At 43.4% G+C, this 72089-nt stretch overlaps 1 protein-coding gene across 2 annotated transcripts; it reads left to right on the forward strand.

Moving 5' to 3' along the window:
- The first annotated feature begins 6685 nt into the window (after window positions 1–6685).
- LOC311129839 (wings apart-like protein homolog) lies at window positions 6686–58126 on the forward strand. Of its 2 annotated transcripts, none has more exons than XM_084162334.1 (20): window positions 6686–6960; window positions 8626–9119; window positions 14123–14834; window positions 15150–15487; window positions 18497–18630; window positions 23882–23974; window positions 25394–25564; window positions 26596–26732; window positions 26970–27081; window positions 27315–27548; window positions 28540–28651; window positions 41226–41323; window positions 41736–41812; window positions 44398–44576; window positions 46852–46967; window positions 47923–48087; window positions 53340–53559; window positions 53764–53852; window positions 55417–55512; window positions 55733–58126. In XM_084162334.1, the coding sequence occupies exons 2-20, from the start codon at window positions 8648–8650 to the stop codon at window positions 55796–55798; spliced, it is 3621 nt and encodes a 1206-aa protein (XP_084018460.1). In that variant the 5' UTR covers window positions 6686–6960; window positions 8626–8647; the 3' UTR covers window positions 55799–58126. The 2 variants fall into 2 exon arrangements, with proteins under 2 accessions (XP_084018460.1, XP_084018459.1); XM_084162333.1 differs by having other exon boundaries at window positions 6698–6960; window positions 15150–15511.
- The last annotated feature ends 13963 nt before the right edge of the window (window positions 58127–72089 follow it).

A 72089-nucleotide genomic window follows, 5' to 3' on the forward strand; every position in this document is an offset into this window, starting at 1 on the left:
AGGCACAGATCTGGGGAAGGGTACCCAAAACATTTCTGCAGCATTGAAGGTCCCCAAGAACACAGTGGCCTCCATCATTCTTAAATGAAAGAAGTTTGGAACCACCAAGACTCTTCCTAGAGCTGGCGGCCCGGCCAAACTGAGCAATCGGGGGAGAGGGGCCTCAGTGAGGTGACCAAGAACCAGATGGTCACTCTGACAGAGCTCCAGAGTTCCTCTGTGGAGATGGGAGAACCTTCCAGAAGGGCAACCATCTCTGCAGCACTCCACCAATCATGCCTTTATGGTAGAGTGGCCAGACGGAAGCCACTCTTCAGTAAAAGGCACATGACAGCCCGCTTGGAGTTTGGCAAAAGGCACCTAAAAGACTCAACAACAAGATTCTCTGGTCTGATTAAACTAAGATTGAACTCTTTGGCCTGAATGCCAAGCTTCACGTCTGGAGGAAACCTGGCACCATCTCTACTGTGAAGCATGGTGGTTGCAGCATCATGCTGTGGGGATGTTTTTCAGCGGCAGGGACTGGGAGTAGTCAGGATCGTGGAAAAGATTAACGGAGCAAAGTACAGAGAGATCCTTGATGAAAACCTGCTACAGAGAGCTCAGGACCTCAGACTGGGGCAAAGGTTCACCTTCCAACAGGACAACGACCCTAAGCACACAGCCAAGACAACGCAGGAGTGGCTTCGGGACAGTCTCTGAATGTCCTTGAGTGGCCCAGCCAGAGCCTGGACTTGAACCCGATCGAACATCTCTGGAGAGACCTGAAAATAGCTGTGCAGCGACACTCCCCATCTAACCTGACAGAGCTTGAGAGGATCTGCAGAGAAGAATGGGAGAAACTCCCCAAATACAGGTGTGCCAAACTTGTAGCGTCATACCCAAGAAGACTCAAGGCTGTAATCGCTGCCAAAGGTGCTTCAAGAAAGTACTGAGTAAAGGATCTGAATACTTATGTAAATGTGATATTTCAGTCGTTTTTAAAAAATAAATTTGCAAACATTTCTATAAACCTGTTTTTGCTTTGTCATTATGGGGTATTGTGTGTAGATTGATGAGAGAAAAAAAAAAGTAGTTAATCAATTTTAGAATAAGGCTGTAACGTAACAAAATGTGGACAATGTCACAGTCCAACACAGAACTTATCCCTTGAGAAGTTGCAACAGCTCACTTATGACTCATACTGTGGTACTATATTACCAAATAATTGTATAACTAACCCAAGATACACCACAGCCTGTCCTTTCCAATGGGAGCAAATTAAGCTTAGTGGGCAGAACAAGCAAGGAGATGGGCAGAGCCAAGCACGAGCTAGCAAGATCCTATTGGCGCATTCTAGCATGCATTTGCATATTTCCGTTACGAAACGCCTACTCTATGAAGTGCTCGTGTGCAATTATCCAATTCGCCCTTGCGCTCCTTCTAAACAAAACCATTTTTAGAAACTTTGGCAAATGGTCAAGTCTACAAAACTTAATCCACTATGTTCATAACAGATTCTTGTTTTGGGAACAGAAAACTGTATTGAGATCAAATGATTCATTGATGAGAAAATTAGCTGAATATCGTCCCAGTTCCGTCTCACTCCATACTGCCGGCCATATTTGGTGGGGAGTGGAAATTCCAACCGGATGCTTCAGCTTTATACATTGGGTGAAACATATTTCTCCTTGTTCTATCTGTGGTATCACCACAGAGTTTCTAAACCCACATCGTCAGACTTCCGGGACCGCTTGCGAAACAGACCAGGCTGGGGGTTGTGATTTGAGAAGTCAATGAGAGAAGTGAAAAATTATTCCTTAGTTGTTAATTTTCTCTAAATGTAAAGGCACAACCTAGATTTGAGCCAATGTCTTAAGTAGTTGAACATGTTATTACTCCAACCTCATGAAAGTGACAAACTGACACATTTTCATTTTTGTCAAAAACAACTGTACTGTATATCGAAGGTGTGCCTTTGATATGACGGCCTGCACATGTGCAGTTTGGTGCGAGACGACCGTTAGACCCGATGACGTGTTTCTGCGCATGAGCTTAGCTAGTCAACATCGCCATGACATCGCCTTCAAGCGTGATCTGGGATTTCGATTGGGAGAAGCAGTTTCTGCCTATCTTCATACTGTACTGTCTTTGGTATTACCTCTAAGTGTGAACGCAGTCAGCCTAGCCGGTAATACACTTGTGTCCCCCGGCGACCGATTCCTACATAAAGCATCCTCCATTCAGGCTGCAAAGGCGTCGGTTTCTTAACTTGATTTTTTTTTTAAACATGGAAGATATGCGTACTGTCTTAATAAAACACTATTTTCCACCACCATGCTAGGGGGGCTAATGCTACTTCCTGATGGTGCTCATCATATTCAGCCAGGGGTAAACAACAGACTCATGCGGTGTGCAACATCTGTAAATTGTCAGAAAATCAAAAAATGGCAGTGGAAAATTGTGTTCTATTAAGACATTACGCATATTTCCCCAATTTATTTTCCACCGACAAGCGATTAAATTGAGTTAAGGAGGAAACTGACGCCTTTGCAGCCTGAATGGAGGATGCTTTATGTATGAACCGGTCGCCTGGAGCACATTAATCCCAGATGAATCCCAGATGATAGTGAGGATCCATAGCGCACATTAGCAGATGCCCAGGCTAGGGGAGACCGTGGTTGGTTGTCACAGTTCTAATTATTCCCAATCTAAATGGTGCTGTGTAGTATTTTGAAGCTGAACATTGGTGAACTATTTGAAAGAACTCATCCACCTAGTCAATTCATGTCTGCATTCATGTCCCCTGTAGCTCAGTTGGTAGAGCATGGCGCTTGCAACGCCAGGGTTGTGGGTTCGTTTCCCACGGGGGGGGGGCAGTATGAAAATGTATGCACTCACTAACTGTAAATCGCTCTGGATAAGAGCGTCTGCTAAATGACAAAAATGTAAATGTAGGTAAGGGGAATTTATGTGTTTCGGAGGTGAAAGTAAAAATGGTTATCAAAACATCATGCCAGGGTAAGCCTACACGAAACGCAGCCCTTATTTTAAGTGTTTCTAAAATCCCCATTGGGAAAAATGAATGGTGGAAAAACAATTTGAACTATTTCCCTGTTTGACTGCTAGGTTTTATGGGTATTATGACACCTCCACTGTGGGGCTGTATAGCACATGAGGAAGAACTCCGCCCTCTAGGGGTCTTGGGCTATGGTCTCCCCTATTTTGGGTGCATTCGTGCATATCACTTTTGTCAAGTCGGTGACCATCGTTGGTCATGGCCTTTCAAAGAAAAAAATTGTCTGACTTGCGCCTACTTGCGACTGCATGAACTTTACAGAAATCATGTGATCAAAGGTCATCAAGTTTTGACTGCAGTCGACTGAGGTTTCTCTTCACCAACTTCCGCCTACAGCCTTTCCTGCATTGTCGTAGGCTCTATTGTCTACCAATCGTTAGGGTGTTTTTGTTTGACCCAAGCAAATGTCACCAAAGACATGACTGAAACAGGAACAAACATAATTCATACAGTTAAAAGCCTATATACAAATGAATGTAATATTTGAGTCTCTCTCCCAGTAGTTGATTGTACAATGAACACACATATGATTTCAGTTCATGAGTGTGTGATATGGGGGTTGGAGACATTTTTATTTTCGACATTATAAAGAACAACTTTATAAACAATGGCAACACTGCCATGTTGATCTAAGCCTTGCTGTTGGAAAACAACATTAGTGTCCAACTTTCCTCTGTCGCAGATGCACCTCCCCCGACTTTTATCTAGTGTTGGTTGCTTTCACCTTACCACTCAAACAAACCCAGTGGCTTTCATTTTACACTGAGCAAAAATATAAACGCAACATTTAAAGTGTTGGTCCCATGTTTCATGAGCTGAAATAAAAGATCCCAGAAATGTTTCATATGCACAAAAAGCTTATTTATCTCAAATGTTGTGCACAAATGTGTTTACATCCCTGTTGGTGAGCTTTTCTCCTTTGCCAAGATAATCCACCCACCTGACAGGTGTGGCATATCAAGAAACTGAATAACCAGCATGATCCTTACACAGGTGCACCTTGTGCTGGGGACAATAAAAGGCCACTCTAAAATGTTCAGTTTTGTCTCACCACACAATGCCACAGATGTCTCAAGTTTTGAGGGAGCGCGCAATTGGCATGCTGACTGCAGGAATGTCCACCAGAGCTGTTGCCAGAGAATTGAATGTTAATTTCTCTACCATAAGCCGACTCCCACGTCGTTTTAGAGAATTTGGCAGTACGTCCAAACCGGCCACACAACCGCAGACCACATGTATGGCGTCGTGTAGGCGAGTGGTTTGCTGATGTCAACATTGTGAACAGAGTGCCCCATGGTGGCGGTGGGGTTATGGTATGGGCAGGCATTAGCTATGGACAACGAACACAACTGCATTTTATCGATGGCAATTTGAATGCACATAAATACCGTGACGAGATCCTGAGGCCCATTGTGAGGCCCAATTTTTTTTTAAAGGTACAGTGGGGAGAACAAGTATTTGATACACTGCCGATTTTGCAGGTTTTCCTACTTACAAAGCATGTAGAGGTCTGTCATTTTTATCATAGGTACACTTCAACTGTGAGAGACGGAATCTAGAAAATCACATTGTATGATTTTTAAGTAATTAATTTGCATTTTATTGCATGACAAGTATTTGATCACCTACCAACCAGTAAGAATTCCGGCTCTCACAAACCTGTTCGTTTTTCTTTAAGAAGCCCTCCTGTTCTCCACTCATTACCTGTATTAACTGCACCTGTTTGAACTTGTTACCTGTATAAAAGACACCTGTCCATACACTCAATCAAATAGACTCCAACCTCTCCACAATGGCCAAGACCAGAGAGCTGTGTAAGGACATCAGGGATAAAATCGTAGACCTGCACAAGGCTGGGATGGGCTACAGGACAATAGGCAAGCAGCTTGGTGAGAAGGCAACAACTGTTGGCGCAATTATTAGAAAATGGAAGAAGTTCAAGATGACGGTCAATCTACCTCGGTCTGGGGCTCCATGCAAGATCTCACCTCGTGGGGCATCAATGATCATGAGGAAGGTGAGGGATCAGCCCAGAACTACATGGCAGGACCTGGTCAATGACCTGAAGAGAGCTGGGACCACAGTCTCAAAGAAAACCATTAGTAACACACTACGCCTTCATGGATTAAAATCCTGCAGCGCACGCAAGGTCCCCATGCTCAAGCGAGCGCATGTCCAGGCCCATCTGAAGTTTGCTAATGACCATCTGGATGATCCAGAGGAGGAATGGGAGAAGGTCATGTGGTCTGATGAGACAAAAATAGAGCTTTTTGGTCTAAACTCCACTCGCCGTGTTTGGAGGAAGAAGAAGGATGAGTACAACCCCAAGAACACCATCCCAACCGTGAAGCATGGAGGTGGAAACATCATTCTTTGGGGATGCTTTTCTGCAAAGGGGACAGGACGACTGCACCGTATTGAGGGGAGGATGGATGGGGCCATGTATCGCAAGATCTTGGCCAACAACCTCCTTTCGTCAGTAAGAGCATTGAAGATGGGTCGTGGCTGGGTCTTCCAGCATGACAACGACCCGAAACACACAGCCAGGGCAACTAAGGAGTGGCTCCGTAAGAAGCATCTCAAGGTCCTGGAGTGGCCTAGCCAGTCTCCAGACCTGAACCCAATAGAAAATCTTTGGAGGGAGCTGAAAGTCCGTATTGCCCAGCGACAGCCCCGAAACCTGAAGGATCTGGAGAAGGTCTGTATGGAGGAGTGGGCCAAAATCCCTGCTGCAGTGTGTGCAAACCTGGTCAAGACCTACAGGAAACGTATGATCTCTGTAATTGCAAACAAAGGTTTCTGTACCAAATATTAAGTTCTGCTTTTCTGATGTATCAAATACTTATGTCATGCAATAAAATGCAAATGAATTACTTAAAAATCATACAATGTGATTTTCTGGATTTTTGTTTTAGATTCCGTCTCTCACAGTTGAAGTGTACCTATGATAAAAAATTACAGACCTCTACATGCTTTGTAAGTAGGAAAACCTGCAAAATCGGCAGTGTATCAAATACTTGTTCTCCCCACTGTATCTGTGACCAACAGAGGTATATCCAGTCATGTGAAATCCATAGATTAGGGCCTAATTTATTTATTTCAATTGACTGATTTCCTCATATGAACTGCAACTCAGTAAAATCAATGAAATTGTTGCATGTTGCGTTTATATTTTTATTCAGCATAGAATGCACTTTATTTTGGGCCGATTTTGGCAATTGATAGGGTCTTCAACTTTTGTTTTTCTTGTCACTGTAGGCTAATTGTTCCTTTGGGATATTGGCCAGCACCTAGTAAAAAGCGTCATATAAATGCAATTTGATTGGTTGATTTATTATTTATTTCAGCACCCAATTTGCCTTCAGTTTGTACATTTATTACATTCCAGGAGCTTCGACAACTGAATGAGCAATACATGAATGGCTTCGACATCCCCAAAGAGGACACAGCTCACCAACAGTCCAATGAAATGCGAAGGTGTTTGGGTCTAGTTGGCTTTTGAACGAATCACAACGAAGAATACTGCTTCGCAGTGCTAATTCACTGTCACATACAAAGATATAGCTTCCGGATTGGATCACACTGTACTAGCGGCTTGGTGACAGTGAGGTTGGAAGCGAAAGGGAGGGGGAACCCGAATGCAAGCCATCCGTGCAACACAAGAGGAGACAATTGAGTTTGATATAGCTTCAAAAAAGGAATATATCAGACGTAAAACCAACATTATCAAAATAACTTTGTTACACAGTAAACACGGGACTTTGTGCAGTCGTTGACTGTCCTCTATCTGTCATTACTACAGGCAATTTAGCCCTGTTTATATTGTAAGGGAGGCCCAATCTGCTGCGGGAAGCGGACGCCTTCGGAGTGTTGTTGAGTGGTTCGGTCTTTTCGCGCACCAAGTAAGTGAGGCTGTTTTATGGTTTTGTATTCTATTACATTTGATGAAATATGCAGTGATTTTCAAACTACTTTAAACTTTCAAATCAATGTGAAAAGTGGATGTTCGTCAATATCTGTTGATACTAGCCTGAGCCAGATAGCTAACTAGCTAAGTAGCTAGTTCGTTACTTACCTAGCTAGCTAAATTGTTTTTTACTCACTTTCTAGCTACAACGCTCATGTGATGGTTAAATTATTATGTTCGTGTTAGCCAACTATTATTATATTAATGAACAACGCACACCATGGTCAACTTCTTGCAGATAATTGTTTGCGTTGGCGTTATTTAGCTAACGGTACCTAGCCATCGCACTGTCACACGACGTTAGTGGCTAAGTTAGTTAGCTAGCTAACGTCGTAACTAGCCAGCTAGCCATATGGGTCTGTTTTGGTTTATCAACACTGAATTAGTAGCTACCTAGGTCAATATCATGATATTATCGAGGCTAGTTAGCTAACGTTAACTTAGGGTGTCTAGCAGCAGTACATAAACTATTTTTTATTTTATTCAATAACGTCAGCTGATTGATTTAACTAGCTAACGGTATAGTGGCTAAGCTAATTGTGATGTATTGTTGCTAACGCTAGCTAGTTGTACACACATTGCGTTAGCCACATCCAGAGCAAGTTAAAGTGCTAATCGGAGCTAGGAAACTCTGAAAATTCCGACTGGCTAACTAGTTGTAGTTATACACGTCCCGTGTTCAACGAATCAGCTAGTCGGACATTTCCGAGTTTCCTAGTTCCGAATAGTATGTGAACCCTAACCTGATAATAAAGATAAGACTAACGCAAGGGTTCCGAAACTTTTACTGCACACAACTACACATTTAAACTAGAAAATGCAGGGGACCTCACTTGGAAACATTTGATTCCCTATTGAAAGCTGTGTGTTTATATTCACACAATTTTAGGTCCCGCAGGGTGTCTCAACACAATAATGACATGAAAGCGCATTCTAATAGTGTAAGGGGTCCTTAGTTGACACTAATAGGTTGTATTCTATACCCATTTGAAGATGAATGAGACAATTGGAAGCTGGGGACGATTAAGTGGCTAGATTGGGAATTTAGCCAGGACACTGGGGTTAACACCTCAACTCTTACCATAAGTGCCATGGGCTCTATAGTGACCACAGAGAGTCAGGACACCCGTTTAATGTACCATCCGAAAGAGGGCACCCTACACAGGGCAATGTCCCCAATCACTGCCCTGGGGCATTGGGATATTTGTTTTAGACCAGAGGAAAGAGTGCTTCCTACTGGCCCTCCAACACCACTTCCAGCAGCATCTGGTCTCCCATCCAGGGACCGACCAGGACCAACCCTGCTTAGCTTCAGAGGCAAGACATCAGTGGGATGCAGGGTAGTATGCTGCTTGGGGTCCTGACCCCAAGTTTGGGAACCACACTGCACTAACATTACAATAACGTAGTGGTGAAATGACAACTTCCTAATAACATTTGGGTGCTGATGAACTGAATCGCCAATAATGCAGATTTATTACATCAAAAATCAAAACATTACAGTAAAAGTAAACTTCAACCACAATATTGTGATTGCGTTGATGAGAAATGGCCTTTGATGACAGCAACTAATGCATTTTATATTTTGTATCCGTCACAGAGAATATGAAACAGATGCCACAATGACATCCAGATTTGGTAAAACCTACAGCCGTAAGAGCGGCGATGGATCATCATCATCCAAGTTTGATGAGGTCCTGTCCAACAAGAGAGCCACGCTCAGCACCAAATGGGGCGAGACGACATACAAGGCCAAGGTGAGCTCCAAGCGCCCGGGCCTGAAGAGTGAGGTGGCAGAGCAGCCCAAGAGGCCCAAACTCTCTGACGAGAGCTCTGAGGACCCCTTTGGCTTTGACAGCGATGAGGAGTCCAAGACGGTCACCTCTCGCTTCCCACAGGCCAAGGCCTCCCCAGCCAAGCCGGCAGCAGCAGAGCCGCCTCAGGCAGGGAGGCCAGGCTTCTGCCTGGAGTCGAGGAGCAGCCAGCAGAGCAGCCTTGTTCCCAGTAGAACTACCTCTAGCATGGGGAGTGACAGAAGCCAATTGAGGGTCACAGAGGACACAGCCAGGTTCTTCAACACCACCACTACAACAGGTAGGAGGAGCCTCATGTTGCAAAGTAGGACTACTACTAATCCATTGTAGGATCTAATCTTGGGCCAGAAGACCTTTGCTTCCAGGGGGTGTAAGGTTGAAGTGATCTATTGATTTCCCTCTGTCTTGCAATGTGGTGGACTCATTTGTTAAGATCAAATGTCGTGTGCCATGTCAGCCAACTTCAGTTATAATTATTGAAACAGTTATTTCCTGTAATTGATTTCAAGCAAATTGATTTTTAAGGTACCACATATTTTGATGGTCCTTAGTGATCCAATATAGTAATCCAATATAGTAAAAGCTGAGTAGGAAATAATAAATTAGGTATGATAGTGAGCTTACAAAAGGAAATGCTAAATTATTAAATTAGGATGCACTTGCAATTAGGCGTGTTAATTTCAGACCATATGATGTCATCCACCAATCTGATTTAGACAGCAGATTGTTAGCTGACCTTATGATTCAGATGAGTAGTCATTTCAATTGATCAGCAATTTACCACTTTGCAAACATCGTTGTAAGCTTTTGACTTTGGAAAACTTTGTGTAGCCCAAATCTTGGAACAGAAAAACATCTAATCTGGCAGTGTGTCTTTGGAGCGGGTTTCAACAGGCTGCCAGGAGTGAGTTTAGCTCACCCTCTGGAATGGAATAATGGGCACCAACTGTCAGCCTAGCAGGTGGCTCTTGTGGATTACACCCAAAGCACTCGCTGGGGAGATGCAAACCCATCAGAATTTACAGTCTGCATTATGTTGATGCGCTTCTCTAATATGAAACCGGTCCACTTGACGGGTGCAGCCTCGTTTTAGGAGGCCATCTCCTCTATGGCAGGTGGTTCTGATTGTATTCCGCATTGCTAAGCAGACACGCTGAATGTTATTTACTGCCGGAGGCAGCAACTTATTGCTCTAGTTATGGGCCCGTTTCAATGCAATGCTGCCTGCTGGTGTGTGCCCTTGTCCACCGCAAAAACAGTATCACATCATTTTACACCCCTCTATATGGCTGTATGCCCTCTGTGACTCTGTCATTCAAATCAGTGGCACTGGAAGTTGTTGTCTTTTAGACACTTAGAGAATGGGTTTGTTTGACACATTTCTGTAGGTATTGAAGTTGCAGGCTCAGGTATGGAACAATAGCCACATGCAAATCCTTTGTCATTCTAGTTGGTGTTAGTCACATGAGTCAATATTTTCCTAACTGTCAGTCTATGAAAACTGAATTGAAAGTAGTAGTCATTGGCACATTAAGCAACAGCACTGCCACATTCCTACACAAACCCAGGATATCCTCCAAAGCCCAGTGTTCACTTGTCCACCCGTAGAAACTCTCTGTACTTGTTTGGCTGGAGGAGAAATCAATATGAGCAGATCAGGGATTAAAGGAAACTTTTCAGAGCCAGACTGATGGTAATACTTATTGAGCCTCGTTTAAGGATTCGTCAAGCAAAGCATTCCTACCGGCCCTTTTTAATGTGGCTAATTATTGAAAAGCTTATTTGGACCTAAAAAATCGTTTGAACTCCAAGGTGCTCAGTGTTAGCGATGATGGTGTGATCGTCTTTGCGTTCAGAGTGTGCCCAGACAGGGAGAGGGTTGTCTCAAAATCCCTCCAAAGTACAGACTGCATAATAAACCAGGCCTGTTACGGCTCTGATTGAAATCTAATCAGGCATTTTCTCAGTCAGATGATTTCTCAAGTGCAAAGGATTTGAAAATAATGGAACATTCCCATAAAAAAAAAATTTTTAAACAGGGGGAAGTGTAATACAAAACCTGTTCTTCAACTGTCTTGGCATTCTCAGCAAAAACCACAACACCATGAATTAATGACAAAACCCAAGTTATTTTGAAGTAAAATGTAGAGAGATAGGATGTAGGCCTACTATCTCTCTTGTGATATGATCTTTCTCATTGATATGCTGAGCTCAGTTGAAGGGGTACTTAGAGCTCAGTTAAAGGGGTACTTGGGATTTTGGCATTGATGCCATTTATCTACTTCCCCAGAGTCAGATGAACTCGTGGATACCATTATTTATGTCACTGCTTTCGGTTTGAAGGAAGTTGCTAACTAGTGCTAGCGCAATTGCTAACTAGCATTAGTGCAATGACTGGAATTAATTGTGCTAACACTAGTTAGCATTGGCTCGTGAAACTACATCTAACTTTCAGGATTTTTTTTTGTGAGACAGCTTTTTAATGTTGTTTGCATGTGGTGCACATATCTGCACATATGTGACGTAGTATGCAATTTTCGAGGACCACTTTTGGCTTGTGAGTGCTACTTTCAGAACTACTGGCTAAAAAGTATACAAAAGTACAGGAGAATCTCTTTAATTCCCTTGGTTGAATAGCTTTGAATTCCATGGACGTTTTGGACTGAGGTGTCATAGCTCTTGTCAGTGATGAAGCGTCTATCTTATGCGACTGATTTTGGGATTTCGAGCCTTGGAAGGATGAGATTGGGAGTTGTCAAAAATTATCCTAGGGAGGAGACTGCCTAAGGCATGGATCATCAACCAGATTTAGCTGCTGGCCGCCAGTTGGGGAACCCTGGCCTAAGGTACATTCTGTGCACTATTACCTTAGTCATATAACCTAGCGAGCGTAAACATTCCTTAGGGAGGGGTATATACCAGAATCTGCTTGCCTGAATGCAAGTGGTTTGTAGCAGCCTATTGGAACTCAACTGCCAGTATAGTTGTTTAGCAAGTAATTACTGTCCCACCCAGCAGCTTTTAAAGTAAATAATTACAGGAGCCAGTGTTGTCAATGTCCACACTCTGTCATCACATGTAGGCTAACCCAGTCTCCTGATGTTGTGGTGACTTAGACCAACAGAGTTGGAGACATTTTCTGACTCAGCATTTTTTCAGCATTGTGCCAGTTTTACCAGGGTGTGCTGGTCCTCTTGCAGCCCTAGCACTTAGTTAACACTCTCTCATACATGGTTGTTGCCACCTTCCGCTGTGAAAATGGCGCCCATGCTGTAGTGTGGCAGGCAACAAGGTGGCTTTAGTTCATCTGCTGTATGCTACATCTCTGTCAGAGACAGTAACTGCCTAACACTTAAAGCTGCAATATGTAACTTTTGGGCGACTCAACCAAATTCGCGTAGAAATGTGAGTTATATATCTGTCATTCTCATTGAAAGCAAGTCTAAGCGGTAGATCTATTCTACAGTGCATTCGGAAAGTATTTAGACCCCTTTGTTCCACATTTTGTTACGTTACAGCCTTATTCTAAAATGGATTAAAAAAAAAAAAGATTCCTCATCAATCTACACACTACCCCATAATGACAATGTGAAAACAGGTTTTTAGAAATAAAAAACAGATACTATTCAGACCCTTTGCTATGAGACTCGAAATTGAGCTCCGGTGCGTCCTGTTTCCATTGATCATCCTTGAGATGTTTCTACAACTTGATTGGAGTCCACCTGTGTTAAATTCAATCGATTGGACATGATTTGGAAAGGCACACACCTGTCTATATAAGGTCCCACAGTTGACAGTGCATGTCAGAGCAAAAACCAAGCCATGAGGTCGTAGGAATTGTCCGTAGAGCACCGAGACAGGATTGTGTCGAGGCACAGATCTGGGGAAGGGTACCAAAAAATGTCTGCAGCATTGAAGGTCCTCAAGAACACAGCGGCCTCCATCATTCTTAAATGGAAGGAGTTTGGAACCACCAAGACTCTTCCTAGAACTGGCCGCCGGGCCAAACTGAGCAATCAGTGGAGAAGGGCCTTGGTCAGGGAGGTGACCAAGAACCCGATGGTCACTCTGACAGAGCTCCAGAGTTCCTCTGTGGAGATGGGAGACCCTTCCAGAAGGACAACCATCTCTGCAGCTCTCCACCAATCATGCCTTTATGGTAGTGTGGCCAGACGGAAGCCACTCCTCAGCAAAAGGCACATGGCAGCCCGCTTGGAGCTTGCCAAAAGGCACCTAAAGGACTCTCAAACCCTGAGAAACAAGATTCTCTGGTCTGATGAATGCCAAGCGTCACGTCTAGAGGAAACCTGGCACCATCCCTACGGTGAGGCGTGGTGGCAGCATCATGCTGTGGGGATGTTTTTCACCGGCAGGGACAGAGACTAGTCAGGATCGAGGGAAAGATGAACGGAGCAAAGTACAGAGATCCTTGATGAAAACCTGCTTCAGAGTGCTCAGGACCTCAGACTGGGGCGAAGGTTCAGCTTCCAACAGGAAATGACCCTAAGCACACAGCCAAGACAACGTAGGAGTGGCTTTGGGACAAGTCTTTGAATGTCCTTGAGTGGCCCAGCCAGAGCCCGGACTTGAACCAGATCAAACTTCTCTGGAGCGACGTGAAAATAGCTGTGCAGCGGCGCTCCCCATCCAACCTGACAGCGCTTGAGAGGATCTGCAGAGAAGAATGGGAGAAACTCCCAAAATAACGGTGTGCCATGCTTGTAGCGTCATACCCAAGAAGACGCGAGGCTGTAATCGCGGCCAAAGGTGCTTCAACAAAGTACTGAGTAAAGGGTCTGAATACTTACGTAAATAAGGTATTTCAGTTTTTAATTTTTAATACATTTGCAGACATTTCTATAAACCTGTTTTTGCTTTCTCATTATGGAGTATTGTGTGTAGGTTGAGACAAAAAAAATCAATTTAATCAATTTTAGAATAAGGCTGTAACATCAAAATGTGGAAAAAGTCAAGGGATCTAAATACTATCCGAATGCACTGTGTGCTATTTCTATTCTTCCTGTTAAGTTTAGTTTTTGCGTCTTTTACTTTCGTTTTTGTACACCAGCTTCAAACAGCTGAAAATATAATATTTGTTGTTATTTAAAATATATTTCACAGTGGTTTAGATGGTACAATGATTCTCTACACTGAGTGCTTGTTTTGTCACAAACTGAAATTAGGCAAACTATTCAAATTTTTGCAACCAGGAAATGGTGGCGCTATTTCGGCATATTGCACCTTTTAAAATGTGGTGCTAATACACTGCCTTTCCTCCCCCAGCCAAGCCAAGACAACCGAGCTGGTCCAGTGAGGGTGCGACTGCGGAGAAACACAGCTATTCATGGTACTGCAACGCCTCAGAAAGTGACAAGAAGCCTATCGCGCAGACCACCACCCTAAAGAGCGAGGCCAAGGACTCTTACGACAACTGGGACGCAGTGATGGGTCTGGGGCCCGCCTCTCCCACCCCAGAGCCCCCCAGAAGCCCCCCCTCGTCAATGTGGAGTGGCGAGTGGGGCTATGGTCTCGGTCTGGCCAGGCAAGACAAGACATCCCCAGAGCCTACTCCCAGTTACGATGTGGGCCTGGGGTACTTCGAGGTCCCCATCGAGCCCTCCGAGTCCCAGGACTACTCCCAGTCTCTCCTCAGGGTCAGCACCCACTGCCGGACCTACCGCCGGCCCAACAAAGGCAAGCAGGCCGGGGACTCTGACAGCACCACTAGTACCAGCACAGCCTTCAGTAGTGGGCCCGGATCTGGCCCACTCAAGACCAACAATACAGAGAACAGCAGCAAGCCGGCGGGCCGCGGGCGGACGAGAGACTTCACGGTGCTTCACCCGTCCTGCCTGTCGGTGTGTAACGTCACCATTCAGGACAGGGTCATGGAGGAATACACCCCCGCTGCCGCTGTGGCTACCCCCCTGACAGACTTGGGAGAGGCTGGCCGTCTGCAGAAGAAGACTGAACCAGCACCAGCCAAACCCACCAGGTGACCTACTGCTACCTACCTACCGCTATACTGGGATAATCACTGTTGTTGTTAGATTATGATGATGTTTGGGCTATTTCTGCTCCCTTCACTGACAGTCATAACAATGAGGTATGTTTCTCTCCCTCTGTTGATCAGACAAGGATAATAATCTACACGCTGCAGTATAGGCTATGCTCTCAAATGTGTTTTGGATTCTTCTATTTTGCTGATGAACACGCATCCTTGAATATCTCGCACCTGCTCAAAAGCCATTGGAGTGTAGGTTGTTCTAACTTCTCTCTCTCTCTCTCTCTCTCTGTTTCTCTCTACCAGGTTCAGACCCACTCAGAGCAAGACCAAGAAAGACACCAAGTTGGATTTCTTTGGCTTCGAGGAAAACGAGGCGGGCCGTGGTGCCACCCAGGAGGAGGGCAGTTCCGACCCTGTGGCATCCGGCAGCTCCAACTACAAGATCAAGTATTTTGGCTTCGACGATATGAGCGACAGCGACGAAGACGAGGGCTCCCAGGCCAAAGAGAGGAGGAAGGCTAAGAGGGCTGCCAAGGCTGCAGCCACAGCTTATGCAGCCTCCGCTGCTTCCATGGAGATGAGGGTGGACAGCCCCCTGTCCGGCAGCGAGGAGCTGGACAGTCAGACTAGCAGCCACACAGGTCAGGCACAGGGCCTCAGTCGAGGTCAGTACTACAACACACACACACACACACACACACACTCAGACCAGCATCAGTACAGGGCAGACTCAGGCAAGGTGAATTTCAAGAACATGGAGATCTCTATATACACACTTCTACTAAAGCCGGGTGTACACTACACGACTTTCAAAATCCTAACATCGCTGAGCCTCTCACATTAAACGACCGTCTTTCCTGTAGTTGTCTTGCCAACGTAGAGGTGCCCACTAAACGACGTGGCACAGACCGGGGTCACACACTACAAGATTCTTCACTTGTTTGTGAGGAATCTCGATACCACGCTGTCTCGCGAAAAACAAAGTGATTAGATTTAACCAATCTACGAGCTGTGCAGCAAAGTATCCTCATAAGCGTTCAGTCTGACATTCACGCTTGCCATATAGAGTTGAAATATCTAGCAAACATTTCGAATTGAATAACATTGCTCGTGCATTCCAGAGCTGTAACGATTTGACACTTTGGCTTTGGTTAGTACAAACGCATACTAGTAGTAGTCATCGCTCCAGCTTGAGTCTACACATTCTGGATGATGCGATACAACGTTATCATCTCACTGGCTTCTTCTCTGGTGAGCTCTCATTGGCTATTGCGGATCACCGTTCTCAAAACTTGTCGTTGCACATCTCACACTACAAGAGCATGGCAGATTTTGTGCTGATAAAATCAAACATGTTTGAAAATATTGGGACGTCTGGGACTGCTCAAAGACTAGATCGGTAGCCCTCAGATTTCGTCTCTGACCCGCTCACATTAAACGAGCGTCGGTGATGGCTGCGTGCCCCGAGTAGGCAACGACATGGGGATTTTGTCTCCGATCTCAAAAACTTGTCTGGGACAGCTACACTGAACAAAAATATAAACGCAATAAGTGTTGGTCCCATGTTTCATGAGCTGAAATAAAAGATCCCAGAAATGTTCCATAAGCACAAAAAGCTTATTTCTCTCAAATGTTGTGCACAAATCTGTTTACATCCCTTCTCCTTTGCCAAGATAATCCATTCCCCTGACAGGTGTGGCATATCAAGAAGCTGATTAAACAGCATGATCATTACACAGGTGCACCTTGTGTAAGGTGACAAAAGGCCACTCTAAAATTTGCAGTTTTGTCACAACACAATGCCACAGATGTTTCATGTTTTGAGGGAGCGTGCAATTGGCATGCTGACTGCAGGAATGTCCACCAGAGCTGCTGCCAGATAATTTAATGTAAATGTATTTACCATAAGCCGCCTCCAACGTCGTTTTAGAGAATTTAGCAGTATGTCCAACCGGCTTCACAACCGCAGACCCACATGTATGGTGTCGTGTGGGCGAGCGGTTTGCTGATGTCAACGTGAACAGACTGTCCCATGGTGGGGTTATGGTATGGGCAGGCATAAGCTACAGACAACGAACGCAATTGCATTTTATCAATGGCAATTTGAATGCACAGAGATACAGTGACGAGATCCTGAGGCCCATTGTCATGCCATTCATCTGCCACCATCACCTCATGTTTCAGCATGAAAATGCACGGCCCCATGTCGCAAGGATCTGTACACAATTTCTGGACGCTGAAAATGTCCCAGTTCTTCCATGGCCTGCATACTCACCAGACGTCACCCATTGATCATGTTTGGAATGCTCTGGATCGACGTGTACAGCAGCGTGTTCCAGTTCCCTCCAATGTCCAGCAACTTGGCACAGCCATTGAAGAGGAGTGGGACAACATTGCACAGGCCACAATCAACAGTCTGATCAACTCTATGCGATGGAGTTATCTCGCGCTGCATGTGGCAAATGGTGGTCACTCCAGATACTGACTGGTTTTCTGATCCACGCCCCTACCTTGTTTGAAGGTATTTATGACCAACAGATGCATATCTGTATTACCAGTTGTGAAATCCATTGATTAGGGCCTAATACATTTTTTTCAATTGACTGATTTCCAGTAAAATCTTTGAAATTGGTGCATGTTGCGTTTTATAGTTTTTTGTTCAGTATAAATCGTGGGCAAAATCATGTCATGTACACCCAGCTTAAGCTAACATATGGGTTTCTACTAAGCCAACATGAAATTGTTTTAAGAAGGTCATACCAATGATCATTTAGCTATTTGATTTGAAATTTTAGGACCCCTGTAATTATAAAAGTATGTATATATATATATATATATATGTGTGTGTATATATATATATATATATATATATATATATATATATATATATATATATATATAGAAAAGTTATTTGATGAAACATTGAATTTAGCCTTACTGCTATTAGCCCATAGAAACACATTGAATAACAGCTTCATACATGGATAAACAGTCACAAAAAAACCCATAAGGAAGTTCGTTCTGAAGTGTCTGTCCTATATCTGAGGGATATATATATTTTTTAACCCCTTATTTTAGGCACTAAACTATCTCCATATATACTTCCATTCATTTTTTAAACTGGTACCCAGCTACCTTTATACTAGTCTTGAGAGGCTTGTGGGCATCCTAGAGCAAAACAACCGACATGTATGTGTTCATGCGAGACTCGCCTTTCCATAGAGGGGTCATATTAGTGTGTAGCCCAAACTGTTCGGACGCTACAGACAGTTCGCAAATCATCTGTACCGACTTCAGGGCGAGTGCAGTGGATTGAGACGCAGCCCCTCTAAAAAATAAAACATGTCTCTAGCTTAAACTGAAGGATTGATTTGTTATGATGCTAATTAGATTTCTGCGGGGCGCGAATATCAACTCTTGAGGGTTAACCCTAATTACCCCTGTAAGTCGCTCTGTATAAGAGTGTCTGTCTGCTAAATGACTAAAATGTAAATCTATTATACTCAAATCATTTAGGCTAATAATGACTTGGTCACAGAGATCTTATAATTCACGATAGGATTCTATATTTAATTCTATGGACTTGGTAATGAACAGTGATGTTCCTGTCCTAATCTAACACACGTCTTACTTTGGCATGTCCCCTGTAGATGTGATGGACTTCCCAGAGGACAACTCTGCCTCTGTGGGCCTAGAGATGCCCAGGAGACCTCAGGCAAAACAGGTGGAGAAGTCCAAGGAGAGCAGGGAGACCAATAGGAAGATCTTCAGTGGCCCCAAAAAGGTAAGAAGTGTTCTATGGCAACTCTCCCTGCACTCAAGTCCAGGATCGTGTTCATCAGGCCACAGCGGCACATCTCAGCGAAACGTTTTGCAACGGAAAACAGAAAAGAGCGCTTTTCATTGGACAAGGTCAGGTAGTCCCCTCCCTGTTTCAGTCCGTTTTGGTGGCCAATGAACTAGACCCAGAACGTTCATCAGAGAATGAGTAGACTACGCTCTGTATGTGCTGCAGAGATGCCAAAATGGCTTGTTATTTGTATGTGGATGGAGGGATGACAGCTGCCATTGACGGTCTCTGGTCCTAGGTTCCAATAGGTGCGAACTCATTGAACTGGAGATGCATACCCAGCAACACTCATTCTCTTTTTTTATTTATCCAGAGAACCAGTAATGCCCTATCTCCAATTGCTTAGATGGACTTCATCTGTAAGTGCTCCGTTATTGGTCTTTAAGAGCAAGGCCCTGCTTAGAATGGGATGTGAAATCTTATTGTGAGAAAATCAGACACGTTATATATGTTGAGGTTGTTAAATACAGGTTATAGGTCATACAATGTTTCATATAGTCATTTGTAAAGGCAACTTGCACATTTTAGGGGTATTCTCATAAGTCAGTCTTTGCATTTGGGTACTACAAACCTGTAGAGTGCGAAGGTGCCTTCCAAGTCTTTGGAGGTGTTTTCTGCTCAGAGATTCCTCATCCATAGCCCTGTAATGTACTCCATGCAGGTAACATTATTAAAAGCGCTGAACTCATTAAAAAAAAACAATAGCCCTCCAAAAGGATCGGGGTATTCATGAGTCGTCAAAAGGCAGCGATTTCTATTGCGACTGGCCCAACTGTAGGGGTAGTGAAGTGGCACTCTGGCGCATGCAACTTACATGGACTAGTCCCGAATTGCACACTATTCCTTATATAGTGCGCTACTGTTGACCAGGGCCCCGTAGTGCACTATGTCGGTATTAGAGTGCTATTTGGGGCACAGCCTGTAACTAACCCTTACAGAAACCAATTTGAATTGGATGCATAACAATATATCTTCTTCTCATGCAGTTTGCTTACAAATTGCAGAAGAAATGCTGCTGTTTTCCATAATAATACCTACAATTCCATCTTTTTCATTCTATTATTCATTCTCCATAACCAGTTGTGCTTGATGCATTATTTGTGTATGTATGTTCTGGGCCTCTGTATTTGTCACTTTAAATGTATGCCAAACAACAATCAATAATTGTAAAGGATGACTTCTAACAATTTCCACTGACAATCTTACAAAAACACATTTCCTTTAAGAACAGTGCAGATGCGAAGATTGGTAACAGAATAACAGTTTGTGCTGGTTGTGCCGTCATTCTGTTACCAAACTTCGCATCTGCACTGTTCTGAAAGGAAATGTGTTTTTGTCAAATTTTCAGTCGGCCTTGTACATAGTTTGGTTTGTTTAACTTTGCAATCATTGTTTTTTGTTTGGCATACATATTAAAGCGAATAATCTGAGTCTCCTCATAATTCTGTTACCGTGGAGTTGCCAATCTGTTGATGTCGGCTGTCAGATGTTAGAGGTTGATTTAATCGCCACCATCATTATCATGTCGTCTCTGACTAATTCATGTCAGGTCTGTATATGGGCAGCTAGCTCTGCTCTAGTCTGGACGAGTGGACGTGGCTGAACAGCGAGTGTGTTGTGTTTATTGAGTAGCTCTCTCTTGCTCTCTGTCAGGCTGGTGAGTGTTATGTCTGCAGCCTGTGGACAGGCCAAGGCCCTTTGCTCCCCTCTGTTCACAGTACACCCCTAGACTCAGAGCCTGGCTGGCTCTCCTACATTAATCATGGATATATGATACATCTACCGACTCTCTCTCTCACTTCGCCCACACTCTTCTCTCTCTGTGTCAGTCCATCTTCCTTACTCTGTCCTCCAGCTAACCTTTTTTTCTCTCTCTTTCTCTCCCTGGTGGTTGTCCTCAGGCAGTGATTTGGCCCATATCTCTCCTAAAAGTCTTCCTATTATTGCTTTATAGATTCTTCTAGGATTCCTCCTCCTGTCTTCGATCTGTTATTGTGTCCTGTTCTGCTGAACCAACATCTCTTCCTATTGTTTGTTTATGTGTCTGTTGCCTAAGGAGAGACCTATGGCTCCTGCTTTCTCTTGGATTGGGTTTGAGCTCCAATGTTTGGGCCAAGATGGGTGTTGGGCATTTTTCACGCGCAACAGTTGAACCCGAGAGCTTGTGTGCTCTGATTGAGCCGAGAGTGTAAGCGATAAATGATTTGGCAGGCCAGGAGTCGGTAACAGTATGCGTGTTGGTTGGGCGGGTGGCGGTGCAGTGGATAAATGAGTCCGGCCTGCTTAAAGCAGCAGCGTTGGATTGCAGGAAGACTGAGCATTTTTTTACCTGCCTTGAGAGACATTCTCCCCACGCGGGTTTAACATCGTGGGCGTTTATGACGGTTGGTAATGACTCATTTCAGACGGTTAAAAATAAATTAGAATCAGGGTTCTCCCCAAAGAATGGAACCTCCATTTTCTCTAGATTGCAGGAAATGGCAGTTACGCCATACTCGGCATATCACCTTGTTAAAATATCCTGCAGAGAACCCTAAGAATGAGCCACAGGTTATTTATAGTGTCAAGCCCAATTCTCTCCTCGGTAGAGATGCACAGGTGTTTAAAGGCCCCGCATTCCCCTCCCCACGCCTCTTCATAATCATTCTCACTCTGGCTTAATGACTCCAGCGGCTCACCGACAGCGTGGTGTAGAAGACTTTATACGGTAGAGAAAGGGGTAAACATCTCATCAGATACCCTGCTGGTGTTATTGTGAACATTACAAATGGCACCCTATTCCCTATATATGAAGTATACTAGGGGCCCTGGTCAAAGGTAGGTTGCCATGTGGGATTCATCCATAGTAATACCCTCTGTCTGTTTCCACACGTTCTGTGATTGTCTGTCTTGGAACAGAACTGGTTTACAGGGTTGGGTTGGCTGATGGCTGGCAGGACCGTGAAGTGGGTTTTAATTCATGGAAAACACTTCCCTGTTTTCTTTCACAGCTTTGTTTGGGCATTTAAATCTGAGGCTCATTTGAGATTTAATGGCATTTTCGCGTGTGTGACGGTGTAGATGTGAGTCATAAAAGTATGTTTCCATGTGGGCAATTCCATGATAATGGAGTTACTGTAAGCTGGGACCAATTTTTCACTTAAATGTGTGCTAACCAAAAACGAGTAATTTCAAAGTTTAACAAAGCATACAACTATATGCACAAAGACTACTTTGAACAATTTACACAGTAAATAAAAACGTTGTATCTTCACAGTTCTTTCTGTAAATGTTTTTGTAAAATATTAAGTGGAAATTGTTAAAAGTAGTCCTTGTTCTATGGTTTCTTAAACTTTGATTTCAATGGTTTTTGTTTGGTATACATTTTTAAAGTGACAAATCTGATTTTCAGCATATTTCCGTTATCATGGAATTGCCCGTGTCTCATAAGGCCAGAGCAGGGATGCTGTTACCGTCTTGAGGGGTCCTGGACCACAACAGCTGATTGCTGGTTGAGTGGTTTAGTTGAACCTCGCCTACAGCTGGAACTGACAGCTCCTCAGTCTTCTGCTTAGTGTCAGTGTGTGTGTCGGTGTGTGTGTGTGTCTCGGTGTGTGTGTGTGTCTGTCTTGGTGTGTGTCTCGGTGTGCGTGTCTGTCTCGTGTGTGTGTCTCTGTGTGTGATTTGGCTACTTGCACTCGTCTCAGATTTATGAAGAGGGCCTTGGGCAAACATGTCTTAACTTGGCAGTGTTGGAAAGGGGAACTCAAGTAGTGTATTTGGTATTCATTTCCTTCTGTCTGACCTTCTCATGTTTGTGTGTGTGTGTGCATGACAGATAAGTGCCCATGTTTACAGAAAATGCCTTTCGTCACAAGAGCTCACACTCCCATGGGGGTGGGTGTCGAATCTTCCTGTCTGTGTCCACTTGATTAGGTTAGGATCATGGTTAAGAAGACTAGAGGGCCTAAATGAAAGTTGAGGTACTCTTGGTTCGTTATTTCCTGCAGTGCTCTGTCCTGAGCCAACAATGTTTGTTCGCTCTTGCTAGTATTCTTTTTCTTTGATTCATTATTAATATCCCATCAACAGGCTGAGCCAATAGGCTCCCTTTAAGCAGAGAGGAGCCAAGGTTTGTGTCACTGTGTGTGTGTTCACAGCGCTGGCTGTTGTCTTCAGTCAGTCCTGCTGTTTGAGGAGTCCTGGCTGCCTCTGGTGGTTTAATAGGCATTCATTTAGTCTCTCTCTCTCTCTCTCCCCGTCTCTCCCCGGGGCTTGTTTGTTACAGGAACCAACAAAGGCCAATGTCTTCTATCCAATCCACTCTCTGTATCGTCTCACTCTACTACAGGGTTTCCCAAACTAGGGCTTGCGATGTGGGGTTGCCTGATTTGAAAATGGGGTCGCGAGAGACAAGTTGCCCATGGCTCATAGAACCGGGTAGCCGCTCAATGCGATTTCTGTTGTCTTCCTACAAATGTGGCTCTATCCTTTGAACGGTTTATGCTACAACATCTTATGACCCCATCACTGAAAGATAAGACTCTCAGGAACGCGTACATACATAATGCTTCCCTCTACTATACCCACAAGCCGTTAGAACTGGGTGGACAAGACCAGGCACTAAATCAGGCTGGGGGGAGAAGAACATAAATTATGTTCTTTTCTACACAGAAGATCATAAAGTCAACCCCACATTTACATGGTGGGGTCACAAAGAAATGTTTGCTATTGCTATTACATTTTAGCAGATGCTCTTATCCAGAGTGACTTACAGGAGCAATTAGGGTTAAGTGCCTTGCTCAAGGGCACATCGACAGATTTTTCACCTAGTCGGCTCGGGGATTAGAACCAGCGACCTTTCGGTTACTGGCACAACGCTCTTAACCAAATGTTGATATCAAAATGGGGTCCCAGGCCAACAAAGTTTGGGAATCGCTGCCCTACTTTGATTTATCTTCCAAGACACTGAGAATTCCCAGTATCAGAAATCACCTCGAATTCGGAGCAATTGACTACACTTTGAATTGGCTTGGTTGTTTTTAAACACAGTATACTGTTGCAGTTTGGTTGGCGTGTGTGTTGATCAATGATTCTCATTTGACGTGTTCTAAGTAACACTGTTCTAGCAGGAAGGGCTGAACTGTGTGATGGAATGTGAAGTAACCTGATGGACTTACCTCATGTTTTCCTGTTCCCCCTGCAGTCTCCCACTAAAGCTGTGTACAATGCCAGACACTGGAACAGAGAGCCAGAGGAGCTGCCGCCGCCACCTGTACCCCGTTCAACCACTGCACCCGTAAGTAACCCCCGAAATCACCACCCTAGTTATGGGTGTCACCCACCACCCCCCACCCAAATACTAGCCCTGGCTCTCCGATCAGCCTGCCTACCCAGCTAGCTAGAGGTGTGAGATTTCTGCAGCTGGTGAAAGCTGCACCACAAACTGTTCTCATTCTGTAGGTAGGCAATGGCTCTCACTCTCTCTCTGCTCAAGCAACATGGCTGATTCAGTCCCATGCAAACGGGACAGTGTAAACTCTAATGCAATTTTCCATACCCTCGAGCCCTAACTTCCTTAAGAAACTCCCTTTCCATCCTCACTCACACCCTCCCTCCACCACCAAGGATGCTCCGATTGGTCTCTTCACTGTGGTTTACCCCATTATGGCCACTCTACTCCACGTTGTGTTCCAAATGGCAGCCTATTCTCTTTTTATAGTGCACTAGGGTGCCATTTGGTATAAACCCTGCGTCTGATTCATTTTCCAAATGTCATTAGATGCATGTGTGGCACCTTGCCATTCTTGAAATTCATTAGCCTTTTAAAAAATGCATCACAGCTCTGAATGCTCCTGCGTCTTAGTGATAATGTTAGTACGGCTCTGAACGCTCCTCCGTCTTAGTGATAATCTTAGTATGGCTCTGAACGCTCCTGCGTCTTAGTGATAATGTTAGTACGGCTCTGAACGCTCCTGCGTCTTAGTGATAATGTTAGTACGGCTCTGAACGCTCCTGCGTCTTAGTGATAATGTTAGTACGGCTCTGAACACTCCTGCGTCTTAGTGATAATGTTAGTACGGCTCTGAACGCTCCTGCGTCTTAGTGATAATGTTAGTATGGCTCTGAACGCTCCTGCGTCTTAGTGATAATGTTAGTACGGCTCTGAACGCTCCTGCGTCTTACCGATAATGTTAGCCATGTATTACAGCGCCCTATAAGTCCCTCATCCCTTGCCCTCCCTCGGACTGCTAGAAGAGACTCAGAGCCTGTGTGTGCTGTGAAACTGAGAGAGTGTTTTTACTGGGCCTTATCTGGCCTTATGTAAGGGGCAGGAGGCCGTTGGCTGGTGTTCAACAGCATGAATCAGCAGGGCCGTGTACTGAGCTGAGAGCAGGTGGCTGTGTGGTTCTGCTTGTCTCCCTCTGACCCACTCTCTACTTCGGCCCTTCCCCTCTCTCCCTCCTCCTCCTCTCTTTCTTCCTCTCTTTCTTCTCTTTCTCCTTTTCCTCTGATTCTGCCTCTCCCCCCTTTCTCTCTGCCTTTCTCTCTCTCACTCACACCTTCCTTCCTTCCTTCCTTCCTTCCTTCCTTCCTTCCTTCCTTCCTTCCTTCCTTCCTTCCTTCCTTCCTTCCTTCCTTCCTTCCTTCCTTCCTTCCTTCCTTCCTTCCTTCCTTCCTTCCTTCCTTCCTTCCTTACCCCCTCTCTCTCTAACAGGCCAGCCAGTCGAGCGGGAGCAGCAAGGACTCGTCTAACTCTCACAAAGACGACGGGCTGTTCAAGGCGCCGCCATGCCCGCCTCCCAAAGTCATCAAGTCTGTGTCGTTCCCCACCGAGCCCTACCAGGACATCGTCACTGCACTGAAATGTAGGAAAGAGCACAAGGAGGTGAGCTTCAACACAACAACATTCTCTGTTCTACCTGGCAACCCATCACTGTGTCTGGAACTCGGTATCTATAAAGCACAGCCTATAAGAACACTAGAAATTGTCCTGGGGCAGTATCAAGCATCTGAGGAAACATGCTGATCTAGGATCAGTTTTGCCTTCCAGATCATAATGAATAAGGTTGATATGGACAGGGGGACCTGATCCTTGATCACTTTATGAATATTACCCTGGTTTACAATGTTGAAAATGGATTTAAACAAAAGCTCCAATTCATGGATGATCAATCGGTTTACCCCTGTAAATCATCTTATTTAGAAATAGTCTTGAAACGAATCAGTGAATTCTGAGGCTGTGTGTTGATTTCTCTACATACCTCCTATAAGACCATACTGCAAGATCCCTGAATCCCTAAACAGTTAACCATCTGTAGTTATTTATCTTATTACATTGGTATCTTGCATGCTAAGCAGTGTTCGCTCCGCTAGGAACTGCAGTGTGGGCAGTCTCACAGGCAGCAGCAGCATAATGGGCATCCCACATTTTTAAATTCCACCTGCAGTTTCATTTGCTGTCTTGTTTGTGGTCTTGGCTCCCGACCAACAAGGCAAGCGGCGGGTGCATAGCTCTCATGCTGAGAATAGCAGGACTGAGCTCTACAGCTTGATCTAGTGTCTGCATCATCCCTGTACCACACTTGCAGCGACTCCACCCACTACTACACCCCCACATCAGAATTTGTCATTAGCATGCTAACAATTGAAGCGTGTTGCGTAGGTATTTAGGGATATGTGTTACGCAATTAGAACGTGTGAGAAATATGGTGATGATGGCGTGGATCCTTTGTCTTTTCTTACACAATATCAAGGGGACTTGAGCAACGTCTGAAATCGCACCCTGTACTAAGTAATGCACGACTTTTGACCAGAGCCCTATCCACTTTAATAGTGAATAGGGTGCAATTTGGGACGCAGCCCATGTGATTGAATGAACCCAACAAGCGTTAACATGCTGTCAACTCTTTGCTCCAGCTATACACAGTAGTCCAGCATGTCAAGCACTTCAACGACGTGGTGGAGTTTGGAGAGAACCAGGAGTTCACCGATGACTTTGAGTACCTGGCCACCGGCCTGAAGAGTGGCCAGCCCCTCAACACACGCTGCCTTAGGTAAGACTAGCTGCCGCTAACCGCCCTAACCACTGATACAGGGTCAGATTCTTTGTCATCTCCATTACGGTTAAGGTAATGATTCAGGGCAGTTAAGAGCACGGTTTACCTCGAGCAGCCCATGCACCACTGCCATTCCTATCAGGCGATAGCAGACAATACGATGCTCTAGCAGAGGCAGTGACCCTCTTCTCTGTTCAATTCAATTAGACTGTATTTATCTGTCCTCTCCTGCAGTGTCATTAGCCTGGCCACCAGGTGTGCCATGCCCAGCTTCAGAATGCATCTGAGGGCCAGGGGAAAGGTGGCCCAGGTCTTCAAGACACTCAACGACGCCCCACAGCACCCGGTAAGTTAAGTTCCCTGCTCTCCTCCAGAGACTGTGGCTGACTTGAATTGGTTTCTGTCAGATCCGTGGAGAAGCTCAGTCCTTTAACTGGAGCCTGCCAAGTGACAAATGGTTTTAGCGCTTAGTAACAACCTGCGTTAGTGACACTACTTTTAAAAAGTCAGGATATCAGGTTTACATATCCTTTCTTTCCTCCTTCTCCCGTCCCATTTTCATCCATCCCCTCCCTCCAGAACCTGTCCCTGTGCACGGCCAGTTTGATGTACATCCTGAGCCGAGACAGACTCAACATGGACCTGGACCGGGCCAGTCTAGATCTGATGATCCGCCTGCTGGAGCTGGATGGGGACCACTCGGTGGCCAAGGACGACCAGCTCACCACCAAGGAGATTTCAAAGGTCAAGGAGAAGATCCGCAAGCTGTGCGACACAGTGCACAACAAGCACCTGGATCTGGAGAACATCACGGTACTGGTCTCCCCTAGAGATAGTCCTTCTTGTGTCATATTCATATGCAGCTACAAATATTTTGCAATGGAAAACTAAAATGTGTTGTTTCCTATTGGACATGTTCAGGTGGTCCCTCCATGTTTCAGTCCGTTCTTTTTCTGTTTGGTTCCCTAATGAAGATGGCCCTGGTTTTTGCTTAGAGGATGGAGACTAGCTGCAACTCTCTTTCCTCCTCTGTCTCTAGCATTTGCACTGTAGAGCCAATCGAAATAATGTATTTGAATTGGGACTGGCAAACTGCACAGAATTAAACAGTTTGATATGACCAATTTGGACGTCTGATGATGTGATGACAGGGCCTTTTGATGTCTGGCTTTGAGCCTTTTTTTCTCCCATTCCCTCTATAAATATCCTCTCCGCTGATGTTCTAGTCGACATCCCAAATGGCACCCTATTCCCTATATAGTGCACTACTTTTCACCAGGGTATGTAGGGAATAGGGTGCCATTTGGGATGTAGCCCTGTTCTTCACAGAGCGCAGACTGACCATTCGCCTCAAGGCCTCCCAACTTATTTTCATTCATTTAAGCACTCTTTATATTTCTGACTGTTCGCTTCCATGTTGAATTAATCATTAGAGAATCCGATTTTGAAAGTTGGGTTGAAAAACGAAACATTCTCTTATCGTTTGATCTCAACAGTTTACTTTAAAATATTTTAATAATAGAGATGAAAGTGTTAGAAAGTTTCTATCTATCGACAATGTAATTAGAGAAGGCAGTATTGTTGTGGTTGGACTCAAACGCCACCTGCATGCAAACTAGCTTCTCCTGACTCCATCACTGGAAGGAAGGAAATCATATTTTTGTTCCAGTTCCTCCCCCCGTTATCGTCTGTCATAGTTGGCCTCTTTGAATCACAATACACAGTCAGTATTGTCCATTTATACCCTGTATGTGTGATGTAAATGTGTTTTCATTACTCCCTGTGTGTTTGTGTGTGTGTGCAGACGGGGCATTTAGCCATGGAGACCTTGTTATCGCTGACCTCCAAGCGGGCCGGGGACTGGTTTAAAGAGGAGCTAAGGCTTCTGGGAGGCCTGGACCACATAGTGGATAAAGGTGAGCTAGACCTACACCACATTACCCTAACACTGTGGGGTCTGTGTCCAGGCTAAACACCCCGAAAGGGTTGTTCGGTTGATCCTAGGAGCTGACTATTCAATTGCATTCAAAATGCTTTGTTGGTATGACAAAACATGCATTCGTATTGAGTGTTATTAGTATATTATGTGCAATACATTTTCATTGTGTTTGTCTGAGTACAGACAGCCCTGATGAAGCTCACTCATTACTACCTTTGGGGAAATCAAGGAGAGACCAAATGGTGGAATCGTTATGTGCCAGTATACTAATGTTCAATATGGCATTGGATGAAGCTCAATGTTAAATTCAAATCTCCCTACCATCATATCTAAGCTAATATGACACCAATGTCGATGAACATTTGCTAGTCAATTTAATTGGAGGTACACAACACACTCCCCGCCTCTCGTCATGAGCCATCTGGCCCTTACCAACAACCATATATCTGATTTTTAACAGTCGTTAGAAACTGAGTATTTTCTGCGCTCACCTAGCTCAAATTCTAGACGTCAGATTAAAACGAGACTATAGCGTCCATAAAGTGACAATTTGCACTTAAAGAAATGTTGGATTGACTTTGTTTGTATGTGCAACAGTTTTTATTTAAATTTATAATTTATCGCTCACGTGCTCATTTCTGTCAATTTTTAAGAACCAACAATGTGCTAACTTTTTGTAGCATTTCTGACAATGCTAACATTTTCTGCCGAATCTGAGTTCTTAAACCGGACCAAAGCACTTGGGTTGCGCAGCAACAGCGCTATTAGCTTGCTAACACCAGTCGGATGAGAGGCAAGCTACAAGTACAGGAAGCTAGCTATGGAATATATACAGTACCCGTCAAAGGTTTGGACATACCTACTAATTCCAGGATTTTTCTTTATTTTTACTATTTTCTACGTTGTCGATTAATAGTGAAGACATCAAAACTATGACATAACACATGGAATCATGTAGTAACCCAAAAAGTGTTAAACAAATCAAAATATATTATATTTGATTTTGTTCAAATAGCCACCCTTTGCCTTGATGACAGCTTTGCACACTCCTGGCATTCTCTCAACCAGCTTCATGAGGTAGTCACCTGGGATGCATTTAAATTAACAGGCGTGCCTTGCTAAAAGTTAATTTCTTTCCTCCTTAATGTGTTTGAGCCAATCAGTTGTGTTGTGACAAGGTAGGGGTGGTATACAGAAGATAGCCCTATTATGGCAAGAACAGCTCAAATAAGCAAAGAGAAATGACAGTCAATCATTACTTTAAGACATGAAGGTCAGTCAATCCGGGAACATTTCAAGAACTTTGAACATTTTCTTCAAGTGCGGTGCTATGATGAAACTGGCTCTCATGAGGACTGCCACAGGAAAGGAAGACCCATAGTTACCTCTGCTATAGAGGATAAGTTCATTAGAGTTAACTGCACCTCAGATTGCAGCCCAAATAAATGCGTCAGAGTTCAAGTAACAGACATCTCAACATCAACTGTTCAAAATCAAATCAAATTTATTGGTCACATACACATGGTTAGCAGATGTTATTGCGAGTGTAGCGAAATGCTTGTGCTTCTAGTTCCGACAGTGCAGCAATAGCTAGCAAGTAATATCTAACAGTTCCACAACAAAAACCTAATACATAAAAATCTAAGTAAAGGAATGGAATAAGAATATATAAATATATGGATGAGCAATGTCATTATCAGAGGACTGCGTGAATCAGGCCTTCATGGTCGAATTGCTGCAACGAATCCACTACTAAACGACACCAATAGGAAAAAGAGACTTGCTTGGGTCAAGAAACATGAGCAATGGACATTAGACCGTTGGAAATCTGTCCTTTTGGTCTGATGAGTCCAAATTTGAGATTTTTGGTTCCAACCGCTGTGTCTTTGTGAGATGCAGAGTAGGTGAACGGATGACCTCCGCATGTGTGGTTCCCACCGTGAAGCAAGGAGGAGGAGGTGTGATGGTGTGGGGGTGCTTTGCTGGTGACACTGTCTGTGATTTATTTAGAATTCAAGGCACACTTAACCAGCATGGCTACCACAGCATTCTGCAGCGATACGCCATGCCATCTGGTTTGCGCTTAGTGGGACTATCATTTATTTTTCAGCAGGACAATAACCCAAAACACACCTCCAGGCTGTGTGAGGGCTATTTGACCAAGAAGGAGAGTGATGGAGTGCTGCATCAGATGACCTGGCCTCCACAATTACCCGACCTCAACCCAATTGAGATGGTTTGGGATGAGTTAGACCGTAGAGTGAAGGAAAAGCAGCCAACAAGTGCTCAGCATATGTGGGAACTCCTTCAAGACTGTTGGAAAAGCATTCCTCATGAAGCTGGTTGAGAGAATGCCAAGAGTGTGCAAAGCTGTCATCAAGGCCTAGGGTGGCTATCTGAAGAATCTAAAAATCTATTTTGATTTGTTTAACACTTTTTTGGTTACTACATGATTCCATATATGTTATTTCATAGTTTTGATGTCTTCACTATTATTCTACAATGTAGAAAATAGTCTTGAAGGAAAATAATACAAATAAAGAAAAACCCTTGAATGAGTAGGTGTGTCAACTTTTGACTGGTACTGATATATATATATATATATATATATAAAATTTAGCTATGGAAGGGTTTTCACATGGCTGAAGGTATCTATGTAAACTGTTGGTCTTGAATCTTGCATGTAATCAAAGCACAAACACGAATAAGATGGCGAATATCCTTGGCTGCTATTGCCAGTTAGCTAGCCAACTAACATTAGCGGTAACGTTAGCTAGCTACAAGCCAACAAGGCTCTAACGTTAGCTGTTTGTTGACAATGTCCCACACTCTTCCACAAAGCACAGCTAGCTAACTAAGTAAAGTTCATAGTCAACACCAAACTTTGGGAAACTGCCACGCTGCTAATGTATAATACATGCAATGGTCATTGCTCATCTAACGTTAGCTAACGTTACTCCATACACTAGTCAATATGTCTTGCTTACCAATGTAGCTAGCTAATGTTCCAGCCCTTACCTTATGCATTGATTCAGTATACTCCCTCTGTCAATGCAATTTTCTTATTGTCATTATAATCCACATTTTGCGCTGACTGATTATAAGTGTCAAGTTACTTTTCAATGTATTCCCTAAAACCTGAAGTTGCCATCCAAGTAAAAAGTAGCCAGGAGGTGCGGGTGCAACCCAGGTTAAACAACACCAACATCATTGCTTGCTTGCGTGACCTTTGCGCAGTCAAAAGAAGACGCCATGCTTGCTAACTTGGTTAGCTATGTGACTGTTTTCAACACAACTGTTTTTAGCCTCTCTTTTTGTATACCAAGCAAGAGAAATACATTTTCAATCAGTACTGAGTAAATGAACAACAAAAACAGTGTGCAACAAAAGCTTCCTGTCATCATCACTGTCCATTTTTTAATAGTTTCAAGATAAGCTATGAACCCTATCATGAACACGTTAACGTCACCGAGATCTGAAGGTCCTGGGTTTGCCTCTTGGAGGAGACATTTTGACCATTTCTCTTTCGTGTATAGTTTTGACACCCCCCTCCCAACACACACACACACACACACACACACACCGGCGCACGCACGGTCTGTGCTTATTTTCACTTATTAGGTGGCTCTTTTTAAAAGAGCATCGTTGAGTGGCAATAGACGGGGAGTGTGTGTGTGTGTGTGTGTGTGTGTGTGTGTGTGTGTGTGTGTGTGTGTGTGTGTGTGTGTGTGTGTGTGTGCGCGCTACTGCGCGTGTCTTGCTACTACAGAGGAGAGAACGGTGGAGACCAACAGTTTGAGACCGTTTGAATCTCAAGCAACCTGCCTACACATTGTTTGAAGTAAAATAGACCAACATAGCTGCTGTAGTGGGTCAAAGCTGTGTGCTGGAAAACCTTGGTAGAGTATGGGTTGAGTAGGCATTGTGGTGCTCATGTGAATTTCCTTTTTTCGGCTTCAGAGCAATGCCTGACTTAACACATATGTACAAAAAGGAAAAATACCAAACGCATGCCCAAACTAAAGACTCATAAACAAACGAAAAGCCTCCTGGCCATTAAACAAACCCGCAGCGTCAAGGCTTGTAAGCTGGGACACTAACTGACAATCACCCTAATTGGCAACACCTAAAGTGCTTATTAACCAGGCTCAACATCTGGACAAGGTTGTTGCTGCCACCTGGGGGAATGGAGTGTGGTAATGAGCTGTAGTGGGCCGGCTACCTAACCTATTCCAATACACAATGAAACAATTTTCTTAAAAGGAGTTGTATCTGGCTGGACATTCTGGCTCAATGATACCAGAATGGATAGGGTAAGAGATCAATGGATAGAACAAGGGTGCCGTCATTACATTTACATTACATTTTAGTCATTTAGCAGACGCTCTTAACCAGAGCGACTTACAGGAGCAATTAGGGTTAAGTGCCTTGCTCAAGGGCACATTAACGTCATTTAGCAGACGCTCTTAGCCAGAGCGACTCACAAATTGGTGCGTTCACCCTATAGCCAGTGGGATAACCACTTTACAATTTGGGGGGGGGGGGGGGGGTTAGAAGGAATACTTTATCCTATCCCAGGTATTCCTTAAAGAGGTGGGGTTTCAAATGTCTCCGGAAGGTGGTGAGTGACTCCGCTGTCCTGGCGTCGTGAGGGAGCTTGTTCCACCATTGGGGTGCCAGAGCAGCGAACAGTTTTGACTGGGCTGAGCGGGAGCTGTGCTTCCGCAGAGGAAGGGGAGCCAGCAGGCCAGAGGTGGATGAACGCAATGTCCTCGTTTGGGTGTAGGGACTGATCAGAGCCTGAAGGTACAGAGGTGCCGTTCCCCTCACTGCTCCATAGGCAAGCACCATGGTCTTGTAGCGGATGCGAGCTTCAACTGGAAGCCAGTGGAGTGTGCGGAGGAGGGGGGTGACGTGAGAGAACTTGGGAAGGTTGAACACCAGACGGGCTGCGGCATTCTGGATGAGTTGTAGGGGTTTAATGGCACAGGCAGGGAGCCCAGCCAACAGCGAGTTGCAGTAGTCCAGACGGGAGATGACAAGTGCCTGGACCAGGACCTGCGCCGCTTCCTGTGTAAGGCAGGGTCGCACTCTCCGAATGTTGTAGAGCATGAACCTGCAGGAGCGGGTCACCGCCTTGATGTTGGCGGAGAACGACAGGGTGTTGTCCAGGGTCACGCCTAGGCTCTTCGCACTCTGGGAGGAGGACACAGCGGAGTTGTCAACCGTGATGGCGAGATCATGGAACGGGCAGTCCTTCCCCGGGAGGAAGAGCAGCTCCGTCTTGCCAGGGTTCAGCTTGAGGTGGTGATCCGTCATCCATACTGATATGTCTGCCAGACATGCAGAGATGCGATTCGCCACCTGGTTATCAGAAGGGGGAAAGGAGAAGATTAGTTGTGTATCGTCAGCGTAGCAATGATAGGAGAGACCATGTGAGGATATGACAGAGCCAAGTGACTTGGTGTATAGGGAGAAAAGGAGAGGGCCCAGAACCGATCCCTGGGGGACACCAGTGGTGAGAGCACGTGGTGCGGAGACAGCTTCCCGCCACGCCACTTGGTAGGAGCGACCGGTCAGGTAGGACGCAATCCAGGAGTGAGCCGCGCCGGAGATGCCCATCTCGGAGAGGGTGGAGAGGAGGATCTGATGGTTCACAGTATCAAAGGCAGCAGACAGGTCTAGAAGGACAAGAGCAGAGGAGAGAGAGTTAGCTTTAGCAGTGCGGAGAGTCTCCGTGACACAGAGAAGAGCAGTCTCAGTTGAATGACCAGTCCTGAAACCTGATTGGTTTGGATCAAGAAGGTCATTCTGAGAGAGATAGCAAGAGAGTTGGCTAAAGACGGCACGCTCAATAGTTTTGGAAAGAAAAGAAAGAAGGGATACTGGTCTGTAGTTGTTGACATCAGTGGGGTCGAGTGTTGGTTTTTTGAGGAGGGGAGCAACTCTCGCTCTCTTGAAGACGGAAGGGACATGGCCAGCGGTCAAGGATGAGTTGATCAGCGAGGTGAGGTAGGGGAGAAGGTCACCGGAGATGGTCTGGAGAAGGGAGGAGGGGATGGGGTCAAGCGGGCAGGTTGTTGGGCGGCCTGCAGTCACAAGTCGCAGGATTTTATCTGGAGAGAGAGGGGAGAAAGAAGTCAAAGCATAGGGTAGGGCAGTGTGAGCAGGACCAGCAGTGTTATTAGACTTAACAAACGAGGATCGGATGTCGTCAACCTTCTTTTCAAAGTGGTTGACGAAGTCATCCACAGAGAGAGAGGAGGGGGGGGGGGGGGGGAGGAGGATTCAGGAGGGAGGAAAATGTGGCAAAGAGCTTCCTAGGGTTAGAGGCAGATGCTTGGAATTTAGAGTGGTAGAAGGTGGCCTTAGCAGCAGAAACAGATGAAGAAAATGTAGAGAGGAGGGAGTGAAAAGATGCCAGGTCGGTAGGGAGTTTAGTTTTCTTCCATTTCCTCTCCGCTGCCCGGAGCTCTGTTCTGTGAGCTCGCAGTGAGTCATCAAGCCACGGAGCTGGGGGGGAGGACCGAGCCGGCCGGGAGGATAGGGGACACAGAGAGTCAAAGGATGCAGAAAGGGAGGAGAGGAGGGTTGAGGAGGCAGAATCAGGAGATTGGAGGGAGAAGGATTGAGCAGAGGGAAGAGATGATAGGATGGAAGAGGAGAGAGTAGTGGGAGAGAGAGAGCGAAGGTTGCGGCGGCGCATTACCATCTGTGTAGGGGCAGAGTGAGTAGTGTGGGAGGAGAGCGAGAGAGAAAAGGAAACAAAGTAGTGGTCGGAGACTTGGAGGGGAGTTGCAGTGAGATTAGTAGAGGAGCAGCATCTAGTGAAGATGAGGTCAAGCGTATTGCCTGCCTTGTGAGTAGGGGGGGACGGTGAGAGGGTGAGGTCAAAAGAGGAGAGGAGTGGAAAGAAGGAGGCAGAGAGAAATGAGTCAAACGTGGACATAGGGAGGTTGAAATCCCCCAAAACTGTGAGGGGTGAGCCATCCTCAGGAAAGGAACTTATCAAGGCGTCAAGCTCGTTGATGAACTCTCCAAGGGAACCTGGAGGGCGATAGATGACAAGGATATTAAGCTTAAATGGGTTAGTGACTGTGACAGCATGGAATTCAAATGAGGAGATAGACAGATGGGTTAGGGGAAAAATTGAGAATGTCCACTTGGGAGAGATGAGGATTCCTGTACCACCACCCCTCTGACCAGATGCTCTCGGGGTATGCGAGAACACATGGTCAGACGAGGAGAGAGCAGTAGGAGTAGCCGTGTTTTCAGTGGTGATCCATGTTTCCGTCAGCGCCAGGAAGTCGAGGGACTGGAGGTTGGCATAGGCTGGGATGAAGTCAGCTTTGTTGGCAGCAGAACGGCAGTTCCAGAGGCTGCCTGCGACCTGGAACTCCAGGTGAGGGGTGCGAGCAGGGACCACCAGGTTGGAGAGGCAGCAGCCGCGCGGTGTTGTGCGTTGTTTGTGTAGCCTGTGCAGAGACGAGAGAACAGGGATAGGCAGAGGCATAGTTGACAGGCTGTAGCAAATGGCTACAAAAATGCAGAGGAGATCGGAATGAAATGAGCTAAGCATCTGGGAGAGGAGAGAGGGGGGCCTCCCTCACCAAAAACTTCTACCTCAGAAACTAAAATTGTTTCACTGAACAGTTGTTCAATGTTTAAAGGAATAAACTCAAACCCACTTTATTCAGCTAGCCAACTATGACACCATAGCTGACTAGCATGCTAGCATCCAATAACACACAGTTTAACACACAGTTAAGCACCAATACTCACAACAAACCACCAATAGTGTGTTAACTAGCTAACCAGCATGCCAGCATCCAGTAACACACAGCCAAGCACAAACACTTGGTCACAGCAAACCACCAATAGTGTGATAACACACTAAACAGATCATTCGTGTCTGTGTCAAGTTCCTTTCATGACGCAGCAATGATTCAACATTGGCTAGCTAGGACAAGTATATTGTAATTAGCTACTACCGCACCGTTCGCTGGTCGTGCTGGGTAGCTAGCAATGGCCACTGTGTTGGCTTTGTTTGAAGAACGGCTAGCTAGCTAGCTTCGTGCTACACCCGGCACACAATGGCTACTGTGTTGACTCTGACTCTGTTCGAAAAAACGGCTAATTAGCTCGCTTCGTGCTACAGCCGGCACGGCGGAAGACACTGCCAAGACACAGTAGCTACCCACGATACCTAGCTATGACGCCGTAGCTAACTAGCAAGCTAGCATCCATTAACACACAATTAGCACCAATACTTGGTTACAACAAACTGCCAAGAGTGTGTTAGCACACTAAACAGATGATTCATGTCCGTGTCTAGTTCCTTACATAACGCAGAACGCAGCAAAAATTAAACGTTGGCTAGAAGCACATTTAACAGTGGGAACAGCTAATCGTTACCAGTAGCTACCCGCTAGCTAGCTAGCCTCGTGCTTCGATACTAACCTACAATAACCTACGGAAACCTACAACAACAACAATACTAACCTATAATAAATACAATACCTAACTACAACTAACTACCAACCTACGATCTAATGCATGGTTAAGCTATACTCAACACCAAATGAGAAGTTTGCTTACCTCCAGCTACGCTTACCTCCAGCTTTGCTTACCTCCAGCTAACGCAGAACACAGCAAAAATTAAACGTTGGCTAGAAGCACATTTAACAGTGGGAACAGCTAATCGTTACCAGTAGCTACCCGCTAGCTAGCTAGCCTCGTGCTTCGATACTAACCTACAATAACCTACAATAACAACAATACTAACCTATAATAAATACAATACCTAACTACAACTAACTACCAACCTACGATCTAATGCATGGTTAAGCTATGTGTGTACGTATGTATGTATGTGTGCCTATTCAAAAAAGCTGATCAAATGAAGTGGATGTTCATCAAATCTGTCATTATTTATGTGTTCAAAGAGGCCCACAGTGTGGTTAAAATCCTATTTGGATATATTTGGCAGTTTTCACTCCATAATATTTGTAATTTTCTGGTTTAGAAAAAGTGACTGCTAAATGCTAACTCCCGTTCAGATAAGCTGGTAGCATAGCTATCCATATAGAAATCAGTGGTGGAAAGACCCATGAGGCGGCGCACAATTGGCCCAGCGTCGTCCGTGTTAGGGGAGGGTTTGGCCGGCCGGGATGTCCTTGTCCCATCGCGCTCTAGCCACTCCTTGTGGCGGGCCGGGCACATGCACACTGACTTCGGTCGCTAGCTGTACGGTGTTTCCTCCGACACATTGGTGCGGCTGGCTTCCGGGTTTAGCGAGCAGTGTGTCAAGAAACAGTGTGGCTTGCCGGAGTTGTGTTTTGGAGGATGCATGGGTCTCGACCTTGGCATCTCCCGAGTCCATAGGGAGTTGCAGTGATGGGACAAGATTGTAACTACCAATTGGATATCAAATTGGGGAGAAAAGGGGGTAAAAAAATAAATGGATAAAATATACTTAAGTATCAAAAGTTAAAGTGTAAATAATTTCAAATTCCTTACATTAAGCAATTTTCTTTTTTAAATTTATGGATAGCCAGGGGCACACTTCAACATAATTTACAAACAAAACGTGTGTTTAGTGAGTCTGCCAGATCAGAGGCAGAAGGGATGACCAGGGATGTTCTCTTGATAAGTGCATGAATTGAACCATTTTCCTGTCCTGCTAAGCATTCAACATGTAACGAATACTTTTGGGTGTCAGGGAAAGTGTATGGTGTAAAAAGTACATTATTTTCTTTAGGAATGTAGTGCTGTAAAAGTTGTCAAATACCCCAAGAAACTACTTAAGTAGGACTTTAAAGTATTTTACACCACTGTAAATCAGTGGTGGTATTTGAAGTTGTTTTTGGGTGTAATGCAGTTGATTGGTGACGATGACATGAACATGTATTGGGGTTGACATTGGCGCTCTGCTTCCCGAGCCCAACGGACCCCGACATTATACATCAGATTAGGGCCGGGTAGGGCCTGTTCAAGTCGCTCTGGATAAGAGAGTCTGCTAAATGACTAAAATGTAAATATAACTAGGGCACGGGCAGAGCTCGGGTATCACTAAATTGACTAACATTTTGTAGCCGAGCCATTTGCTCGTGCTTTACTGCGGATTATAGTCATATCTGATTTAAGATCACAACATGGTGCCAGAAGTGCTTCAACCTTATCAAATATAAGACAGGAGAGATTATTTCACAGAGAATGTTCCTTGATGTTTGTCAGAGTTTAGAGTGACAAAGTAGCTAACAGCTAACTGCTCTCATGTCTCTTCATTGAGCAGAGCAGCCCAAGCGGAGCCGTTGGTATGGCGACTGAGACATCCATACACGCATTATACTCCGATTTGTACCCCAACATAATGTGAAGTACACATACAGTGGGGAAAAAAAGTATTTAGTCAGCCACCAATTGTGCAAGTTCTCCCACTTAAAAAGATGAGAGAGGCCTGCAATTTTCATCATAGGTACACGTCAACTATGACAGACAAAATGAGAAAAAAAAATCCAGAAAATCACATTGTAGGATTTTTTACGAATTTATTTGCAAATTATGGTGGAAAATAAGTATTTGGTCAATAACAAAAGTTTCTCAATACTTTGTTATATACCCTTTGTTGGCAATGACACAGGTCAAACGTTATCTGTAAGTCTTCACAAGGTTTTCACACACTGTTGCTGGTATTTTGGCCCATTCCTCCATGCAGATCTCCTCTAGAGCAGTGATGTTTTGGGGCTGTCGCTGGGCAACACGGACTTTCAACTCCCTCCAAAGATTTTCAATGTGGTTGAGATCTGGAGACTGGCTAGGCCACTCCAGGACCTTGAAATGCTTCTTACGAAGCCACTCCTTCGTTGCCCGGGCGGTGTGTTTGGGATCATTGTCATGCTGAAAGACCCAGCCACGTTTCATCTTCAATGCCCTTGCTGATGGAAGGAGGTTTTCACTCAAAATCTCACGATACATGGCCCCATTCATTCTTTCCTTTACACGGATCAGTCGTCCTGGTCCCTTTACAGAAAAACAGCCCCAAAGCATGATGTTTTCACCCCCATGCTTCACAGTAGGTATGGTGTTCTTTGGATGCAACTCAGCATTTTTTGTCCTCCAAACACGACGAGTTGAGTTTTTACCAAAAAGTTATATTTTGGTTTCATCTGACCATATGACATTTTCCCAATCCTCTTCTGGATGCACTCTAGCAAACTTCAGACGGGCCTGGACATGTACTGGCTTAAGCAGGGGGACATGTCTAGCACTGCAGGATTTGAGTCCCTGGCGGCGTAGTGTGTTACTGATGGTAGGCTTTGTTACTTTGGTCCCAGCTCTCTGCAGGTCATTCACTAGGTCCCCCCGTGTGGTTTTGGGATTTTTGCTCACCGTTCTTGTGATCATTTTGACCCCACGGGGTGAGATGTTGCATGGAGCCCCAGATCAAGGGAGATTATCAGTGGTCTTGTATGTCTTCCATTTCCTAATAATTGCTCCCACAGTTGATTTCTTCAAACCAAGCTGCTTACCTATTGCAGATTCAGTCTTCCCAGCCTGGGGAAGGTCTACAATTTTGTTTCTGGTGTCCTTTGACAGCTCTTTGGTCTTGGCCATAGTGGAGTTTGGAGTGTGACTGTTTGAGGTTGTGGACAGGTGTCTTTTATACTGATAACAAGTTCAAACAGGTGCCATTAATACAGGTAACGAGTGGAGGACAGAGGAGCCTCTTAAAGACGAAGTTACAGGTCTGTGAGAGCCAGAAATCTTGCTTCTTTGTAGGTGACCAAATACTTATTTTCCACCATAATTTGCAAATAAATTCATTAAAAATCCTACAATGTGATTTTCTGGATTTTTTTTTCTCAATTTGTCTGTCATAGTTGACGTGTACCTATGATGAAAATTACAGGCTTCTCTCATCTTTTTAAGTGGGAGAACTTGCACAATTGGTGGCTGACTAAATACTTTTTTTCCCCACTGTATAAACACTGGGGATGGGAGTTGCCAGGGACCTCATATATTATTACGATACTTAGATGCCGATCTGTATTGCGACTCTCACGATTCTATATGTATTGCGATTTGATGTTCCAAACATATTGCTCACTATGTCCGCTGCAGAGAGATGAAAGCGCATAAGAAAATTAGTTTTGATCAGTCATGGAAATAAAAGTGCTGAAAACATGTTGGCTGCCTATTTAAAAAGATGGAGAACAAGCTATAGGATGAAAAATACCGGTGTATTGGCGCAGGCACAACCGACTAGCACTAGCTAACGCTACCTAGCAAAAGGAGTCAAAGTTTCGGTATAAAATCGTTCAAAATAATATTGAGATATGCAAGTATCGATTGTATAACAAACCCAAAAACAATAGCCTAAATGCATATTTTGATGGCCGGCATTGAGGAGATTTTGGATCTATCCCCCAAGGGAGGACGCGCGCATGACATTTCCATGATGTTTCCATGACGTGTCCATTGTTTTGTTCGAACTCTTATTTGATCTAGGTGGTTTGAGTGGTTGAAACCGACCTGTCTTGTTTCTGCAGTAAAAGAATGCGTGAATAACCTGAGCCACGAGGATGACGAGGAGAAGCTGATGGCGTCACTGTGGGGAGCCGAGAGGTGTCTACGGGTGTTGGAGAGCGTGAGTACACACACTAATGTCTTGGACAACACTTCTGACCACCAGAAGGCTGAATTCCTAATCGGGGTCAGGAGCCCCGCTCGTCGCACTTCCTAGATATTATTTAATGTCAGTTATAAAGTATCAATGGGAAACATTGATCTTAGTAACAGCTGCTCATGCCTCCTAAGCCTACAGTTGTGCTCGGTTTCACCCTCAGCCCGAGTACAGAGTGTAGGTTTAGATTGCAGGTTTGCTGGGGTTAAATTAGTGTTTGTGTGCTGACCTCGGCACTAAGCCTGCGCTTATTGATCAACTCAGTCAGTGAATCCAGTGGGAGTCTCCTAGAGGGGCTCTGTGAGCAGTTATGTGTTCACTTGATTTGAGATGAAGTGTGGTATTCCATGTATAATTCTGTTGTTGCTCTGTGCAGGTAACTGTTCACAACCCAGAGAACCAGGGTTACCTGATCGCTTATAAGGACTCTCAGCTTATCTGCTCTTCAGCCAAGTAAGTGGCCTGTATGGACACACACACACACACACACACACACACACTGTGTGTTGTGCATTAAGCTCCAGACTGTGTATTGCATATAGCACCTGTATCGTCAGACAGCGTCTCATTGAGAGGTTGCGTGGTCAACCTGTTCCCAACATAGTGGCCCTGGTCAAAAGTAGTGCACTATATAAGGAATAGGGTGCCATTTTGGATGCACACCATGTAGTGGATCACAAACGCCCACAGAATTCACATAAGTCTTCTTTGGCTACAGAAATGCACCTGACTCTTCACCGACACTACGTTGTATTACAAGGGTAATTCATGTACAAAAGTGTCTATATTCAGCTCTATGAGAAACGTCTGTTTTCATTATGCTGTGTGTTGTGTTCCGTTTCCACGTTTTGACATTGTCAATCACAGCATTCCCCCCTCGCCCTACTCCTATGCCTGTCTGTAAAGCAAACTCCACCACGTCTCCATCTCCCTTTCAATATCAACCCCCCCCCCCCCCCCCCCCCCCCCCCCCTCGTAAGGTTCAGCCACCGCCCAATCGTTCCAGTGCCCCACCCCCCTCCGCCCCTCGTCCCGCCACAGCCACTTATCTGTTCAAAGTCTTCCGTCTTTATAACTGAATTAGCCCTGTCCCAGGCAGGGTGCGTTGCCTGCAGCCGGGGCCCTGGCCTCCCTTGATCTGGTTCCTAACCCCTGCCTCACCCGTGGTTAACTACCCTTGCACCCCCAGCCAGGAGGCTTCTCCGACTGGGTCAACAAAGAGCCGCTCTCACATTGCACACAGCGGCATCACTAGCCGCATTCAGCCGGCCGCGCTAATTCAATTACGGGGGGAGAAATCAGAGGGGTCGAGCCACACAGCAGCACACAGCAGCTCAGAGGCCCTCATTAACAGCCCCCCCTCCCCCTAATATAATAAATGAACTCTGCCTCTGCTCTTCTCTCTGCCTTAACGGATGATCCCCCATTATTTCAAATCTCATTATTTTGTATATTTTGCATGAAGCTGTTTTGCTGCTAGTTAGCCATGCTGCAGGCGTGCGCGTCTGTTGTTAACCTTTTTATGGTTAAATTCACCCTCCGTTCTCTCCCGCTTCGCACTGCCCTTTAAAATGTATTGTCGTAGATGCTGTCTGCCTAATGGTGTAGGCGTATGTTAAAAAATATATATACCCCAAACAATACTGAGCTATATTGTAGGCTCCAAAAAATTGGGAAAATATATTATTTTAGACTAATACAATTGCTCAGATAAAAATATAATACAACATTTTTTATAATGGAGTCGAATGTTTTAAGTATTTGATGCCATATTCCTAGCATGCAATGAATATATCAAGCTTGTGACTCTACAAACTTGTTGGATGCGTTTGCAGTTCATTTTAGTTGTTTCACATTATTTTGTGCCCAATCGAAATGAATGATAAATAATATATTGTCTCTTTTATTGTAAATAAGAATATAATGTTTCTAAACAACTCTACATTCATGTGGATGCTACCATGATTACAGATAAGTTAGAGGGTCAAAGATACCCCCAAGACATGCTAACCCTCCCCTTGTAATGGTGAGAGGTTAGCATGTCTTGGGGGTATGGTCTTTGACCCTCTTAACTTTCTCACTCGTCATTATTCACAAATCATTCAGGATTATCCGTAATCATGGTAGCAGCCACATTAATGTAGAGTTGTTTAGAAACATTATTATATTCTTAATTACAATAAAAGTGACTCCAAAATTACACATTATTTACCATTCATTTCTATTGGGCACAAAATAATCTGAAACACAACCAAAACAAACTGAAAATGCATCCAAGAAGTTTGTAGAGTCACATACTTGATGTAGTCATTGCGTGCTAGGAATATGGCATCAAATACTAAACTTTTGACTACTTCATTTAGACGAATCTTTAGGGGTGTCTAATTTTGACCTCTACCTTTCAAAATTATCTTTCTCTGAGCAATTGTATTAGTATACAATAATATAATTTCCACTTTTTCTGAGCATAGATCAGTATTTGGAATTATTTATTTTATACAGTCATTATGGCTCATCTTTATCAAGGGTGTCAATAATTTAAGAACCCACTGTATTATGTAAAGAGACACAATGGAAACGTGTGTTATTGCTTTCAAATAATTTCATACCAGTTTTTCATTTGTTTACAAGCACTACCTTTTTCCATGTTGGCTGAATAATACAAAAACCCAATAGGAAAAATTGTTGCCCTGAATACTTTTTAAAGCTTGTTTGCCAGACGCGCACTGTCGTTGTGGTAGTGTTTAATTCAGTATGAAGTCCCTCGAGAGCCGGCTTCCAGACCCTTTCAGTCCAGTCTGTCAGCCAAACAATCCTCCCATCAAGTATTAAGGCTATTATCTCCCAGCACAACATCAGCATTCTAAAAGTTCAATGCTGAAATATGAGAATCCTCAAACTTGAATAGACATAAGGGGCCTTAAATGGAAATGAGCTATATAGCTGACTACCTCTGGTTCAGTACTGATGTTATGTTTGCTTGTTCCTTGGTATATAAACTAATGTATAACCAATTTTTCCCTGTGTATTGTTGACAGGGCCCTGTGGCACTGTGAGGAGATGATCCAGCGCTACAGCCGGGAGACGGGAGTGAACAGCGCCTTGTGTTCGGCGGGCACCGCCCTGCCCTACGCCAGCCACAGCAACGTGGGCAAGGCCGTGGAGGACTGCATGAGGGCCATCATCGGCGTGCTGCTTAACCTAACCCACGACAATGGTGAGAGAGACACGCACTTCAATATAGACGCACACACACTCCGTGGCCAAATGGCCTCTCACACAGTATCATCTGGACACAGAATGAGCAGAGCGTGCCACTGCAGTGGACAGAAAATGATTATGGTTATTTGAGGACATTAGCATACCTACACTATCTTGGGCACTGGGCGGCACTCACCGCTCATTCATAGAAGTGTGTTAATGGTTTTAATATGACACCTAAACAAATTAGTCTTCCAAAAAATGTGTTATGCACATACAGTGCATTCAGAAAGTATTCAGACCCCTTGACTTTTTCCACATTTTGTTACGTTACAGCCTTATTCTAAAATGGATTAAATTGTTTTTCCCCCCCCCTCATCAATCTGCACACAATACCCTATAATGACAAAGCAAACAGGTTTTTAGACATTTTTGCAAATGTATTAAAAATATAAACGGAAATATTTACATAAGCATTCAGACCCTTTACTCCGTACTTTGTTGGAGCACATTTGGCAGCGATTACAGCCTCGAGTCTTCTTGGGTATGACGCTACAAGCTTGGTATACCTTTATATGGGAAGTTTCTCCCATTATTCTCTGCAGATCCTCTCAAGCTCTGTCAGGTTAGATGGGGAGTGTCGCTGCACAGCTATTTTCAGGTCTCTCCAGAGATGTTCGATCGGGTTCAAGTCCAGGCTCTGGCTGGGCCACTCAAGGACATTCAGAAACTTGTCCCGAAGCCACTTCTGCGTTGTCTTGGCTGTGTGCTTAGGGTCATTGTCATGTTGGAAGGTGAACCTTACATTTGACATTTTAGTCATTTAGCAGACTCTCTTATCCAGAGCGTCTTACAGTTAGTGAGTGCATACATTTTCATACTGGCCCTCCGTGGGAAACGAACCCACAACCCTGGCGTTGCAAGCGCCATGCTCTACCAACTGAGCTACAGGGGACTACCTTTGCCCCAGTCTGAGGTCCTGAGCACTCTGAAGCAGGTTTTCATCAAGGATCTCTATGTACTTTACTCCGTTCATCTTTCCCTCAATCCTGACTAGTCTCACAGTCCCTGCCGCTGAAAAACATCCCCACAGCATGATGCTACCACCACCATGCTTCAGCTTAGGGATGGTGCCTGGTTTCCTCCAGACGTGACACTTGGCATTCAGGCCAAATAATTCAATCTTGGTTTCATCAGACCAGATAATCTTGTTTCTCATGGTCTGAAAGTCCTTTAGGTGCCTTTTGGCAAACTCCAAGTGGGCTGTCATGTGCCTTTTACTGAGGAGTGGCTTCCGTCTGGCCACTTTACCAAAAAGGCCTGATTGGTGGAGTGCTGCAGAGATGGTTGTCCTTCTGGAAGGTTCTCCCATCTCCACAGAATAAATCTGGAGCTCTGTCAGAGTGACCATCGGGTTCTTGGTCACCTCCCTGTTCGAGGCCCTTCTCCCCCGATTGCTCAGTTTGGCCGGGCGGCCAGCTCTAGGAAGAGTCTTGGTGGTTTCAAACTCCTTCCATTTAAGAATGATGGAGGCCACTGTGTTCTTGGGGACCTTCAATGCTGCAGAAATTTTTTGGTACCCTTCCCCAGATCTGTGCCTCGACACAATTCTGTCTCTGAGCTCTACGGACAATTCCTTCGACGTCATGGCTTGGTTTTGGCGCTGACATGCACTGTCAACTGTGGGACCTTATATAGACAGGTTTGTGCCTTTCCAAATCATATCCAATCAATTGAATTTACCACAGGTGGACTCCAATCATGTTGTAGAAACATAATAATAATAATAATAATAATAATAATAATAATAATAATAATATACCATTTAGCAGACGCTTTTATCCAAAGCGACTAACAGTCATGTGTGCATACATTTTTACGTATGGGTGGTCCCGGGGATCGAACACACTACCCTGGCGTTACAAGCTCCATGCTCTACCAATTGAGCTACAGAGGACCACGGATAATCAATGGAAACAGGATGATCAATGGAAACAGGATGCACCTGAGCTCAATTTCGAGTCTCATAACAAAGGGTCTGAATACTTATGTAAATAATGTATTTCCGTTTTTTTATTTTGAATAAATGTGCAGACATTTCTAAAAACCTGTTTTTGCTTTGTCATTATGGGGTATTGTGTGTAGATTGAGGGAAACATTTTATTTAATCCATTTTAGAATAAGGCTGTAACGTAACAAAATGTGGTGAAGGGGTCTGAATACTTTCTGAATGCACTGTAATGGTTGAGGTCCCATAGTGACTGTGTTCTACCCCCTGTGTGTGGCTGTAGAGTGGGGAAGCACGAAGACCGGTGAGCAGGAGGATATGATGATGACATCGTTGAACTGTGTGCTCCGGGTCCCACAGTACCTTCCTCAGGAGAGAAGGTTCGACATCCGCGTACTGGTGAGTGTCATCATTATCCTAGTATCAAGTGGAATCCATGGCTTTGGTTAGATAGGATTCCAGGGCACCATATTTATAAAGTGTCTTTGGAGTAGGAGTTCTAGGAGCAGGTTTCCCCTGTCCATATAATTGTATTAATTGTGATCTAAAAAGGCAAAACTGATCCTAGATCGACACTGAAAACGCTGAGATGCTTTGACTTCCTTGAGTTTTCATGTTATGTTTGGGCCCCAGTTCTATTGTGTGAATCTTAACCACTCTGACAGGCATTGTCAGCATTCCTCTGTGAAGAACTTGCTCAAATATGTTTAAATTGACTTAGTTGATAGATTAGGGTACTTTGAATCTAGGGGACTATATTGGACGGCGTATGTGTGTATGTCCATTTTCATGTGTGGTTGTCTCTGCGTCCCAAATGGCACCATATTCCCTTTTAAAGGGGCAACCGGCAGTTGAAACAATAACAAAGCCTGTTCCCTATTTTGGTAAAAAGCTGAGGGATGGGGCTGTAGAAATGGAACAACTATCAAATTCTGAGCTAAGGATACAAGGACTTGACCATCCATGAGATCAAAATTATAGTTTTAGGCTTGAAAGTGTTTGAAAACAAAGTAAATGTAAACAAACATTGGGGTAAAACAAGCTTTTAATTTGGGTTCTGATGGTGATACGACAGTTAAACTAATAAGCTCATGAGGTGTTAAGAAGTTAAATTCTTCAAGAATCAATGGGCACATCAGTCATTTATAAGTCAACAAATGTATTTAGCAACTGCAGATTCCCCCTTTTAAAGTGCACTGCTTTTGACCAGGGCCCACACGCCCTATATAGGGAATAGGGTGTCATTTGGGACTCAACTTGTGTGCGCAGGGTCTGGGTCTTGATGACAGTACTCTGAGTGTGTGTGTGTGTAGGAGTGTGTATTTCTCCGGTCTGAAGTGTGATGGTTCTCCAGGGTCTGGGTCTGCTGATCAACCTGGTGGAGTACAGTGCCAGGAACCGCTACTGCCTGGTAGAGATGGCGATGGATGGAGGAGCTCCCTTCAACTCTGTCCTGGTGGCTGACAAAGAGGACCTCAAGACGGAAGGATCGCTCACCGCCATTGCTGCCCTGGTGCAGGTGGGTTAGAGAGTGGGTGTGAAGAGTGTATGGGTGAGTGTGAAGAGTGGGTGTGTGTGAATGGTGTATGTGTGGGTGTGAAGGGGGTGTGTGTGTTCATAGGTTGTATAGAGACCTCGTACACTTCAAAGAGCAATAATACGATCTCATAGATATGGAATAATATATAGTATTATTGGAATTATTTATATACAGTCATGTGAAAAAGTAAGTACACCCCCAGGAAAGTGGTATTTAAAAAAAAATGTATATTTGAACACATGGATATTTGAGCTAAATTCCCACCACATTCATTGATAAAGTTAACCCAATTTAACAAATCACACAAAAAAAAAATAACTTTGAAAATGTTATGCAATTAAAATAAACAAGAATGCCTTTTCCTTATGCGGGAAACAGGTGCAAATGATTAGAAAATAATAAACTTAGGAGGGTCCAGCCTTCCATAAAGATTAGAAACTTTGTCTGGTTTGGTCTGAACCATATGGGTGTGTGGTAACACATCATGCCAAGATTAAAATACCTACCCGAGGCCCTCAGAAGAAAGATTATTGATGCCCATGAGTCTGGGAGGGGTTACAAATCAATTTCCAAGCAATTCGAAGTACATCATTCCACTCTCCGACGGCTCATCTACAAATTGAGAAAATTCCAGACCACTGGCAATCTACCTAGGACAGGTCGTCCCATCAAATTCAGCCCGAGAGCTGACTGAAAGATGCTCATAGAATTCTCTAAGAACCCCAGGGTAACATCAAAGGATCTACAGGCCCCTTTTGCCTTGTCGAAGTGCATGAGTCAACTGTCAGAGACTGCACAAACTTGGCCTACATGGGAGGTCAGGAAGGAAGAAGCCTCTACTCTCAAAAAAGAATATCAAGACACGACTGACGTTTGCCAGACAACACCTGGCTAAAGACCAAAACTACTGGAACAATGTGCTCTGGACAGATGAGTCAAAGGTGGAGTTGTTTGGTCGCAATGCCAGACGCCATGTTTTTCGAAAACGAAACACTGCCTTTGAACAGAAGAACCTTATACCAACTGTAAAGCATGGAGGCGGTGATATTATGGTTTGGGGCTGCTTTACTGCCTCAGGGCCTGGTCAACTTGCCATCATTGAGTCAACCATGAATTCTATATTGTACCAGAGAATTCTTGAGGAGAATGTGAGGCCATCTGTCAAAAAGCTGAAGCTGAACCGAACATGGGTCTTGCAACAGGACAATGATCCGAAACACAAAATCAAAGCTACAACAGAATGGCTCAAAAATAAGAAATGGAGGGTTATGGAATGGCCGAGTCAAAGCCCAGATCTCAGTCCTATCGAAATGCTGTGGGGGGACTTGAAGCGGGCCGTGCACGCAAGAAAGTGCACGCAAGAAATCCTTCGAACATGACACAGTTGAAGCAGTACTGTAAAGAAGAGTGGGCAAAAATTCCTCCCAGTCAGTGTAATAGACTGATAGACAGTTACAAGAAACATCTACATTAAGTTATTTCAGCCAAAGGGGGCAACACAAGCTATTGATGCGAGGGGTGTACTTGTTTTTCCGCACTATGGAATTTCATTTCTGTTGATTTTTGATGAATAAATGATTGCAAAGTATAATCTTTCAGTGTCATTTGTTAAATTAGGTTACCTTTCTGTCAATAGTGTTGAAGTGAAGATTACATATCCATCTGTCCAAATATGTAAAAAAAAAAAACTTCCAGGGGGTGTACTCATATGACTGTGTGTGTATATATTTGTTATTTATTTAACCTTTACTTAACTAGGCAAGTCAGTTAAGAACAAATTCTTATTTACAATGACGGCCTACCCCGGCCAAACCCGGATGATGCTGGGCCAGTTGTGCGCCGCCCTATGGGACTCCCAATCACGGGCGGATTGTGATACAGCCTGCAATCGAGCCAGGGTCTATAGTGACGCTTCTAGTAGTGACGCCTCAAGCACTGAGATGCAGTTCCTTAGACCGCTGCGCCACTCGGGAGATGTGTGTGTGTGTATATATATATATATATATATATATATATATATATATATATATATATATATATATATATATATATACACACACACACACACACAGTGAGGGGAAAAAAGTATTTGATCCCCTGCTGATTTTGTACGTTTGCCCACTGACAAAGACATGATCAGTCTATCATTTTAATGGTAGGTTTATTTGAACAGTGAGAGACAGAATAACAACAAAAACATACAGAAAAACGCATGTCAAAAATGTTATTTCCCTCATTAAAATGCAAATACATTTAAGTATTTCACCCCTTCTGCAAAACATGACTTAGTACTTGGTGGCAAAACCCTTGTTGGCAATCACAGAGGTCAGACGTTTCTTGTAGTTGGCCACAAGGTTTGCACACATCTCAGGAGGGATTTTGTCCCACTCCTCTTTGCAGATCTTCTCCAAGTCATTAAGGTTTCGAGGCTGACGTTTGGCAACTCCAACCTTCAGCTCCCTCCACAGATTTTCTATGGGATTAAGGTCTGGAGACTGGCTAGGCCACTCCAGGACCTTAATGTGCTTCTTCTTGAGCCACTCCTTTGTTGCCTTGGCCGTGTGTTTTGGGTCAATGTCATGCTGGAATACCCATCCACAACCCATTTTCAATGCCCTGGCTGAGGGAAGGAGGTTCTCACCCAAGATTTGACGGTACATGGCCCCGTCCATCGTCCCTTTGATGCAGTAAAGTTGTCCTGTCCCCTTAGCAGAAACACACCCCCAAAGCATAATGTTTCCACCTCCATGTTTGACGGTGGGGATGGTGTTCTTGGGGTCATAGGCAGCATTCCTCCTCCTCCAAACACGGCGAGTTGAGTTGATGCCAAAGAGCTCGATTTTGGTCTCATCTGACCACAACACTTTCACCCAGTTCTCCTCTGAATCATTCAGATGTTCATTGGCAAACTTCAGATGGGCCTGTATATGTGCTTTCTTGAGCAGGGGGATCTTGCGGGCACTGCAGGATTTCAGTCCTTCACGGCGTAGTGTTTTACCAATTGTTTCTTGGTGACTATGGTCCCAGCTGCCTTGAGATCATTGACAAGATCCTCCCGTGTAGTTCTGGGCTGATTCCTCACCGTTCTCATGATCATTGCAACTCCACGAGGTGAGATCTTGCATGGAGCCCCAGGCCGAGGGAGATTGACAGTTATTTTGTGTTTCTTCCATTTGCGAATAATCGCACCAACTGTTGTCACCTTCTCGCCAAGCTGCTTGGCGATGGTCTTGTAGCCCATTCTAGCCTTGTGTAGGTCTACAATCTTGTCCCTGACATCCTTGGAGAGCTCTTTGGTCTTGGCCATGGTGGAGAGTTTGGAATCTGATTGATTGATTGCTTCTGTGGACAGGTGCCTTTTATACAGGTAACAAGCTGAGATTAGGAGCACTCTCTTTAAGAGTGTGCTCCTAATCTCAGCTTGTTACCTGTATAAAAGACACCTGGGAGCCAGAAATCTTTTTTCTGGATTTTTTTCAAATAAACCTAACATTAAAATTATAGACTGATCATGTCTTTGTCAGTGGGCAAACGTACAAAATCAGCAGGGGATCAAATATTTTTTCCCTCACTGTGTATATATATATATACACACACACACACACACACACACACACACACACACACACACACACACACACACACACACACACACACACAGTCAAAAGTTTGGACACCTACTCATTCCAGGCTTTTTCTTTATCTTTACTATTTTCTACATTGTAGAATAATAGAGAAGACATCAAAACTATGAAATAACACATGGAATCATGTAGTAACCAAAAAAGTGTTAAACAAATCAAAATATGTTATATTTCAAATTAGCCACCCTTTGCCTTGATGACAGCTTTGCACACTCTTGGCATTCACACGTGAAGGTCAGTCAATCCGGAAAAGTGCAGTCGCAAAAACCATCAAGCGCTATGATGAAAGGAAAGGAAGACCCAGAGTTACCTCTGCTGCGGAGGATAAGTTAATTAGAGTTACCAGCCCAAATAAATGCTTCACAGAGTTCAAGTAACAGACACATCTCAACATCAACTGTTCAGAGGAGACTGCGTGAATCAGGCCTTCATGGTCGAATTGCTGCAAAGAAACCACAACTAAAGGACACCAATAAGAAGAAGAGACTTGCTTGGGCCAAGAAACACGAGCAATGGACATTCGACCTGTGGAAATCTGTCCTTTGGTCTGATGAGTCCAAATTTGAGATTTTTGGTTCCAACTGCTGTGTCTTTGTGAGATGCAGAGTAGGTGAACGGATGATCTCCACATGTGTGGTTCCCACCGTGAAGCATGGAGGAGGAGTGTTATCGTGTGGGGGTGCTTTGCTAGTGACACTGTCTGTGATTTATTTATAATTCAAGGCACACTTAACAAGCATGGCTCCCACAGCATTCTGCAGCAATACACCATACCATCTGGTTTGCACCTAGTGGGACTATCATTTGTTTTTCAACAGGATAATGGCCCAACACACCTCCAGACTTTAAGGGCTATTTGACCAAGAAGGAGAGTGATGGAGTGCTGCATCAGATGACCTGGCCTCCACCATCACCCGACCTCAACCCAATTGAGATGGTTTGGGATGAGTTGGACCGCAGAGTGAAGGAAAAGCAGCCAACAAGTGCTCAGCATATGTGGGAACTCCTTCAAGACTGTTGGAAAAGCATTCCAGGTGAAGCTGGTTGAGAGAATGCCAAGAGTGTGCCAAGCTGTCATCAAGGCAAAGGGTGGCTGCTTTGAAGAATCTCAAATATAAAATATATTTCGATTTGTTTATCACTTTTTTTTGGTTACTACATGATTCCATATGTGTTATTTCATAGTTTTGATGGCTTCACTATTATTCTACAATGTAGCAAATAGTAAAAATAAAGAAAAAACCTAGTAGGTGTTCTAAAACTTTTGACTTGTAGTGTACATGTACATATTACCTCAACTACCTCGTACCCCTGCACATTGACTCTGTACTGGTACTCCTTGTATATAGCCTCGTTATTGTAATTTTGTGTTACTATTTCCTTATTTTTTTGTGTGCAACATTCTTACTTTTTAACTCTGCATTGTTGGAAAATGGTCGTAAGTAAGCATTTAACTGTCAAGTCTACACATGTTGTATTCGACGCAATTGACAAGTAAAATTTGATTCGATTGTTTTAATGGATGAACTGATCACTGATTCCATGTAAATGCAACCCTTTCTGACCCGTACGTGTTCGTGCCCTCAGCTCTTCCTCCAGCGGGAGCAAGCGGCCATAGCGGCGGAGGCCGAGACGGATGACTTCATCAACGACGTGCCCAAGCCCAAGCTGGACCAGAGCGGCGAGTGGCAGGAGTCGGGTGGCGAGATCCAATGGGTGGCCTCGGAGAACAATAACGCCAACGCCATCAGCGAGAAGGAGAAGGCCAAGAAGGAGGAGGAAGAGGAGGAAATAGACCTTACCAAAGGTAATGACCTACCTGGTTAAATAAAGCCTAAACAAAGCTAACAGAGTCTAATGTAATAGATGCATAATGGCGACTAGGTAACTCTGAAAATAGATTAAGAAGAACCCATGTTTTGGATTATAGGTTAGGAGCTGAATTGGTTATTCTATGAATATTTTGCCGACTGACACTTTCTCCTCCTCCCTCCATCCCTTCCTCCTGCAGCTCTTCAGCATGCTGGAAAGCACATGGAGGACAGCATCGTGGCCTCTTACACTGCACTGCTACTGGGCTGTCTCTGTCAGGGGAGTCCGGTAAGGACGCACCCTGACACTCGCACTGCAGGCTCTGACTGGCATGGCTGCTCTACATAATCAAATCAAATGTTATTTAAATTGCAGTTAAAAGTGGAACACATTTTACTGGAAATAATTAGAATGATAAAAACACAAGCAATAGGCAATAAGAGATGAATAAAGGAACGTAAATCATTTCTATAATTACAGTCAAATCATTGATCCCTTCTCTACACAACACTGTCTAACCCTGAACCGATGCAGCCCTTCATGTTGAAGCAATGAGACGAGGCCACATCACATAATGGGTCCCCTAGTTTGGCCTTGTTCACTAGACACGCAGACTTTACATGACATTTTGGCCATTTATCCAGAGGTAGGTAAGACTAACGAATCCATTGTGTACGGACACACATAGCCAGTGCTGAGTTGGCGCCATTATGTATGTCTGACTAGGCTGTTGTTTTCCAATGTACCCAACGTGCACTTCAAATACCCACATCACCATTTAAACAGACTCGTCTGCGACGCCTCGTTCGAACATTGGTAATAAACATCCATCATCTGTCATTTTTAAACCTCTCTCAGGGACCATCAATGGTTGCCTTCAAAATTGCCGTCTTAAAAGTTTCACGGCCGACTATCGAAAGGAAAATAAAAGCTGTGATAATGTTTTTCCGCCTTTAATGGCCATTTCTTTTTTGAAGATGTTATTAGCGATCCAATGATGCCTTGAGAGCTTAGTGCATCTCTAGTAATGGACTTTCTCTAACTGAGTATCCCAATGGGCAGTTAGGTTGTGATTGATGTGCCATGGACGTTATCTCTGATAAACCTGTACCAGTCCCAGGCTGTAGCTTTAATCTGGACAGGGCTCTCTGTTCTATCTCGTAAATGTCACGCCTCAGACTTTAGACAAGACTTTTGTCTTAAAACAAAATGGCTGTGGCCTGGCTGTTCTAGCGGTCTAAGCCACTTCGTGCCTGTAAAACACGTACTGCTGCCAGAATGGGTTCAAATCCGGCTCGTTCTTTCAGCGCTCTCTCTCTCCAACTTTAAATCGCTACCTCTGTCCTCTAATAAGAACAAAAACATATATCAAACATAAAATCAAAACCAAAAAAACTGGTTGGCTTCACTACAAGGACTGGACAAGTTCCAATGAATGAATTCCGAAGTTTTAGCCTAAACTAACTGAATACTGCTTTTAAGAGAGGGAACACCAGAGAGATGGACGGCTGAGTGTACTTGAAAGCAGTGGACCGGCCATGCTAGCGCCTCTGACCACAGAACATCGGACATCATTTAATTTTCCCGATGATTCTACATTTTCGATCACCACCGTTAGTCGACACCCAGCGTGTGATCTACTGCGCACGGCCAACCTTGGTTATGGTGGTTACGGTTCTGGTGCGTCTTCCCTCGAAGAGATGATTTGAACATAATGGGGATTCGTTTTATCACTATAATTACTGTTCACTGACATTCTACAGCTGCCTGTTGTGGTTTATGTCATCAGAGATTGGACATGTGAGTAGAACTAACAAAGGTTTCAGTTCTGATTCATAGTCTTCTCTTTCAGATGAATGTGACTACTGTGAGGGAAAGCCTGCCCAAAGGAGATTTCTCAATAATGACAGAAATGCTCAAGAAGTTCCTCAATTTCATGAATCTTACAGTAAGTTCTCTCACATTTAAAACATAAAAGGTCTGTTTTTAAAGGTCTTTATTGTGGCTTCTTTATTGTGTCATTGAGCTTGTACAGGCTAATGAGTAGTATCCCTGTCTGGTTCCTGTAGCCTTATGTCTAAATAGGGATGTTGTGTGGAGAATGCTTCAATGTGTGTGGTAACTGACCTCTGCTCCCTCCCTCTCACCCACCCTCCCTCTCTCCATAGTGTGATGTGGGCACCGCAGGGCAGAAGTCCATCTCTCGGGTCATTGACTATCTGGAGCACTGTTAGAGAGGCCTGCCTCTGTGGGAAGGGACCACACTGGTCACACTGGGGACTGACCGCTCGCCTCACACAGAGACCAGGACAGTTGGGTAGACCCTACCCCAGAGTCCAGACACACACACAGCCTGCTAATAACGACCACCCATCTTCATCATCATTGTCATCACCACGTTCACTATACAAACTGTGATGGTCTTCCGTCACACACGTGAGGCCTGAAGCACTCTTTCAGCATTCCACCTCCTATTATTATGAAGCCTGCTTGGAATAACCAGAGAAGAAAATCCGAAAAACCTCCCGTTATATTCTAGACTTTGTTCTCAACATTGGGATTTTCTGTTCCCTCATGAAAATATAATTTATGATTGACTCATTGATATTCATTCAATTAGATTATTTTTTCTTTAATAGATGTCCCTACTTGTGCTGGTCAGGTTGTACATTCATATAAAAACTCCTTGTATTCCAAATTGATATTTCCCCTCCTTATTACAGCTATCTGCCTGGACATGTTTTTGTGGAAGGGGCAGACTGTGACATCACTTCCTCCTTTGTATTGGGTTTTGTTTTCTGTCTGCAGTAAAAGATGGCTCTTTCCCTGCCTCCATCCTCTGTTAACTTTCGATAGTCATCAAAGTGCCTGTGTGCCTGAATTCCCCCCTCTGAATCCATAGAAAGCATTGGGCAGTGACCCACACAACTGGAATAGGAGCACAAAAGCTCGATCTCTCAGCCCTCTTTGAAATGCTGAAAGCCTCCAGAGCTCCATAACCCCTCTGCACTGATGCCATTTTATTGCTTTCACGACTGTTCTGCTTTCTTGTGTGTTCTAAAAACCTCTTTGTAGTTCAGTGGAGGGTGTCAAAACCCACTGGGCACAGACGTCCGTTCAACGTCTGTTACATTTGGTTGAGTTGTCAACTAATATGAATTCAACGTGAAATCAACAAGATTTCACCATGTCATTGGATTTAGGTTAAAAGTTGGGTGAACAAAAGATGAAATGCCTTTTATGTTGATGACTTTTTACAAATCCAATCAGTAGTCCACGTTGATTCAACATCACATTCATTTTTGTTGTTGAAATGACGTGGCAACAATGTTTATTCAACCAGTTTTTGTCCAGTTCGAATAGATTTGAGTTCTCTTTCAAAGTGCACCAAGAGGTGAGGGTGAGACAGATTTGTTAGTTTGGTGAGTCTCACCTCTCGGTCTGTCCAAGTCAATACTTTCAGAGATTCTAGCTCTTCAAGGACAGACCTGAAATGGTCCCCATCTGTAGTTTTCACTAACGTGCGAGAACTACATAATTTAGTGTATACTTACCCCCATCATTATTAGTTATGGCCAACAGGAAAGTATGGATTTTGTGTCTTTTAATTTGGACTGGAGAGCCTCTGTTAGGTGAAGCACTGTGGTCATTCAGACTATCTGTTGAAGGCTGTAGAACACTTCACACATTGTTGGTTTCCGGTCTCTCAAGCATCACTTCTGTCTCTGAATAAATACAAACAAGTCCCTTTCTCTCTGCAATGCTTCAATTGCTTTATTAAGCTTTTCTCAATTAATTTCAACATAATAAATCAACTGGACTGGAAGACTACCATATTTGTAGTATTTCAAACTTTTTAAATTAAGTACTTGAAATGATAAGATAACTATTGTTCATGAACCAAGCCTCCCAGTCTAGCAGTTGCTGTACCCATACATCTGAGTTTCATAATGTGATGGCTATTAATATAATGTTTCATAGCCAGCGTTCTCAGTTTTGTTAATTTCGGGCTAGATAGGGACTGCTATTGGCTGAAGCACAGTGTCAGCTACTGCATTGGTCCTATGCTGTTTCCCATAGATTTCTCCCGTAAAACTAAAATCCTGTTATCCCGGCTTGGATGATGAGAGGTTGGGGTCTAAGATTTATGTTCTAAAGTTGCATTTATTCTCATTTGGTGTGTATTTCCAACGTGTCGTTTTTGTTTCTCACAACAATGCAGACATTTAAGTTTCAGCCTTTTCCATACACATCCTCATCAGTACTTTCTAAGCTATTTCAACACTTCTAAAGTTTACAAGAGCTTTATTCACAAATCTGGAAATGAATGAAATAATGTAAATACTTTTGTAAATATTGCCTATTGGAAATTTAGAAATGGTACACTACTTTTCTGAATCCAATCCTATTTTTATTTTATACAGCATTTCTCAGTTATTTGAAAGTCCGATTAAAAAGGTATACAAAGCCAAATGCAGGAACATGATCTTTGTACCAATTTCAAGAATGTCTTTGGTTACCTGTATATAATTTTAACTAGAATAAAATTGCTACTTTCAGTATATCTGTCTGATACTTTTGGTGTATTTTTGTACACTTCTGTACGTTTGTATCATGTTTAAGAATAATCTATTGCCTGTTTTTACACAGCATAAGCTGCCCCTATAACTTTAAGACATGCAAAAGAAGCCGAAACTTTTAGATAAAGGTCATATTGATGCGTAAATGTGTTTTTACTTCAGCCAGATAATCTACATAAGGTTTCAAACTAGAAACAACGTGTTTTGTATGGAAAAAATACATTACTAAGCACAAACAAATACAATCAGTTATTTCGTGCCACTAGTTCTCTCCCACAGGTTCATAAACCCTCGCAGCTCTGTCTTCTGGTCTTCGCAAGGCGCGCACGTCACGTTTCCACTGTCTCTACATATATGATATGTACCTTGCCCAGGTAGCTTTACAGTTGCGTCTTCTGCTGTGGAGTTCATTGTTGGCCTTCCCGTTGGGGCCGTGTCCACTTGCTCCGTGCTCTCAAGTACAGTGTTGCTGAATTCCGCGACGCAGGGCCTGTCCTGCAACAAGTCGCTGAGCGTCGAGATGTATATCTGCGCCATCTGAAGCGTCTCTGACTTTGACAGCTTCTTGTCGCTCTCCAGGTTAGGGATGACGCTCCTGAGGCGGTCGAAGGCGAAATTGAGCCCGAGCATCCTCCTCCTCTCCCGGGCGTTTGCAGCCATGCGCCGCCGCCTTTGCGCTCTGTCGATGGTGCTCTGGTCCTGCTCGATGTATCCAAGCCCTGGCAATCTGAGCTCCCCAATAGCGCACGTGTCACACTCGCCCCTGTGCTCTGCTCTCTCCTCTATCCAACTGTTCTGCACAAGAGCTCCATGTGGCAGGTCTATAGGATGCACTTGCACTTTCAAATCAGCACCAGTGTCTGCGTCTCTGGAGATGTGTGGCGCAAATAGACTTTTGCGGCGTTGCATTGTCCTGACTATGGAATAGATTCAACGGTGCAGACGTAACTGAACTTCTAGACCCGTGCCTTAAAAACGTTTCTGGTGTGAGGGGAGAATTTATTGACAAATGCTTGTGAGGATGCTATGGGCGTGGCAAGGGTCGTGTGCGCGTAATGAATAGAGTTGGATCCCTTCGATAATGTCAGCAGGATGTCTATTAACCAAGTTCATCAAAAGTGGATTAGGTCCATCTGAGTGATCGCTGTGCGCATGGGGCTTGGCTCTGGGGAGGAGTGCGATCAGGCCACTTTTAGAGCTCGTCTATTAATTATTTGATTAAGATTTATCCTATAAGCTAAAGGCACAGCAGGCTAACATCTTATCTCGGCCCCCAAAAATGCCAAAAACTACTTTTTGATAACTGCAACCATGGGAAATTATAGATTTGATGAAATAATAGACCTTTATGAGAAATCCTAGGCCTTCATTGACATCTTCACAAGGGGATTTGTTGGCTGGACAATTGAAATCAAGGGTGTAGCCTTATGCTCACAAAAGAGATAAAGGAAAACCTTGGGTCAAATAAATAGAAATAAATGTAGGCCTATAAAAGCTAGGATAACTGACAGGCAGGCCACAAACCCAATGTGTATAATCTAAACCGATTTAGCGGTGTCTCTGTTTTCTCTGCGCACATTAGAACTGCGGTAACCCACGCTTTCCTTCCTCTGACCACGGCCTCCCCAAAAATCAGAAAATAAATGAATAATACACATATTGTAAAGTGGTCACAGTTGGAGAGCTCCAGCAACACGTGGTAGGAGGTCCTGACAGTTGTTGGCACACTCCTCATATTAAATGTAATGAAGCGTCTCATTGAACCGAGGAGGCAGGACTGAGATCAAACCCCGCCGGATGAGTAGATTAGAGCCCCCCATGACGAGGGTAAATTGGAGTGCATGCATGCCTGTCAGAGCAAGACAAGAAGAAATGAGACCAAATTTCACTGACGGGATTAGTGGTGGAGGGTAAAAGGAGAACCTTTTTCTTTTCAGTGTTTGCCATCACCAACAAAAGACGCAAACCGGACGCACGAGCCAAGTGTTGGAGAGAGGCACACACTTGTCAGAAGTCATTAAATTCGGCTGCGCTTCGAGTAAAGTAATGAAACAAGCGCATTCTAATGAAAAAATGATTTAACTGGAAATTATAATCAAACTATTCGAGTTCATCCTAAAATGCTGATTGTAATAGGCCTAGACAAACAATTTACTTAATGAAATTAGTAGGCCTCTTGGATTAAGACAGATCAAATCTGAAAAATAATTGTGTGATGATTATTTGTTTATTCATGATAGATAGCTAATAAACCATTGCTTTGAGCGAAGAAGAAGTAAAACATCACTATATCCTTTATTTTCACAAATTAGCCTAATCTTGAACCTAATTAGTATTTTACTGGGAGAAGAAAAAGAGGACATTCATCTAGGCCTATTGGAAATACAGTGGGGAGAACAAGTATTTGATACACTGCCGATTTTGCAGGTTTTCCTACTTACAAAGCATGTAGAGGTCTGTAATTTTTATCAACTATGAGAGACGGAATCTAAAACAAAAATCCAGAATATCACATTGTATGATTTTTAAGTAATTCATTTGCATTTTATTGCATGACATAAGTATTTGATCACCTACCAACCAGTAAGAATTCCGGCTCTCACAGACCTGTTAGTTTTTCTTTAAGAAGCCCTCCTGTTCTCCACTCATTACCTGTATTAACTGCACCTGTTTGAACTCGTTACCTGTATAAAAGACACCTGTCCACACACTCAATCAAACAGACTCCAATCTCTCCACAATGGCCAAGACCAGAGAGCTGTGTAAGGACATCAGGGATAAAATTGTAGACCTGCACAAGGCTGGGATGGGCTACAGGACAATAAGCAAGCAGCTTGGTGAGAAGGCAACAACTGCTGGCGCAATTATTAGAAAATGGAAGAAGTTCAAGATGACGGTCAATCACCCTCGGTCTGGGGCTCCATGCAAGATCTCACCTCGTGGGGCATCAATGATCATGAGGAAGGTGAGGGATCAGCCCAGAACTACACGGCAGGACCTGGTCAATGACCTGATGAGAGCTGGGACCACAGTCTCAAAGAAAACCATTAGTAACACACTACGCCGTCATGGATTAAAATCCTGCAGCGCACGCAAGGTCCCCCTGCTCAAGCCAGCGCATGTCCAGGCCCGTCTGAAGTTTGCCAATGACCATCTGGATGATCCAGAGGAGGAATGGGAGAAGGGCATGTGGTCTGATGAGACAAAAATAGAGCTTTTTGGTCTAAACTCCACTCGCCGTGTTTGGAGGAAGAAGAAGGATGAGTACAACCCCAAGAACACCATCCCAACCGTGAAGCATGGAGGTGGAAACATCATTCTTTGGGGATGCTTTTCTGCAAAGGGGACAGGACGACTGTACCGTATTGAGGGGAGGATGGATGGGGCCATGTATCGCGAGATCTTGGCCAACAACCTCCTTCCCTCAGTAAGAGCATTGAAGATGGGTTGTGGCTGGGTCTTCCAGCATGACAATGACCCGAAACACACAGCCAGGGCAACTAAGGAGTGGCTCCGTAAGAGGCATCTCAAGGTCCTGGAGTGGCCTAGCCAGTCTCCAGACCTGAACCCAATAGAAAATCTTTGGAGGGAGCTGAAAGTCCGTATTGCCCAGCGACAGCCCCGAAACCTGAAGGATCTGGAGAAGGTCTGTATGGAGGAGTGGGCCAAAATCCCTGCTGCAGTGTGTGCAAACCTGGTCAAGACCTACAGGAAACGTATGATCTCTGTAATTGCAAACAAAGGTTTCTGTATCAAATAATAAGTTCTGCTTTTCTGATGTATCAAATACTTATGTCATGCAATAAAATGCAAATTAATTACTTAAAAATCATACAATGTGATTTTCTGGATTTTTGTTTTAGATTCCGTCCCTCACAGTTGAAGTGTACCTATGATAAAAATTACAGACCTCTACATGCTTTGTAAGTAGGAAAACCTGCAAAATCGGCAGTGTATCAAATACTTGTTCTCTCCACTGTATACTTAGTTCATAACAGCAGAGGAAACAGAACCCATGGTCATTATATAGTATCTTTATAAAATATAGGCTAGCCAGGCTATTGCCTGATAATTTGTATAAAATAGTGTCAAAATCTTGTAAACTGCATTCAGTCTATAATCCGGTGCCCAGTTTATTTCTAACCTTGCAGTTGTTTGAGGCTACCATGCTGGCTACAATAGCAAGCCCTCTCCATCATCTAGGGTCTTGTCTAGAAGGGATGTCGTTAATGTCGAAGTGAAGTCAAAACTAGAATTTTAGCATTATAGCTAACCTTAACCCTTTTCCTAAACTTAACCTAATTATTCTAACCTGCTACGTTAATTATTCTAATCTGCTGCGTAAATTCTCCAAACCTGCTAGGAAAAGTCACTTGCGACATTAGCAGCACCCTGTCTAGTCAAAACCATCTAGGCACAGACAGATGAGCACCACCATAAAAGGCGTTACATGGTCAGTCCGCTTTCTGCTTTGGCCTTGCAGCATTTACGGTGATATGGCATCTGCAGCAGTCAAGGCATACATACTGCTTGCGCTTCGCTGAGCAGCGTAGAGCTGTTGTGAAGGAAGTTGTCAAGGAAGTGAGTTTATGTTTATACAGGACCTCCCGCCCTCACCTACCTTCAACCAATCATGTCAATGCGAGCTATATGGAGCCCTCCACATTGTTAAAAAATTTGAGAGGAGCATAGTGATGCTCAAGTTGGCCTCTGCGTGCATCCAGAGGCTCCACAATATTGCGTCACACTATCCATACTACAAGCATAAATTGTCTCTTATCCATAACGCTCCATCACCCTGGTAAATCTTGACATGTTGCTGAGTTATGTTTCATGATGAGGAAAGTTGGCCCTAATTCGAGAAAAACGTTCAAAATCAGGTTCCCATAGAACATGCATAGATTAAAACATAAAAACGTTAAGCCTAAAAGCCAATGTATGCTTGATCTGGAATGTGGTCAGAAGCTTTGTATGGAGGGTGTGATGCAATTGCGGAGCCTCTGGAGTCATGCAGAGGCCAAATCAATCTCCATACCGCATGGCCATGTGCCTCTCAAATGTTGTAACAGTGCAGAGGGCTCTGCATTGACATGATTGGTTGACTGTAGGTGAGGGCGGTCCTGTATAAAGACAAACTCACTTCCTTGACAACTTCCTTCACAATAGCTCTGCACTGCTGCTCTGTGAAGTGCAAGAAGTAGGAATGCGCTGACTTCTGCAGAGGTAGTATCACGGTAAATGCTGTACAGCCAATGCAGACTTCAGATTGACAATGCAGCGCCTTTAGTATTAAAATATGGATTTATTGGCCTATTGTTGCATCAAACACAATCTATAGTCTTCATAAAAGTCATTATGCAGCTTTCCCGTTTCAATTTAGTGTTTGTACATTTTTTTTGTGTTTAAAAAATAAAATATATATTTTATTTATTTATTAAATCAACAACAATACAATACAAACAACAATGTGCCTATTGTAAAAACATGATCAGATTAGTCTACGGTCATTGAGGGAGGGATGGTGCATAGGCTATGTGGGTACCAAGCATGTCTGGCGTTCATATAAAACGTTTACCGTTCCAATCCTTCCAATTTGATAAGTCATGGACTGTGGACATTGTCTCATTTTCAAATCACATGGAAATTGAATGAATTACATGATTTCTCCACTAAGTGGATAACCACTTTAGGGTGCTATTTGAATTGCTTTACTGTCTCTCACTTCTGTCACTTGTAACTATCTGATGAACCCTTTCCATAAGAACATACAATGTAACACACATAGCAATTGTGTGTGATTCTCCTTTCTATTGGACTTGTAATTCGCCATTGCTTATCTGCCTTTGATATAGACAATAATCAGACCAATTCTTGCTAGTCAACGTCAACTCATTGCCTCATTGCCTCATTTTATTGATCTTTATGGAGTCAGATAAACATTTTAATAAGCTAATTGCATAGTCTTATAATGGGTCACATGTGAGGTATATGATAAATATTACCCCACTACAACGCCTACTCAATCCCTATTGAATTACTACTGCCCTCTGTGTTTGTAGTATTGTGTCACTACTGATCACTACCAAAATGCTCCTGATTGTCAAAGCTTGATGATTAGTTGATTATTTGAATCAGCTGTGCAGTGCTAGGGCAAAAACCAAAACGTGCACCCCTTGGGGTCACGAGGACCGATTTTGGGAAACCCTGGGTTAGGATAAGGGTTCAGGTTAGGGTTAGGGTTAGTAGATAGTTCGTTTAAATGTTACTGATAGTCTGTAGATAGAAACTTGAGGAAATAACATGTTCACTAGTCTAGTAGTGACACAGCAGTGAAACTAGATGTCAATAGTGATTTTGGTAACACTTTATTTGGATAGTCCATCTGTAGAATCTTTACAGACTAACTGTAGTTATATAATCAAACAATAAATAATAAGCTTATACAAACGCAATTGCATTTTTTACATTTTTATTAATAACATATTCAATTACATATTTACACTTTTTTGTTAATCCCTTTGAGGCCTTGTCTTCATTCAGTTTTGAGTATCGTCAGCAGTGGTGGTCGGTGCTGTTTAAGATGAGGGAGGATGACATTTTTGTTTTAATGAGCATGGCAGTCTTCAGTCGAGGGACTACTTGGCAACAGGTCAAAAGAGGTAAGTAGAATGGGTAAGTATACCAATATGAACATAATGTGCATTTGCATACAAGCACATATCCTTACTAGCTAGCATGACTTAAACAGAAGATTCATAGCTACATTTCAATGGGGATAGCAAACAGCTATGCTAAACACAAGACACAGTTTTGGCTAGCAATCTTTTTGATGTGGTAAAAAGTTATAGAAACGGCTAAACAATGACATGAAAGTATTTATAAAACATAAAGGAAAGTGTAGTGTATTAAGATTATGACTTTGATAAGGTTTTAAGTGGAACTTGAAAGGATGTTTATTTAGAAGAAAGAGAGCCGTTTTTAGGGTGACGCCCCATACAAGACAGGGGATTGGACAGTAGAGGGAGCCACCCATATTTTGGGGAAGATTATATATACTGGATGGAGACAAAGAAGACCAGAGCAGACATTGCAATTTGGGAAACACTGCTCTCCGGATGATATATACATCTGTACACTTATGCTGAAATCTTGTGATATGAATAAAACTTATGATCAAAGTTCAGTATAAGCGGACTCCTTTGTTACAGCATTATTAGCAACATTTGACTCGACACTACAAAATGGCGTCACGAACAGGATCGGTCTGCGTCTCTCCTGTGTTCCATTCATGGGCGCCGAGCTGACTCTCGTTCCGAAGTCATGGCCAGATAAGGGTGAGTTTCCTCAACACTTTGGGCATTTGTTAGTACGGAGGCTATTTGAGTGTGCGCTGGAGAGATGTACCGTTGGGGACCGATGTGTGCTTTGTGTTGCTTTTCTTGCTGTTGACTATAAGGGGTCTGGCCTAACCATTATAAATTTATTTGCACTGGTAGACAGCGCAAAAGGGGGGAGAGTATCTATAGAGTGTCTATAGAGATATTTTGCTTGAATAAGAGTTCAAGAACAATCGATTAAGTGGAATAAGGAATGAGGCCTAGGCAGAGATGTATGTAACTTAGAGCCGCTGTGGATCATGGACAAGCCCTGGTAGACAGGCGACCTCTTTAAGGTGGGCCGAAAATCCTGATAACGCGTTAGATGTGTTTTAGGTGAGTCCTATGGACTGGAGACCGTGGTATATCGATAATGTATGTTGCCCCTCAGCTGGCGGTTGACGAATGGCTTGTTTGATGTGATCTCTCGTATCGATTCCACAGATCTCGTGGTAGCACAAATTTAGCTAACAAATGGAATTTTACGGCACGGCGGAGGGAGAAATGCTAACGTGGCCTGCTAATTATGCTTCATGCTACATGCTAATGCTAATGCTATATGCCAATTTTTGATGCGGGGTTATGATTAATATTTGTTCCTTGGTGGTCCATTGGAATGGGACGAGCCACCAGAAATGTGTTTAGTTAGCTTGGGCTTGGTGCCTGGTGTCTTGTGAACTGTTAAGTGTTATTGTTTGTCTATAAGGGGTAAAAGAGAGGAGCTATAGCAGAATGCTAACGTTCTGTTGTCTGGAGCTGCTTCCACGGTGAAATCGTGGTGATGAATGTACTGCGCATGCGTGTGATTTTACGACACTAGATTACGACACGTGTGATTTTACGACACTAGAGTGACGTAGGGGTAAATAGGTCACTCCTCTGTTACACTGTGCTGCGGGGAGACAGACGAAGGAACAAAGACAGAGACATTTAGAGTCTAATGGTGTATTCTGGTTGTTACATCGGCTGTTGTTTGAAGATGAAACTTTTTTCTTGAGACCTATTGAATTGATAAGTTAGATATATGTTGACGGATTAAAATAAATAAAGTAAAATGACGGATTAAAATAGATAAATAAAATAAAAATGTTATTGAGCTATTTATGCGATTCCTGAGTTAATTCTTAGCGCGAATGTGACTGGAGGAATATTGAATGGTTAAAGTAGCTCAGTGACTGCATAAACTGCTAAATTCTTGTCTGTTTCTTTGTTCTTCTGTCATATGAGAGACGAGGGGGAGGAGAGAGAGAGACAGGAAGTGCTGACGTGTACATCACGCGACAGGTGTGACGCGACAGAGGATCTCGTCAAATATCAGGCTAGTGCTGTTCTGTTTACAAGGCCTTCCCCTACAGGATATTTGATGTTATGACAATTTGACAAAGACTGATAAAATAAAAATTGCATTTTGGAGTTTCTGTGAATGAGTGGGTTTGATTAGAGTTCTGTTGGGAATCGAGTACTGACATTATTCTGTAAGATTGAGGTCATTTGGTGCTTATTAAATAATGGGGTTTATGAGTACTGTAGTGTTGCTGGATTATAGGTGTTTTCTTTTTGGATTGCTCTGAAGTTGTCTACTTTCCTGTACTTTTCCTGATTGAATGTGGTAAGATAGCCACTAATTGATAAATTAGTAAAATAGGAAATAGAAATAAAAATTATTTTTGAATTTTCATATTTTTTATTGATTGATTTTTATTATTTAGATTTTTTTTTAAATGTATATTTATATATAAAAAAAGGTTTATATTAAAAATTAAAGGGAGGACACTATAGGCTATATATTCTAAAATAATAAAAATAATTCACATTAAAGGAATATAAAAGAGTTGTTACAATGGGGAAAAAGGATATCAAGGCTATGAAAGTAATTACACCTGTTGATATAGTTGAAAATAGTAATCCTTTAACTAAAGTATTGCTAGGTTATCCGGCAAATGGAACAAAAGTTGGCCTGACATTGAACAACCATAGCTAGTAGAGGGAATCTTAACCCTGACGTCATCAACATGATGAAAGTGGTTGAATAATAGAGAGAGGACAAGCAGAAACGACCATAAAAATGAATCCAAAACTCCAGAAGTAAGAAAAAACCGAGATGTCTGGAAACTAAGAGAAGAATGAGGTTCGGAAAGATGAAGACAAAGATGAAGACTTGGAGATTAAAGGTGCTTCATATTCAAGAGGATTTTATCCAACAATGACTAGCAAAGAAGAAATAGAAAGAGATATAGACCGATGCGTATCATGCCTGGATAAAGCGAATAGTTTAGAAGAAGTAACACAACTGGAGGAACAACTCAAGAAGCTGACGATACAGGAAAAGGAACTGCTGAGAAAAGGATCCCAAGAATTGGAGGAGAAGAATACATTGAGGCCAAGGAAAGAGAGAAAAGTAAGAAGATGATGGAAGATGATATTTCGAGGACAGAACTTAGAATATAACCTTTTGAAGAATACTGATATGTCAACAACAAGAAAGAGCAGGACCAAGAAACTCTCAGAAAACTCAATCAAATACAAGTGGAGGAACAATAAGAGAAGAAGAAGAAGAAGAAGAAGAATAAGGAGAAGAAACAAGCTTTGGTTATGAAGAATCAGAGTGAACCAAATCAACAATCACTGCTACAGCTTCAACTGAACAAGGTCAAATGCAATTGTACCAGCCACAACTAGAGGTACAAGTTGTTTCATATCCATAAATAGTTTCTGGAGAGAAAGAATTTCAGAGGAAGATACAGGAGCAAGTGAAGATCATCTGGAGGACAGGTGAACCCTTAAAGGAGCAAGGATTCTAGAGTGCCTAGAAGATCCGAAGGGGGGTGTCAGCTGATAGCACCAATTAGGGAAAAATATCTAACAATTGAAGTGAAAATAAAAAGGACTAGGAGAAGTGATAGTGGAAAAGCTTTTATCTGTGTTGAGGTTAAACATCTCACTATGCAAAATTAACTAATTAGGATAGGGATTTGAGGAAGTAAAACAGCTGATTACTCTTAAGGAACCAATTGAGCTCTGCAAAAAAAAAAAAATCAAAGAGAAATTAAAATACACATACTGGTATTAGAACATATACCTATTGCATTGTTGGGAAGAGATGCATTGTGTAAATTGAACTGTACAATAAGATGTACACTAGCTAGACGGCTGTCTGGTAGAAGATTTTAAAAGAGTAGGGTTTTTGGGAATCATATTTGCTTGAAAAGATAATGTCCTTCTTCCTATGATAATCTATTAGACTGCCTATTAGACAATCTGTCTGAAAAATAAAGTTAAAAGGGGTGACTGTTATTCTTGGTTACATTCCTACACCAAGAGGTGCAGGAGATTTCAAACTAGCCTAAAAGATGTTTAGTCGTTTCCAAGTCTGTGTGTAAAGAAGTCAGAAGCAGGTGGGGATTACCCAATCACATATTTTAAAAATGGGTGGTAAAGGGATTTTGTGAATAAATCAGTGGAAAAGGTTTTTAAAAGTTAGGAGAAAAGATTAGATTAAAAAAGTTAGGAAAACTAGGGTTGAAGGAACTCTAGGACAGTAAGCTAAGTTTCAATGTTAGTAGGAAGAGAGAGTGAATGTAGTGACACTAGTGGTGATAGATGGAAATACAAGTAAGGAGTTAAAAGTCTTAGGGAGAATGGATGAAGTAGCAACAAGGACATCAACACTTCAGCCTATTATAACAACAGTGAGAAGCAATTTAACTCTTACAACATTGATAGTTATTAAAGCCATAAATATATCACATTTGATTACAAGGGAGCAGATAGCTCCAGCACCAATTTTAGAGGAATTTCATAGTCTGGGAAGCCTATCATTGGAGGATAAATCTAAGAGAGAAGTGGGGATTTTTCCATGGTATGGTGTAAAATTTGGGAAGATCATATTGATAATATTACCTATACTTTGATTCCAGATAGTTCAGATAAATCACTAGTGTTATAGATGCATTGAAGAATATAAGGGATGCATTTGGTAGATCTGAAGGAGCTGGATGGTCAGTGAAGTCTTGGTTGCAAGATCATTTAGGCCCAGTGGGAGCAGTGATGGTTCAGATTTAATAGCAGCTTTGATGGCACTGTGTGTGATGTTTTGCTTTTGTAATTTGTTACTGACCTTTGCGAAAGCTATGATATTGAGAGGGGTTGGAGTTGTGATGCCTGGAGACAACACTCAGATGCCGTTGTTGACTGTTCCTGATCTGGATGAAGAGGGACAAGTGGGACTGGATGGAGTATTGATGGATAAATATCATTTTTTTAAAATTATTTGATCATTTTTCAAATGTTTTTCAATATTAGTGTGATTTTAGTATTTTGTTATGAATCAAAGGGGGGAAATGTATGAATGAATCACATTATTCTATCATTTATCTATTGATTCATATATCATTTATATATCATTTTTATATTCTTAGTTGATATTGATGTTTTAATTTGAAAGTGTTGTTTTGCAAAAGATACTGTTTGGTCTTTTCTTTTCTTCCAGAAGCATTTGGGGGAATATGTAGAGTTTGAAATACTCAAACAAGGACAATATGAAAGGACAATATGAAAGGAGAATATGAAGGGACTGGAGGAGATGGAACAAGGAAGGTGTGGAAATGTTCCAATTCCATCATCAAAGATGCATTGGAAGTCGAGACTGCTGAGGAGATGAAGTGTAGTGGACTACATTCCAGTGTCTGCAATGAAATATAGACATATTTGCATGTGTAATACATAATTTGTGTCATATTCTTTCTGTATTAATTTTGTAGAATGATATTTGATGTTATTGAATACATGTGGGGATCTTAGATGTTTTTGTTTATTTCGTGGAAGCTTAGGGACATGGAGTCTAGGCAGGGATAGAGATCCACCGTAGGGTCCGATGGGTCGACCAGCCTTAGTGTGGACATTTTTTGGATAGTATTTTGTTTGCAGGGGATTTCATGTGTATTTAATTGCATCATAGTTTCAAATGCATTGATAAAGATTTATGAATTGATCTGGAGTACCTAGGTGGTTGCCTGGGTCAGAGGGGCCGTGAGAGAATTTTACTGTGATGGATATTTGGAAAGAAGGCTGCCAGACAGGTTTTTCGCTCTCACACTCCATAAAGATTTATTCATATTTCATAGTAATGTATTCACACTTCATACAGATTTGTTCATATTTCATAGAAAGGTATTTACACTCCAGAGAAAAGTGTTTTGGGTTTATTGTTAAAGATACTCAATAAGAGAAATTGTTACTTATCATAATCCTATTCTCTTTGTTTTCGAGACTTTTAGTTAGTCTCGAAGGGGGGAAATATGTAGTGTATTAAGATTATGACTTTGATAAGGTTTTAAGTGGAACTTGAAAGGATGTTTATTTAGAAGAAAGAGAGACGTTTTTAGGGTGACGCCCCATACAAGACAGGGGATTGGACAGTAGAGGGAGCCACCCATATTTTGGGGAAGATTATATATACTGGATGGAGTCAAAGAAGACCAGAGCAGACATTGCAATTTGGGAAACACTGCTCTCCGGATGATATATACATCTGTACACTTATGCTGAAATCTTGTGATATGAATAAAACTTATGATCAAAGTTCAGTATAAGCGGACTCCTTTGTTACAGCATTATTAGCAACATTTGACTCGACACTACAAAAGTTAAACAGATGATTCCAGCATAAGGGCTTTGAAAGACAGGATGACAAAGGATGGAAGATGATAACATTCGGGATAGTCAAAAACAGTAGCTAGCTAACAACAACCAACTACTTCCTGTTTTGTCATCTTCTGCGGTTGCATAAAGCCGGTGTAGTTTGGCTGTAGTGTCCCCAGCAAACAGGGGATGTCCTGAGGACATTCTGAGATGTTCCCATTAGGTCCCTTAAGGGTTTTGGTGTTATGTTATCCCACTGATGTTCTGGGAACGTTCTAAGAATGTTGCGTGAATGTCCTAAGGGAACGTTCTCTGGGGGACCTTTGTCTAGTTCCCTGTAAATTATCAGGACGTCACTGGGGAACATGTCAGGACCTTTTTAGGATGTTCTCAGGACTTTTTATACTTCCCGGTTTGTCCCAGGGATGTTATTGGGATGTTGTGTCATGGTCCCCTGAAGGTCCCCTGAATATTTGTAGGACATTGTGTCATGGTCACCTGGAGGTTTTGTCTAGTTCCCAGGTTTGTCCTGGGGTCTTCCACAAGGGCGTTTTTAGGACTTTCTTGGGACGTTTGTGTCATGGTCCCCTGAAGGTCCCCTGAACTTTCTTGGGACGTTGTGTCATGATCCCCTGGAGGTTTTTGTTGTGTGATGGTCCCAGGTGTTCCAAACCATTACAAGTAAAGTAATGAAATGGTATTGGGGTTTTAAGGTAAGTGGTATGCTGTTCAGCTAAACAATATGATTACATTTGACATGATCACTTAGTACTGACGTTTCAATATGACCCAACCTGGAATTTTAACTCACAACTTCTGGATTTGGGGTACGTTGATCTTTCTGCTGCGCCACAAAGTCTGTAGAATTTCAGAAGTCCCCTGCACATTCATTCCCTATAATACATCTCTGCACTTAGCAAAAGAGGGCC

This window comes from Coregonus lavaretus (assembly GCF_964263955.1).
Source record: "Coregonus lavaretus genome assembly, chromosome: 1".
NCBI classification, from domain to species: Eukaryota; Metazoa; Chordata; class Actinopteri; order Salmoniformes; family Salmonidae; genus Coregonus; species Coregonus lavaretus.

Excerpts from the sequence above, each read along its gene's own strand:
- LOC311129839 (XM_084162333.1), top strand. The coding sequence starts at position 8,648 with ATGACATCCAGATTTGGTAAAACCTACAGCCGTAAGAGCGGCGATGGA. Across the intron at positions 23,975-25,393 it reads CCCGTTCAACCACTGCACCC|GCCAGCCAGTCGAGCGGGAG; the intron begins GTAAGTAACCCC and ends TCTCTCTAACAG. Across the intron at positions 44,577-46,851 it reads TAACCTAACCCACGACAATG|AGTGGGGAAGCACGAAGACC; the intron begins GTGAGAGAGACA and ends GTGTGGCTGTAG.